Below are 72,089 nucleotides of genomic sequence, written 5' to 3'. Positions count from 1 at the left end.
TTTCAAGTGAGGAGATTTGTTATTTTCTTGCATTGTTTATGTGATGATTCCTATGCATGAGTTTTTTTGTGTGTGTGTTTAGTTAAAAATGATGCAAAACATATGCTGAAATATGTGGTCTACAGATTTTTTTCTTGATTTTTTGTATTAGTTAAATGTTTATATTTTTCTTGATTTGTGATTGCATTTTTCTTTATTTTTTATATGTATAGTTGTTATTATTATTATTAATTGGGTCCACATGGCGCTCCATGTGTGGGCCCACGTGATCTCTCCAGTGTTATGATGTGGTGATTTTTCATTGAAATGTATAGTATAATATGTGAAAAACCTTATTTATATGTATGAGTAAAGTGGGGGCTAAAATTGCCATTTGTGTCAATATAAGCACTTGTGGGGAAAGTAGCTCACCAAACATCCCCACCCCAATAAATGATTAGAAAACATAATAAGTGATTTGGCAAGTAGATCACCAAACAGCCTTAAGTGGTTGTTAAAATAAGCACTTCTAAAAAGTACTTGTGCAACAAATACTTTTAAAAACCACTTAATCACAAAATATAGCCTGAATTGGGTTGAGGGTCGTTGGGTCAACCCAATTTGGCCCAACCTTAAGACTTAGGCTTTGGACTTGGTTCTGGCCTAGTCCAAGGTCAAGCCCAAATTTGCCTACCCAAGCTACACACAATACAACTTGGGCCAGCCTCAGGCTCAGTTGAGTTTGGGCAGGCTTGGTTGGGCTTGGTTGGGCAAGCCCAACCGAAGCCCACACGTATGTTTGTTATAGAATGTCAGATAACCTCAAGTTGGGTTGGACCGAGACCCAACCCTCGTTTTAGGTGAGACCCAGGCCTAGGCCCAGTCTAGAGCCAAACCATTGCAAAAGCTCTTTTATTATTATCATTTTTTTTTTGGTGAGGCTCCATTTAGGAAGATTGCAAATACAAATACATAGAGTGCAACAGCTTGTATTTTGTATGTATTTGCACTGTACATATTTATATTTATATAATTAGAATTGAGAAATGCAAAAGCTCGAATTGGATCGGGCCAGGCCTGCCCAAAATGCAACCCACTTTTTGCTTCCAAAAGTTTAGAAAGGAAATTCAGATTCAGACGATAAGAACTGTGCTTTTTGACTAGCGCTGCTAGGCTAGCAAAACTTTCTTAAAAACTTTGTGCTTTACTCCAACAGCTTGTGAGCAGAAGTGATCAGTGGCATTTACTTGGCTCAAAAGAACTTTTTTGAACTCAAACCTAATCTCGAGGTTTGAAGAATTGATCGGCGAGGAGGGAAATCATGTTGAGAGGAGCTTGTTGGGCGATGAATATATAACATGTAGCGAGGATATTCACATTTGGCTGTCAACAGTTTGATGGCTTCAGGGTAATGGGCCTTCGTAAATTCTTGAGAGCTGAGATCAGGTTGGCTTTCCATGGATTGGGATGATAGAGTAGTGATTGAATACTTACAATTTGGAGCACCCACCAGAAATAAGAAAAAAGAAAAATTATTCTTGGAGACGTTGATGTAATGCACCGGCTATTTGATTGCAATACGCAAAGTGTCCACTCCACATACGGTTTTGGAAGACTCTTGTGTCTTGATATTAATTAAGACCGTTTGGGTATGTGGAACCAACAGACTAATCTTTAGATCTTGGACGGAAGTGTAGTAGAGAAACAAAGAAGCGAAAGATGATTTGTATGCACGAGTTATAAACTCTTATATCACAATCATAGAAGAATATTAGGATTTCTTCAAAGATCATTATTTAAATGAAATTAATTGCATAATTCCACTCTTGTGATGTGATTAGTGATGAGGGCCGATTTGGTCCTCCAATGACATTATGACACTTGATACCTCAGAATAAATAGGTGACACCCGGGACCACTTTGGCAACAACTTGTCTTTACTAAGTTGATGGTGTCCCACCAGGCGTAGCCTGGCACAAGTGTGACCTGGTGGCCTGGCCCTGGCACGAGCTGGCAGCCTGGCCCTGGCACGATCTGGCAGCTTGGCCCTGGCGCGACCTGGCCTTGGCACGAGCTGGCGGCCTGGCCCAGGCGCGACCTGGCGGCCCAGCCCGGGCACCGACCTAGCAGCCTGGCACAGGCGCCAACCTGACAACCCCGAGGAGCTCACCACCGTACCCCGCATTTTACGAGATTGTGACTTGTAACGGCTATATTAGCTCACCCACTCCCCGAGTCAGGCGGAAATGGGCAACCTTACCAGTTGGTGGCTTTATCCCCACCTAACACGAAAGTAGGTCCCTTCACAGCGGGAATCCAAGAACTGCTACACCTAACCCACGAGGACTCCAATATATAAAGACCTCACCCCCAAGGGACGAAAGGATGATGGATAACCTCTGCTCTCTAGCACTCTCATTCTCTAATATCATTGTCAGCTCTCCACTAAGTGTTAACTTAGGCATCGGAGTGACCTTGACGGGTTAGCCACCCTGGGTCCTCTAACATTTGGTTCCTTGCAGGCCTCTAAAAGAGCAACAAAGCTCATCAAGGTAGCTCACCACCAGGCAGCTCATCAAGGTAGCTCACCACCAGGCAGCTCATCATGGTAGTTCACCACCAGGTAGCTCGGCACCAGGCAGTTCACCACTAGGTAGCTCGCCACCAGAGAGATCCACTTCAGCCTCTGAGTAACAGGCCACTTGGGAGTAGACGGGATGACGAGGTACTCAACCAAAAAATTGACACATCAATTGGCGTCATCTGTGGGAACATGCTACAGAAAGCCAAGTTCTCATCCTACAAAAGCTAAGTTCTTATCTTACAAAAAGCTAAGTCCTCTTCTCCCAGAAAGCTAAGTCCTCACCTTTTTAAAAATTGAAGCTTTCGCTTCATAGCTCTAAGGCGCCCACCTAGCGGCCTGCACACGGCCTGGCGCGGCCTACACATGGCTTGGCGGCCTGGCGCGGTCTGCGCGCGGCCTAGCAGCCTAGCACATGTGCCGACCTGGCACGACCTGGCATGGGCACCGACCTGGCGGCCTGGCCCAGGCGCGAATTGACAGACTGATAAAAGACTTTCTCATCACTTAAGACCCATTCGCCTCTTCGGCATGGGCAAAGTTCAGGAGTGGACTACGAGTCACTCCCCGAAGCCTAAGGGTCACAACACTGCATAAGACCCATTCGCTTCTTCAGCATGGGAAAAGTTCAAGGAGTGGATTGCAAGTCGCTCCCAGAGCCTAAGGGCTAAAGTACCGAACTGGAAGAGAGCTCGGCACCTGGTCAACCCGACACCTCACAAGCAGCTCAGCACCCGGTCAGCCCGACAGCTCACAGGCAACTCGACACCCGGTCAGCTCGACACCTCACAGGCGGCTCGGCACCCGGTCAGCCCGAAACCTCACAGACAGCTCGGCACCCGGTCAACCTGACACCTCACAGGCAGCTCGACACCTGGTCATCCCGACGCCTCCCAGGCAGCTCGACACCTCATAGGTAGCTCGGCACCCGGTCAGCCCGACACCTCACAGGCAGCTCGACACCCAGTCAGCCCGACACCTCATAGAGACCTCACCGCATAAAACCTAGTTGCCTCTTCGGCATGGGCAAAATCAAGGAGTGGACTGCGAGTCGCTCCTAGAGCCTAAGGAATTGAATCAGCACTTACGAGCTCGTTGACTTACAGGCCAAAAGGAGAAATCTACTACCTTTGCCGAGTTACTTTCAGCTCGGGAGTGGGGGGCAAATGATGAGGACGGATTTGGCCCTCCAATGACATTATGAAACCTGGCACCTCAAAACAACTAGGTGACACCCGTGACCACTTTGGCAACAACTTGCCTTTGCTAAGTTGATGGTGTCCCACCAGGCGTAGCTTGGCACAAGCGCGACCTGGTGGCCTGGCCCTAGCGTGACCTGGCCTTGGCACGAGCTGGCAGCCTGGCCCTGGCATGAGATGGCAGCCTGGCCCTGGCACGAGCTGGCAGTCTGGCCCTGGCGCGACCTGGCCCTGGCACGAGCTGGCAGCCTGGCCCTGGCACGAGCTGGCAGCTTGGCCTTGGCACGACCTGGCCCTAGTACGAGTTGGCGGCCTGACCCAGGCACCGACCTGGCGGCCTGACCCAGGTGCCAACCTAACAACCCTGAGGAGCTCACCACCATACCTCGCATTTTACGGGATTGTGACTTGTAACGGCTATATTAGCTCATCCACTTCCCGAGTCAGGCGGAAATGGGCAACCTTACCAGTTGGTGGCTTTATCCCCACCTAACACGAAAGCAGGTCCCTTCACAGTGGGAATCCAAGAATTGCTCCACCTAACCCACGAGGACTCCAGTATATAAAGGCCTCACCCCCAGGAGTGAAAGGATGATGGGTAACCTCTGCTCTCTAGTTCTCTCATTCTCTAATATCATTCTCATCTCTCCACTAAGTGTTAACTTAGGCATCGGAGTGACCTCGCCAGGTTAGCCACCTCGGGTCCTCTAACATTTGGTTCCTTGCAGGTCTCTAAAAGAGCAACACAGCTCATCAAGGTAGCTCACCACCAAGCATCTCATCAAGGTAGCTCACCACCAGGCAACTCATCAAGGTAGCTCACCTCCAAGTAGCTCATCAAGGTAGTTCACCACCAGACAGTTCGCCACCAGATAGCTCACTACCAGGCAGCTCGGCACTAGGCAGTTCGCCACTAAGTAGCTTGCCACCAGGCAGCTCACCACCAAGGAGCTCCACTTCAGCCTCTGAGTCACAGGCCATTTTGGGAGCAGATGAGATAACGAGTTAGTCAACCAAAAAATTAACACATCACGAAAAAATATACGTGACCAGGAATCGTAACATCAATTAGTGTGTGTGAGAGAGAGAGGACGACGATTTCGAGAAAAAGCTTGGCCAAGCACTCAAGCCCTTGTTGTTAGAATGTCAAGAAGAATGGGAACCGAGCAATTTTGATTTTTGAGTGCCGCCAGATGTAGACCGGACCAACTAAGGTTAATATTGATTGATGGCGGATGTATGCATCACAGTATAAAGCAGCTATGTAGTGGTAATAAGAGACAGGTGTGGATCTTTCGTTGCAGTAAACTATGGACCGTGCTTGGCTCAATCTACAGAGCAGCGAGCCGGGGCAGGCAGAACAGAAGCACATGCCTTGATAGGAGTGCCAGCTGCTGATGGTTAGAAAGGATATATCGAATTTGACAAAGCAGTAGTGAAGAGTAATTGCCACCCAGATCCTATCTTGCATTGTAAATATAAATGTGGAGGTTTTTTTGGTTAAGGACATTTTGCATCCGGTTTAAAATCTGAAAATCAATTTCAGTTTTGTCAAACAAATGGGAAACATGGTGGCCCACATTGCAGCCCATAGAGAGAGAGAGAAAGGCTTCTGGCTGGGACCAAGGTGAAACACTTCTCTGTTCCAAGCTTTATCTCCTGATCTGGATGTCTGGTTGAAGTTCCATGGAGCGACGCTGATAGGAGAAATAGGCCAAATGGATGAACTTGTTGAGATGACTGTCTTTTCTTGCTTTTCTTTCTGCTTGGTGTCTTGTTGTTTTCTGTTTCCTTTACCCAAAAGAAGGGTAAGATGTCTACCTAGTAACTACAACTATTTCCTATTAAAATACTTTCCCTTGACGTTTGTTTTTTCTACTTGAAAAATTCCCAGGAAAAAAAGGGCTTTCATTTTTTCCAATATCGAAGTGCTTATTAACCCGGCCTACTGAATCAATTTTAGCTTTCACCATTATAGGAAGGTGAAGGTGTGCTCTAAATGTGAAGCTAGAACATGCATGGACGGTGCTGGATTTCGAAACCCAAAAAACAGAAGAAAGAATATATGCATGACGCATTCACGTGGAGAAGAGGCTATCTCTACCTAGGTTGAGTCTATGTAGATGTGATTCAGCTTGGCTTAGATATCGACCCGACCCATGAAAGGTCCATCAATCAAGGAAATGCGATAAGGATGGAGTTCAATAAAACAATAAATAAATGAATGAACCAGACCTGGGTGGCGCCTAGTATAGTACGTTAAGGTCTAATTCTCGGTAACAAATTTCAATTGAAACTTTTGGTTCACAGGCTCTTGGAACTTGGAGGGTGCCTGAAGGTTAAACCTTCCAAATCTCAGCTACTTTCTTGAAACTGGCATTTTTATTCAAATGAAATGAAACTGTCTCAAATTTCTAGTTTTATAAGTTAAATTAATGAAAGAAAGAAAACTTAGTTTTCAGTTTCCCAGACAAGACTGTAGAAGAGATGGCCCAAAAACCGACTAGACGGTAAATGAGGGCAATGGGTCTACCAACAAAATCAGGAAGTCCAATGTCGTATCCTACTTTGCACAGACAAAGCATAAAAGCGGTACTGCATGCAAGCCAAATTTTGGACATCTATCTCAAGTATTGAGAATTGAAATCCAACATAAAAATCAGAAACTAGTCCTACCCAGAAAACTTCCTTTCCATTAAAGCATGATCAGAAGTTTCAGCCATGTATTAATGTATTAAGATTTGTGTTGAAGACTGATTCCTTTGTCAGCATTAAAACCCTACACGTAACACCATATATAAAAAAGACACTATAGAGAATCGGTTCCAATTGTAAAGGGAAGCGAGAGAAATTTATAGAAAAAGGAGAGAGAGAGAGAGAATAAAAGTTGCCTTTGTGAGCCTCGCTCTAATGTAATTATTCCTTATTTTTCTTGAATTTTACCTGATAAATCCTTCTGTTCATGGGTTAACCGGTTTGATTGTAATTTCACCAGTTCTGCAAAAATTACAACCAAAAAAAAAAATGAAACTCAGTCATGGCTCCTATCATTTAAAGAAAGGATTTAACTAACCCTAGTTTATCTTTTTGAAAAAGGTATTCATTTTTTATGCTTAGTATTTTCTGGCAAGACAGATATGTTCAGAGCAATTTTATGATAGAAAAAAAAACACGTCTTTTGCTAACAATACTGAGAAATGCACCTTGAGCTCTAGATTATTGCACATTCGATGGAAGTGCAGCTTTACAGCGCCATTTGGTTTTGCAATATACATATATAAATCATGCTGGCATACTGCAATGTTCATGGCTGGAGAAGCGCTCTGCAGTACTGTTGATACAGTAATGTCTCTTAGACTCTGTACCATAGAATTTTGGGATATCTTTGATAAGATATGAAAGACAGACTTTTTTCCAAAGTTGATCCTAGGGTCCTACACGATTTAAACTTGTTGCTTATATTTAAGATTTAAGAACCTATTCAATACCCATGACAACCCATGCATTCTCTGATCTCTCTCCTAAGAACCATAACTTTTGATTCTATTTTTCATTAAAAAAAACCCCTCTGTTTCTCTCTCTCTCTCTCTCTCACAAGGAAATGGCACTTTTGATAAGATATTAAAAAAGAAAACAAAGAAAAAGAATAAAAGCTGAATCATCTATCTTTATTTTTTATCAATCTAGCTATCTTATATATTAATCATTTAATCTTAGTATTTAATGTGTTTATTTGTGATTTGCATAACTAAATATAGTCCTCATTAAAGCAATTCTATTAATTCTATATTCTATGTATTGTATATTGTTTTGCTTTTTAATTTTTTAATTTTTATTCACTTTTCACTCTATACTTTCTATGCTATGAATTTCACCAATATCCCTTCATATGGTTAATTAAATTAATAGTAAAAAACCACACTATATTTGAACAACTAATTTAGGGGATTTGCACATCCATATAGTTTCTATTCCTTATTCTTTTCTTATTATTAGTTAAGAATTTGTAGTTCAATATGATCAATGCTTGAACAAGAATTCATGTTAGAGTTAACCTACTGTCTATTTGCTCAATCTTTGCACATAAAAAAAAAAGATAACCCATTACAAAGAGCTAAGAACAAGAAAAGGAAAAAAACTCAATCAATACTTAAGTACATCTACAGTATCAATTTGATCCAATCCAGTTCTGGGCCCAGGTGATAATTTAGCATCCACCACTACTCTGATCCAATCCTAATAAAACTCTCCCCTTCCCTACAAGCTACAAATCAACTACTATTTCTGATTGCAGAAAACAATAAAAAGAAATAAATCCTATGGCATAGCCTATAGTATCTAAATAATGATACTATAAAGTCTACCTAATGAAGTAATGGATGCCCTACCAATGGTTAAATGAATCCTTGCCAATTATGAAGCTTTGAACCAAGAAGCTCAATCAAATAGAGATGGTTATTAGTTGCAGTTATTGAAGCCCAAAGGTACTGACAGGTTAAACCAGTTCAGAGATTGTTTCAAAATTGGAAATAGAAACTGAACCCTGATCAGTTGGAAATACAGTTACAAATAACTTGAGTCTAATCTTTCATCCTTTTAATTGTAAGTCTGGTAAAGTAATAACTAGTACAGCCATGGAAAAAGGAGGAATGCTAGTTAATGAGCTTATGCATCTCTTCATTTTTCTTGGCTGTCTTTTCAAGGTTCAGACACCATGTCTAGCTACAGGGTAAAGAGTTGCATAATCATGGGAAAAGGATTACTAGTAAACCTGTTTATGCAACTCTTTGTTTTATTATCCCCTACTACTAACAAAGCTAGGCCCTAGAAGACACATCCAACCTTTGTCTTTGCATTATATTTTCATGGGTCCCGCAATGTCTCTGGGGTTTTTAATACCTTTTCAGATTAACAACAAATACCCTGAAAGTTCTTCAAGTTTTATCTGTTAAATATTTGCTATGTAAAAATCATTTATATTTTAATCCACTAGAAAATCGTATTTAAAAATTCAGGTGTTTTTACTACACCATATATATATATATATATATATGTAATAATACTTGAATTGAAAGGCTTTTTTCTTTTATTTTATCTTGAGAAAACTTTAATTGAAAGCCTAGATGTTTAAATTGATGAACCCTAGAAATTAAAGAAGTTAGTAGTCAAAGCCTATATGAAAGCCTACCAAAAGAAAAATCCCACATGATGGAATTAAATGGCCAACCTAGAGAATCTTTCAAATATATAGTAAACCTTAATTTGTACTTTTTTTTGCTTAGAACATTATAAAGTGATATACAGAAAATAATATATATATATATATATATATATGCGTGTGTAAATTGGCACTTTTTTAGGGCTGTCAATTAGGTGACTCGTGCCTTTCCAAGGTATAGTTCAGTCTCGTGATGAGCCTTGTTTAATTTGCCTGCCAACACTACTAGGCTTGCTTCATTTCAGCGACGGGCGTTTAGAATTGAAATCTTCAGATCTGTAGAGCCCACAAGAATTTGACAAAAATAAAAAGCCTTCACTTTTCAAAGGAAAAAGACGAAGATGGAGATTCTTTCGTACTAGCTACCTAAGCAGTCCCATCCAGACTCTATTAAGCCCACCTGGCCCATTAGTAAAACTCATTAAGCGCAATCAGCTGATCGGTGTTGGTTCTAAACTTCTAAATTCTGATTGCTTTTAGTTTTATGCCAACGGTTCCAAGTTCCAACGTATACGGGAGCAAGTAAGACTGAACTGAAAACTGAACGACCAATGAATCTTCAACGTGACGTGACAAGCTGGTTTGGGGGCCCCACATGTTCCCCTTGTTAATCTCTGTTAATGGGTCAAGTTAAGCCCAACCCAAATTGGGCTTCATTCAGTGGTTGTGGTTCAGCCTGAACCTGCTGATTCCACAAGATTAATTATTTGTCTGTATATGGCAATTCCTAGTGTAGCTCAGCCCCTTGGCCACCAAACAAATTCTTCCCACCACCCAAATCCATGGCCACCAAACAAATTCTTCATTCAGTGGTTGTGGTTCAGCCTGAACCTGCTGATTCCACAAGATTAATTATTTGTCTGTATATGGCAATTCCTAGTGTAGCTCAGCCCCTTGGCCACCAAACAAATTCTTCCCACCACCCAAATCCATGGCCGCAGCTGAGCCGAGCTATACAAGAACCAACTTCTTACTTCTCTAATATAGAATACAAATCATCTCTCATCTCCTTGGTGTTCTCAACTGATCAACTACTATTTAATTTCTTTTGGGGTGGTGGTGGTTGTAAGAAAAGGCACCTCTATATAGAGGTTAGGACCTATAGAAATAAATTTGATCGATTTTAACTGTCTAATGGAAATTTTGTAGACAAAAAAGAAAAAAAAATAAAGTGTCTACCTGGAAACAAGATCGCCATCATTAATGCCTTAAATGGTGATTTTCTTGTCTTCAACATGAAATTTCAGCAAAGTACTTAGTAATCAACTCATGGTGCTCAATACTGCAACATCAAGCACATGGGGAATTAATTTGCTTTGATAGAGATGCAAAGGGAAGAACTCCGGGGAGGGAGGATTGGTTGGAATGTGATTCAAATAATATTGAGAGAGAGAGAGAGAGAGAGAGAGAGAATTTTGGGAATTAATTTAGAATATCAGTTGAGGAATGAAGCTGAGACAAAATGAGTTCATACTTCACTAAAGTTGTAACTGAATAACAATAATTAATCAACGGTAAGCGCAAGCATCGATCGTATGCATTAGATATGTATTGTTTGTTGGAATGGTTAACACATGCATACATTAATTCCGCAAACGGACACATGAAACCATGGCTCAGATACTTTTGACCCAATCAACTACAGCAAAAGTCTCACTTGATAACCCGGAAATTACGAGAATGCTTTATTAAATTAATCAAACACTAAGACCCCTAGAAGATATAGCCTTCTTAATGTATGATTCCAATGCTCTAACTCTATTCGTGTTGCCTGGTAATTAGAAATCTAACCCCCTGTTTGTTAGTGCCTGAATAATCCAAAACCCAACCATCATCACCTTCGAATAAACAAGGGAAACTGTCTCTTTGAAGTCCTACAATAGATTGCGTTGGACAAGATGAGCCCAATTGGAAATCAATGAGAAATTATAAAGAAAACCAAACACCCAACCATTTTTTTTTAGTTTATGGGGCCAATAATCCCCCTCACGGCCTCATCTCTTAGATGAGCCAATATCCAAGAATTGATTAACCCACCAAATCCAGCCATCAGGGTCCATTGATGCGTGGACCATCTCCATGATCTAACATTTGAGGAGTGAGGATCGAGGACTGTGTTTTTGGTTTCTGGGGACCCAACACAAACACAAGTAGTAGTGTTTAATTAGGTCTAATAATATGGTTGGTTGGGGAGCTTATTGTGTGGGATGAAATGAAACTTTATTATGGATAAAAGGAATTGAAGAAGAAAATGGTCCGGCCTAGTTTCACGTGAACCGGCGACCATCACGCGGGGTTGGACTTAAACGTGCAAAAAAAGAGAAGCTGAGAAGGAGAGGGAGAGAAAGAAGAGAACAAGATCCCGGGTCTCCAGAGGGAGAAAAAGAGGGTCACAGTAATGATGCTTGACTGCCAACAGTAGCAGTTAAAGAGTTAGGAACAAAGAGAACCCTTGAATTTTGGGGTGAAAATGGTTGTTAAACGGAATAATCAATCATCATTTGGCTTTTTAATGGATTTCCTTCATCTCGATTATCCCAAAAGCTCTTTCTCTGCCGACGCAATATTCCATTAATTTATAGGAAAAAAAAAAGCTAACTTGTAATGGAAACAACTGCTACTCCTACTGAGTTCTGATGAATCTGATTGCACTCGTATATATGCTTCATTCTTTCATCTGAACCATTTGTTCTACCACACTGAAATCCACCATTTTCGTAATTGGACACAGTCAATTTGCGCGGCCGGATTCTGTGGCTCCGTCACAGTACAGTTCTAATGACGGTGACTTAGTTATTTTATATGCTTCATTAATTGTGCAATATTCCATTGTATCATTGTTACATAATTGCATCTGTACAATATGTTCCATCACACAATTCACAAACTAGGAAAATATTCATCAATTTCGATGTTTTAAAAGCTGGGGTCGAACCAGTCCATTCACTAAACAGTTCTGCCGGGGCAATCCCAAGGATAATTAAGCACGGATTGTTCCTGAGCTTCATAGTTACGTTGATCCAATAAGCTTACCACTAATCATTTAATAAATACAAAACTAATTTATATTAGATACTACGTATGTACACACTCTGAGATAAAATAAAAGAAAGCAAACCGTGTTATGAATTCTAATACTGAGGCAGAGTCTACTCACTTTTTAGTTCTTACCACGCTTAATTCCCTTCTTTTTTCTTCCTCTTCCGATTTTTGGCCGGATTCCGGCGAGATAATAAGACGCCACGCCCAAGTTGCGTAGAGAAGGAAATATAAAAATCCGGCGTTAATCTTGGGTCTTCTTTCTTGTAGTACTGCATGTGAGGCCCATTTGTGTGCATGCATTAATTTGTGAATATATGAATATTTCATATTTGTGTGGGTTAATTAACCGACCTTTTTTTTTTACTTTATTGAAATAATAATAACAGACAATCTTTTGTATCCTAATCAAAACGCAAAATTCAAAAACCACCCCTCGTCAGTCTATATATACTGCATACTTTGGCCCCCCCTCCCCACCCAAAAATAGCCTAGTATTACCTTACATCACCACCAAGATACCAACACCCAAGAGCGCAGTTATGGCCCTCCAAGGAGATAATGTTGTTGTTTCTGCGAGGAAGCTTGAGAGAATGTTTAGCATGAAAGGTGGCAAAGGAGAAGCAAGTTATGCAAACAACTCACAAGCTCAGGTTGCTTCCCTTCATTTTTCTCTTCTGTCTCTTTTATGTTTTTTCTGCTATCTAAAAGTTATGACAGAACGCCTGATTATACCTAGCTACTGATGATGAATAGTGTCATGGTAACAGTATCATCAGTATCAATTAATTAATATACTGTTTTTCTAAGTTTTCTTCTGCTAAGTAACTGGTTATTAGTATCAGTATATATCAATGACTTATCGTTATTCAGCAATTATATATAACCAGAGAGCTAGCTAATATTGTCAGTTGGGTTACTTATAATTGTTATTTTATATATATGTAGTTAGTTGTTCATAACCAAGCTTCTATTTCTGGTTCCTTTGGTTCTAAATAACTGTTGATGGCATCTCTGCAGGCTCAACACGCTCGATCCATGCTTCACCTGCTAGAGGGAGCCCTGGACAGTGTGCAACTAGAGTCGCCAGAGACTCCATTTGTGGTAGCAGACCTGGGGTGTTCATGCGGTGGTAACACCATCTACATCATGGAAGTCATCATCAGACATATAACCAAGAGATTTGAAGCCATGGGATGTGAACCCCCCGAGTTCTCGGCCTTCTTCTCCGACCTCCCTTCCAATGACTTCAACACTCTCTTCCAGCTTCTTCCTCCCTTGGCCATTGACGGGGGTAGCATGGAAGAGTGCCTAGCTGCCAAGGGCCACCGCTCTTACTTTGCCGCCGGTGTCCCTGGTTCATTTTACCGCCGGCTCTTTCCGGCTCGCTCCGTTGATGTCTTTCACTCTGCGTTTTCCCTGCACTGGCTCTCTCAGGTCTGCATTAACACGTAATTTTACTTTATTTTACATAGTTCGTACGTTCTCAAAGTAGACATTGACTGTTTATAGTCAATACTAGTACTTTACTTAATAATAGAAGTTGTTTAATCGGGTCGGCCGATCCAGTGCGTCCATCGATCATATAGGGACACCGTGGGTTTGCCTGAGAGGTATCCGCCGGCGGTCGGTCCAAATTGTTGACCTTTTACAGTTGCTTTGGGCTCAAGTTACGAGCACAGTTTGGCCCGGAAACAAGTTGCCACGTGGAGGAGTGCTATGTCACTCAGCAGAAACGTGGGAACAATTAATTATACTGAGTCAAGAAGGTTGATTTGCAGGCAAAATCTTGGGCCTCGTTCACAAGAGGCGTAGATAAATTTTGGACGCACGGCCTTCCCTTGCCCGAGTGCCCCCTATGCTGCCTTCTGCGAACCAAGGAAGGATCGGGCCCCTCCAATTATTAGTTGGGATCTGCTGCCAGCAAACATTTGTTAGCCACCTGTCCTCGACACTCAAAAACATGGCATGCACCACGCAATGTATTATCATACGTGTCAAGGACAGGTGGCAAACAAGCATTGTTGTTAGCAGCCATAGTAGATCTGGTCTCTGATTCCACCTACAACACTGAACTGGGGTTACACGATCTAGATACGTAGAATATCATATTTCGAGGGTGCCGAAGCCATAAATCAGAATGATTTGAAGTCTACAGAGAAAGACTCAGATTCATGGTATGGTAGAGACTAGAGAGTTCAGTTGAGACGAAGAACTCTGTTGCTCTCAGGAGTCAGGACCTAGGTGTGGGACCCGTCCAACAGTGGGTGGGCCCAAACGTACAACAACTACCAAAAACCTTACCTGGCTAATTAATAACCTATTAGTGAATGTATTTTAATGTGTTAAGGTATTTCCCTTTAATTTATCACCATCTGAAACCCGACAGTGAATGCACAGGTACCGGAGATTGTGATGGATAAGAGATCAACGGCGTATAACAAAGGAAGGGTTTTCATCCACGGTGCGAATGAGGCCACAGCCAATGCATACAAAAAGCAGTTCCAGACAGACTTGGCAGGGTTCCTGAGATGTCGAGCGCTTGAGATGAAGAGAAGTGGCTCCATGTTTCTGGTTTGTTTGGGAAGAACCTCGGTGGACCCAACCGACCAGGGTGGTGCCGGCCTACTCTTTGGGACCCACTTTCAGGACGCTTGGGACGACCTTGTCCAAGAGGTATGTATGTTTTTCCCATCTGTGCGTGCCTTCTGTTTCTGTTTCACCGTGAAATGGACTATGGACGGACGGAGAACTTTTCATTTCACTCTGCAAAACTCTGTTTTCTTCTTTTTATTATGGTTGTGCTTGGTGCCATTACTGTTTCTACCTCAAACGTTTTGGGTTGGTGAATGCAAATTTGATCAAACCCTATTGCACCAAAGTCAGGATTTAAAAATCGGCCGGGGTGTCAAGTCTGGATTTAAAAATTCAAAGATCCATAATGGTTGCCGGTACCAATACTGTATAAGATGTTTGGACAGTACTATATAGAATTCGCATCCATCTTTTAGATAAGAACAAGAAATTCAAGCCAGCCCAAATGGATAAAAGTTGGGGTTCAGACTTCAGAGTCCACCTGGTGACACAACAGAATTATTAACTGGCAGAATTATTAAAGGAAACCGCCAACAGAAAAAGAAGAGAGAGAGATGATTGATGATGCAAGGTGATAACAAAATTATGATGAAAGGCCTAGGGCTAGCCCGGCCCGGCCCCGGAGTAGGACTAATCAATGGTAAGGGTTGCATATAGCAAGCAATTGGGTAGGAGTGAGTGGGTGTGGGTAGAGCAAAGAGTGAAAGAGAGATGGTTGGGCTTGGGCCTTGGGCCTTTGGGCATGGCCAATGCAGTGGCACTGGCACCAAAGTAGTAGGCAATGTAACAGAGAGACCAATAACAGATGCCAGATAGGAGTGTCCCCATCTTTGTTGGCGCTTGGGAGATGGTATGTCGTTGGTACGACATGTGATCATTTCCCACAAAAGGACAAAACCCCTTTTTGCCCCATCGGATTCGGATCATTCATCAGATAATGATGGTTGAACCCGTAGTTGTTTCTATGTACATGCATGCTAAGGAAGTGAGCTTCAACATTTAATTCTTCAATTCAATGATTCGGGTCGGGTATTATGGTTGTTTGGCAGGGGCTAGTAGACGCAGAGAAACGTGACAGCTTCAACATCCCGGTTTACGCCCCAAGCCTACAGGACTTCAAGGAGGTAGTGGAAGCGGATGGGTCGTTTGGCATAAACAACCTGCAGGTATTCCGAGGAGGAAGCCCGCTTGTGGTAAACCGACCCGACGATGCGGCGGAGGTGGGTCGAGCCCTAGCAAATAGTTGCAGGAGCGTGTGCGGGGTACTGGTGGATGCACACATTGGAGACCAACTAAGTGATGAGCTGTTTGCTAGACTTGAACGCCGAGCCACCAGCCATGCCAAGGACCTGGTGGAGAAGGTACAGTTCTTTCACATAGTTGCGTCCTTATCCTCTGTTGCATAGACATGGCCAAGAAAAAAGAGAGGCACAGCAAGCTCACAAAAGAGAAGGCAAAAGCAAGCTTTCATGGCTGACTACTTTTTTTTTTTTTTTTTCCTTTTGTGAGTGTGGATGTGTGTTGTGTCGTTGCTGACTCTGTAGTACTTGATGCATTTGTGTTTTTATGTTCCCTGGAATACAAGCTAGAAGTAAACATCTCCTCTTTCATTTCCTCTAGTTTATTATTATGTCTATATATGTGAAGGTACATTGATGAGGCCCTCTCCTTTGTACCAACCACCTTTTTGAATTGAGACATGTACGTTTGCATGCTTAACGGTTCTAGAAGCAAAACCAAATGATGTTCAGGCTACATCAATGAGGAGGCCGGCCCTCCCTCCTCCATCCAGCCCCTTCCTAGTTCCTCCCATATTGTGATATATGTCATTAATGGGCATGGGCATGCTTCTTTTTTAATTTTTAATCTATTGGCATTCTCATTTACAACTTTACGGTTATGTTTGGTACCATTGCTCTCTTTATCCATGGTTTTCGAAACCGGATTAGACGGCCGGACTGAAAATACTGGCAATCAGTCATTTAATTGGTTTCCTTTCACCCCAAAATCGTTTTTTGGCCAAAAACCTTTTATTTGATTAGCAAACCACTGACCCAGCTTATTAAACCGTTGAACCGTCGATCCGGATAATAGATTTTGACCATTTTTATTTTTTTATTAAAACAGACTGTTCATTCAGACCAAATAGTCAAACTATTCAACCTGAGAACTAGACCCTAAAACAGTTCCCTGTCTAATCCAGTTTTAAAAACCTTATCTGTACGTCAAACATTTGGGGTTGATCAATATCATTATGGCATACAACTGTTATTTGAAATTATTTATGATTAAAACAGGTCTACCTTAAAAATACATGTGTAGGAAACTGTTTGTAGAAACATTCAACTGACATTTCAGGTAGAAACAGAAACAGACACAATGATATCAAACACAACCCATATATCTTCAAAGGAATTTATATGGGACCAAAATATAGGTGAGGATTTAAGTGGGTATTGTACGGATTTTCAACGCATAGCCTCCGCCACCCCTTGGCTCCGCCCCTGCTTTTAGAAACCCTCGTATACAATGGCGGTACAAGGTTATTCGTGAACCGTTTTGCTTTTCTGCATGAAAGTCCTACTGCTGGATTTAGATTTTGGCGGTACAAGGTTTTTAAAACTGACTCGGTGATCGAACTGGTCAAGGGTCTGGTTACTGGGTTCAACAGTTTTGGGAGGGGGGGGGGGGGGGGGGGGGAGAATCCGGTTTTTGGGGAAAATGAAATTGGTCACCTGACTGGTTTCTGGTTTTTCCAGTCTGACCATCTGGTCCGATCCGATTTTGAAAACCATGAAACACATTGCAATTCATAGAGATGCAAATAAATCGAATCGGATTTAAATTAGGGTATATCTGAATATGATCTGATACTATAAACAGTAAATCCGATCTGATCTTACAAATATTGATTTGAATTTGAATCTAATGAAAAAGTCAAATATTCGGATCTGATCTGATTCGATTTAATTTAAAAAATAAAAAATATTAAAAGAAAAATAAAAAATAACATATATATATATATATATATATATATATATATATATATATATATATATATATATATATGACCCGAAGATCCGAAATAGGAGATATCCGAATCCAAGACTTTGTTGGATCGGATCCATTTGCACCCCCAGCAATTCAAACTAAAGAACTTCAGCGTTACAAAGACTTTGGATTGGAATTCTTTTTTTTTTTTTTTTTTATTCAAAGAAGGTAACTACAGGTTGTGAAGACTCGACACATTTCAACCCTAAGAAGAACAGTCCCCACTCTCCACCTAAGGAGGAGGTGACCCAAGGCCCGTTCTTGACATGAACTTCTCTTGGTTTTGCCCAGGTTCAAGTGGAGTCTCAAGTCCTTGGTGTCTGGATTTTACCTACCCAACCCAGACTATCCCCCTAAGATGGCTCTTTTGGCATGCATAGATACATGTCTTTTATATACGTTTATGGGTGTATATGTATGTGTGCATATGCATGTATGATGTATTTACATATCCATTGCATAATTAAAATAAGCAGCCCAATGCATGAGGCACCCACCACAGATATAGGGTCTGGGGAGGGACAGATGTATACCATGGTTTTTAAAACCGGATCGGATTGGATGGTCGGACCAGAAAAATCATGAATCAATTAGGTGATTAGTTCCGTTTTATTCAGAATCATTATGTTGCCAAAAACCTTTGGTTTGGTCAATAAATCATTAATTCAAACAGTCAAACCATTTGCACTGTTCAACGGTTTTAGTTGTTTTTTATTTTTTTTAATTTTTAATTATTTATTTATTTATTTATTGTCAAAACAGGCCATTCATTTGATTCAAACAACTGGACCATTCACCCCGAGAATCAGACCCCTAATCAGTTCATTGTCCGATTCAATTTTAAAAACCTTGATGTACGCAGTCTTACCTTTACACATACAAAAAGGCTGTTTCCAATATCTAAATCCTGGTCACCCAAGTCACAATGGAGCAACGCAACCATTGTGCCCCAAAACCTAACTCGTTCATTTCATAATTCTCTCGTACAAAAATATGTGAGAGACAATTAATTGCATCCCAATTTATCGAGGACAATTATTTACCCATTCAATTTAATAGTATAATTATTGGTACACCTCAACTCCTTTGCCATTAAGAAAATGCCCCATCAAATACCACCTTAGTCATTAGTACGGGAATTGATGCTCCTTAAGAAAATGCTCTGTTTATTTGCAGTGTAAATCTAAATTAGATGCAAAATTTACACCCATCTTAGTTTTGCACCCATTTGTTAATAACCCTGGTTTGCTCTCCTACTTGATACAAAGTTTATACTTTATCTTATTCACACTCTTTGGCACTGCAAATCTTGCATCTAAAAATCTGATCTGACACAAATAAATAACCACCATCCTCCTACCTTGGTTTTATCTATCTATACTACTTTAAAAAGTACTAATGGCCTCAAGAATATTTCTGTAATTTTCTAAGTATAAAATTTATCCCTCTATATTTAAATTTATTGATAAAAAATGAGGGCAAATAAGGTATTCGATTCTTGATATTAAATGATTTTAAAAGATGTAATTATAAGATATACAATGCATTCAACTCTCTCTCATTAAATCCAACATTTAAATTATTAACTTGCATTCATGTTCATTGAATCATATATTTAAGTCATTTTTGTTTCTCCTTATCATTAAGTTTTATTAAATAAATTTATACTTAATAAATTAATAATTCCAATAACATAAAAACTTATACTTTTAAAGTCTACCTAACAAAAATAGTGTCTTCATCTAGGTGATAGTAATAAATTAAACCATTTTAGGTCAAATGGGTCAATCCATGTTGCCACAATTAAATAAAAATGAAAAAATAGAAATTAAAAATTTGACATCATTTTTAACATACATATTAAACAATAATAAGTATGATAAATAAGAAATACTTTTATTAATGATGGAAATGAAATGTAAATTTCAAACCAATTAGAAATAAAAACATTTTCCTATTCTACTCATTAAATCCTATATTTAAGATATATTTTTCTCATCATTAAATTCTTGTAATTAAGTCCAAAATATTAATTTTAGTAGTATAAAAATAAATATTTTGAAAACAAAACCATTTTCTTCCCTCCTGGTGGTGGGCAAGCAATTCGACCATTTGGGTCAAATGGATTAATAAATAATGCCATAATTAAATAATAAAAAGTTAAAATAAATAATTATGAAATGTAAGAAGTATTTTTATTAATGATGAAAATTGGAATGCAAACTATAAAATCTACATAGAAATGAAATGATGTCAAAGTCAAATATAAGTTTTTGTTGTGTCCAATATGGATTAAGAGTCCCATGTTGGCAGGAACCACATAAACCTCCGATGAAATGGCGAGGGTTTTTATAATTTGAAATGTAGAGTCAGTTGTCAGATTGTTGGTTTATAGACCAACTTGTAGCCTAATTTTAAATGTACAGCTGGCTCCGACTATATTTTTCCCTAATTTAAAGCTAATCCAAAAGCAAAGCTATTTTCTTATCTAGATGGTGGGTCAATGATCCAACTTTTTAAAGAAACCCATGATATCATAATTGAGTAATAAATATTTAAAAAATGATAGAACACCAAAAATGAAAATGTACAAAATTTTGTCGAAAACATTTGAGAACATTTCTGATGTTATATATTCATCATATTAAATAAAAATAATTGTTAAAATAAAAGTTATTTTTATTTATGATAAAAATGCAATACAAAATTTAATAATAATAATAATAATAATTGTTATTTTCTACAAATATTTAAGTTTATTTTTAATCATATTGTTACTTTTGTTAATTTTCAATTTCTATCTTAACTATATATCTAATATTCAAGTAATTAATATGAAGAAAATTTTCTCACATGCAACGCATGTGCTTAATTACTAATCTCATATAAAGTGGGGATTACATTATTTTGCTCCTATCTTACTCCTGCCAAATTAATAACCTTCCTTTTGCCTCCATTTTCTTTCAGACCACATCACTTTAGTTTCTAGTTTACTTCTTACAAACAAATAAAATAAAGTCAATATAAAATAAAAATAATTCAGATATTACACTCAGCCCATCTGCACTCCCTACATTTACATTTTACACCAATGCAAATGAAATTTGCACTGCAAACAAATCGAGCCTTACCGTCACATTTAAGTATTTATTATTTGTATTTGTAAAGCTTCCTCATCTCTTATCTCTTCTAATTCTTGACTGTATATTTTTGTTATACCTTTTATCGTGAACAGAGTTAGCTAGTATCCATGTTTATGATGGTGCGCGATCTGGAAGCTCCTAGCTGGAAGATCACTGGGGAACTAGTTGCGTAGAGAGCTAGACCGAGCTGCAAGACAAAGGATCAAAGAACATAGGGTGGCTAACCCGGTGAGGTCGCTCTGATGCTTAAGTCAGTATTGTATTCTGCTTGTAAACTGAAAGCTTGAATGATATAATGCAAGTGAGCAAGTAATCGCGTATACCTGAGTCTTGGGGGTTGATGCCCTTATATAGCTGGGTTGTCGTAGGTCTCGCGAAACGCTCCCGAAATTCTTGGCCCATGATGTAGGGATCCATTCCGCTTTGAAAGGGGGTAACGCACCAATTAATGAGGCTCACCATTTCCCTCTGATTCGGGTGGGGTAAGGATGAGGCCTACAGTTACGCGACATGATCCTGAGAAGTTCAGCGATGACTATTAAGCTCCCAGGCTCAATTACATGGCACTTCGGCACAAGTGGGTATTGAGGTGCTCCGGGTCTGAAGTGGCCGAGCACTAGAGGTCCCCTGATCTGCTGATGTGGCACTATATGCCGATTTGTCATTTGGTTGGCAAGTTGCGTCCACGTGTCCCTTAAATATTAGGTTGGGCCAAATCACCCTTCATCAATTGCCCCCCACTCCCCATACCAAGGGTCCTAACCTGGTGCGGGGAGTTCATGGCGAGCCCAGGTAGATTTGGCATGACTTCCAAGCAGTTCGAAGGGTGGCTCTTCGATCGGACCTTCATGACCCACTTGGCTCAACCAGGGAATATCCAGATCGTGTATCGGGTATGCGTGAATGTCACGACATTTATAAACTCTGCGAACGTCAAAACACGCGCTCAACTGATTTCGATCTCGGGAGGGGTGCATCCGGTTTTCATGGGAGCCGTCGGATCATGTAGATCTTGACCGTTGAGTCCCGATCACGGTGGCTATAAATAAGGGCCAGAGGGGCCCATTTTTCTCGCCACTTACTGCGTGCTCGAGTTTGTTGAGGTCGCACTTCAGTCTTCCAGGTCGGTGTTAGTTGACCTTGCACCCGAGGTCTTTTCACTTCCTTCAGCATTCTTGGTGAGTTCGTCCCTGTATGTTTCCGTTTCCTGTTGTCCTTTTCCTCTTAGTTCGGAATGTCTAGCATTAGCTTAAGTAGTCTTTTTTATGAGAGTGAAGAGTTCGTCGGGGTCGAGGTGGGCACCTCGGTGCAGGCTATAAAGTCTCACCCTGCCGAGGTGAATGCCTCAATGTAGGGTTTGGACTCCAACCCATCCGAGGCAAACTCACCTCGGCAGGAGCGCGAGGCTTCCGGCAAGGGGGCCTCCACTCGCACCAGGATTGGGGACCAAATAGCTTCGGCCCTTCCATAATGATGGCTGACAGACTCTTGTCTCTAGTAGCTCAGTACAACATGTCTGACAACCTTGTGTACAGTTTCCCTTTAGGATAGTTTCCTTGAGACCATGGTCGTGACGAGATCGTGGTGTTCAAGGAGTAGCTTGTAGCTAGGCTGCGTTTCCCACTTCACCCTTTTATCATCGAGGTCGTCAAATTTTTTGACATCACCATAGACCTGCTCCATCCTAACTCGAGCCGCAACATTGTAGGTACCATTTCCCTTTTCCACGATTATAACCGGCCTTTGACCCTCGACATTTTTTCTTCGATCTACTCCAACAAAAAGAACTCCGCCTATGTCCTACCGGAGAATAGGCGAAGTTACTACATGTCTCCCAGTCCTGGCTACAAAATTTGCACGACCTCCCCAACAAAGTCTTGGCCTGGAAGAGGCACTACTTCGTAGTTCGTAATACTGCGGGGTGGCCATTCCCAACCCACTGGAGGCCTGCCATTCAAGACCTCGACATCAGGTTGGACAAAGAGACACAGGAGGAAGTCCGATCTTGGGCAAAGCTCGGGTTGAAGTTCGAAAACTTCATGTCCGAAGAGAAGCTCGTACAAGCTGGGCTGAGTCCTCCTGGTAGGTCGCCATCTTGGTGCATGCACTTATTTTCTTCTTCATAGCTTGTCTTGATTTTGTAATTGATCTGTTCGTTACCTTTTGCAAGAGCCATGGCTGGTAACCCTGCTATCGAGCTCTTCGAAAGCATGAAGAAGGGGAAGAAGAGGAAGGCCTCCAAGAAGGCTCGTAACCATGAGGCTGCCACCACATCCAACATCGACACCACTATTTCCGAGCATCCTCCCATAATTGACTTGGTCGAGGAAGACCAAGGTAGGGCTTCTCCGCCTCACCTACCTGAGGAGACTCTAATGTCCGAGCCCCAGTCCACTCATGTGGTCACCCCTTCGAGAGATGACTCCTCCCGGGCAGCTCGGAGCATTTTGACCCCGAAGTTCAGTCTCCTCAAGAGTAAGGATGCAGTCTTTGCCGAGGAGGTCGTGCAATGAGCCGATCTACCGGTGGCTCAGCTCAGGGCCAGAGCGGCGACTCACTGTATGGTGGTAGGTATCTGATCCTTGGACTGTACTCTTTATTTCTCTTTCTTGGTACTTAGATTTTGTTTCTTCCTTGGTAGGTGAACTCTGCAATCCACGCTCTGGCTTGCCAATCCGAAGTGCAGCTGAAGTGGGCCCTCCAGGCTGAGAAAAGCTCCAGGAGCATTCAATGTGAACTGGACTTAGCTCATGGCAAGATTCATAAGCTGGAGAAGGATGTACAAGCTCAAAAGGAGCTGATCATGCTGTTAAGGGAGGAGAAAAAAATCTCAAGGAGGAAAGGGAGGCCCTCCAGAGGGAAAAGGAGAACCTCGAGGTGCTCGTGAAGGAGCGCACAAAGATTTTCGATGACGCGATAAGGACGCTAAGGTCTAGGCCGTCAAGGAGTACAAGTCTTCGGAGGAGCAGCGTAAATTACTGATCGAGACCGACACAACGGCCTATCACAAGGGCTTCAAGCTCAACAAGACATGGCGTGAGTTCCCCAAGCTTGACCTCAATGTTATCACCACATCTAGGGCCACCGAAGAGATGTCCAGGGAGGCTTCTAATGACCCGAACTCTGAGTGACAACAACCTCCTTGATGAAGAGACAGCAAAGGAGGGAGACAGAGACACTGCCACCGAGGATCGTATGGAGACCGACCAGCATTTTATAGTTACTGATGGGGATGAGGAGCCCCACGTCTATTGATGTTTTATCTACCTCTTTTCTTGGACCCCCCTGTACATATGTGATGTCCCGAGCCTCCAAGCTCGACTGTAGCTTTTTTTTTTTTTGCATGTACTTCGAACTTCCTTTCGTTAATACAATGTAATAGTTTCAAAAATTCTTGTTATGCAAAAATTTTCTAAGTATGGATTACTCCCGAACTCCCGAGTAGGAATAACCCGATCTCAATGTATGCCGAAGTGAACAAACATTGTAGGGTATATGTCCGACCTGTCTAGGTCTTACTAACAGGTACTGACCTAGGAGGGACCGGAACCTGTAAATTTCCCTCACTCTGATGGGAAGATTGGCGAACACTCTGATGAGGTTGTTGATTCTAGGTTTGATTCTGGTACTGACCTGGTTGCTGGTTCGGCTACAATGGTGGAAATTGTTGTTGGTACTGTTGATAGAAATAGTATTGTTGAAACTGTTGGAATTGATGCATCTACTGCATCTGAATCTGCATGGTTCTGACACTTTGAACTAAATCGTCGAACTGGTGGTGCTCTACCCTTGGAGGAATCACCGAGGGTTCCGAGAATGTGGTGTTTACTTGGGGTAGTGGGATGTTTATCTACTAACTCGTCTACTACATCGACACGGTGGAGACCCCTGAGATAGTGAGGGGGATGGTGAATTGCCCGATAGTCACTGAAGGGCCTTGAGGGAGTGATGATGGGTGGTCCTTCCCCCCAATGACGCTCATGCCGATGCCCTTGCTAGTGTTTCTTGAGGATGCCATTAAGAGAGAGTAAGATGTGGTGTGAGGTTGACCATTTGATCATTTCCTACAGACGGCGCCAATAGATGGTGCGCAATTTGGAAGCTCCTAGATGGAAGATCACCTGAGCACTAGTCGCGTAATGAGCTAGACCGAGCTACAAGACAAAGGATCAGAGAACCCGGGGTGGCTAACCCGGCGAGGTCGCTCCGATGCTTAAGTCAGTATTGTATTCTGGTTGCGAGCCAAAAGCTTGAATGCTAGAATGCTAATGAGCAAGTAATCGCGCGTACCTGAGTCTTGGGGGTTGATGTCCTTATATAGCTGGGTTGTCGTAGGTCTCACGAAACGCTCCCGAAATTCTTGGCCCGTGATGTAGGGATCTGTTTTGCTTTGAAAGGGGATAACACATCAATTAATGAGGCTTACTCTTTCCCTCTGATTCGGGTGGGATAAGTTTGAGGCCTACAGTTACGCGGCGTGATCCCGAAAAGTTTGGAGACGACTGTCGAGTTCCTAGGTTCAGTTACAAGGCACCTCAGCGCAAGTGGGTACCAAGGTGCTCCAGGTCCGAAGTGGCCGAGCACCCGAGGTCCCCCGATCTGCTGACGTGACACTATATGCCGATTTTTCATTTGGCTGGCAAGCCGCCTCCACGTGTCCCTTACATATTAGGTCGAGCCAAATCACCCCTCATCAGTTTACACATCTTATATGTTACCAAGTTGATTATTTTAGTTATAACTAGTAAAAGTGCATGTGCATTGCACGTGGCTAGACTTGTTCATGGGTCGGGTGGCCCGACGGGCCGGCCCGGCCCGGCCCGACCCCCAAATGGGCTTGAACATGCTTATAGGCTCGTGGGCTTAAATTTGAGCCAAAAAGCCCGGCCCGCAATAAATTCGAGCCGGGCTCGGGTTTTGTCAAAATAGCCCGGCCCGACTTAATATTAAACTTAAAATTAGTTATGTGATTATGTCCATTTGAATAAATTTTTTTATTTAAGAATGTAAAATTGTGTTTTAAAATATAAAAGAAAGGGAAAAATACCATCTTGTATGCCCATTGTTCATTTAAATAGAAAAAAAAATACTATCTGAATTTTTTCAATTAGGTCGGGCTTCAGGCTTGGGCTCGGGCCCAAGTTATAGGCCCGTTGGTCGGGCCGGGCTCGAGCTCGAGCTCGGGCCTAGTATATTTTCATTAGTGACAAATGAAAGCCCGGCCCGAGCCCAGCCCAGCCCAGCCCATGAACAGGTCTACACATGGCAATATCAAATGATGATGATGATAATAGTTAACAACCAAATGACCTTACTGGTTAAATCATTAACCTATTTAACCATAAAAAATGGACTATGATTAAGACATTAATTCATTTTTTCTTTGTATTTTAGCCATTTCTATTTTTACTAACAATAATTCTTATTTTTCAAGCATACTTTTGTTTAATATGAATAATGTATAATATTAATGCATGCTCAATTTTTTCTATAAAATTTATAAAAAATTCTATATTTTTATTTTTATTATTTAATTTATGAGATAATAAAAATTACTTATTTACCAAGAGGAAATGCAATTCCAATATATTGTTTGAATACTGGTTTTTAATATTGTGGCCAAATCAATTCCAATATATATATATATTCTTGTTTGCATTTTTGTAAATTTCTTATATGATAAAAATAGTTGAAAAAATACTTATATTTTTTGTTTTTCTTTATTTCAACTATTATATTTTCTTTTCCTTTTAATAATTTATTATTTTTTAAATTAAATTTGATCGTATCAAATTTGGATGTCCAACATCTTGATCGGATTCAGATTCGAATCAATATTTATGAGATCCAATAATATCTTCGGATCGAACCAAGTTTAACCCCTACCAAACCACTTGCCTACTTTGACCTAACTAATTAAATCATTGAACCATTTGACATGGTTAGTGGGGTCATGTGTTAGACATTAATGCTCTTTATTTTTTATCCTAATTTTTATCCCATTTCTATCATTAATGAAAATAATTCTCATTAATCAAATTTTTTATATGATGAATATATAATGTTATAGAATGTATCCAAAATTACCTACAAATTTCTACATTTTATAAAATTTTATGTATTTTATTATTTAATAATAATGTCATGTGTTGATCCATTTGACATGGATACTTGAACCACTAATCCACCACTTGGATGGAAAAACCATTTTTTTCATTTTTGGTTGATTTTAAATCAACTATTGCATTTTCATCATCATTAAAAGTAATTCTTATTTTTACACATGGTAGTATCAAATGATGATGATGATAATAATCAGTAACCAAATGACCTTACTGGTTGAACCATTAACCTATTTATCCAGGAAAATGGACTATGATTAAGACATTAATTTATTTTTTTTCTTTGTATTTTAGCCCTTTCTATCTTTACTAATTGGTTTCATTTTACCCAAAATCATTTTTTTTTGCCAAAAACCTTTCATTTGGTTAGCAAACCACTGACCCAGCCAATTAAACCGTTGAACCGTTGATTCAGACAACAGTTTTTTGCTGTTTTTTATTTTTATTAAATTCTTTTATTTTTTCTGTCAAAGCTGACTGTCTGTTTGGACCGGACTGTCGGACTGTTCAACCTAAGAACTGGACCCTAGAACGGTTTCCTAGCTGTCCAATCCAGTTTTAAAAACCTTGTCTCTACCTCAAACATTTTGGGTTGATCAATACGATTATGACATACAACTGTTATTTGAACATTGATAATTTATTTGATAGCCAGGATTCATAGCCTTTTATACAGGGGCGGAGCTAGGATTTTCTATTGAAGGGACAAAAGAATAATAAACAAAGATAGGAGGGCCAAAAGTTAGTAGAGATGAATATGGGACCAAAATATTGGTGAGGGTTTAAGAGGGTATTGTAGGGATTTTCAAGGCATAGCCTCCGCCACCCTTTGGTTCCGCCCCTGCTTTTAGAAACCCTCGAGCCATCTCCATCTCCAATCTACTGGTTTAGACTGAAACTGATTCATATACAATGGCATTACAGGGTTCTTTGTGGGTCGTTTTACTTTTCTGTATGAAAGTCCTACTACTGGATTTGGATTTTGGGTCTTTTTTGATAGAATACATTGCAATTTATAGGGATGCAAACAGATTGGATTCGATTCGAATTAGGGTATATCCGAATCTGATTTGATACTATGAACAGAAAAATTGATCCAATCTTACAAATATTGATTTGAATTCAAATCCAATAAGAAAATCAAATAAAATAATAAATATTAAAAGAAAAATAAAATACAATAATTTAAATAAAGATATATATATATATATATCCAACTTTGGATCGGATCCATTTGCACCTAGCAATTCAAAATAAAGAACAGGGTTGCAAATACTTTGAATTGGAATTTCTTTTTTTTTTTATTCAAAGAAGGTAACTACAGGTTGTGAAGACTCGACACATTTCAACCCTAAGAAGAACAGCCTCCACTCTCCACCTCAGGAGGAGGTGACCCAAGTCCTTGGTGTCTGGATTTTAACTACCCAACACAGACTATGCCCCCTAAGATGGCCCTTTTCTTTTGGCATGCATAGATACACGTCTTTTACATATATTTATGGATGTATATGTATGTGCGCATGCATGTATGATGTATTTACACATCCATTGCATAATTAAAATAAGCAGCCCAGTGCATGAGGCTCCCACCATAGATGTAGGGTCTGGGGAGGGACGGATGTACGCCATGGTTTTCAAAAACCAGACTGGACCAGATGGTCGGACTGGAAAAATCGAGAACCAGTTAGGTGATTCGTTGCATTTTACCCTAAAACCGTTATTTTGCTAAAAATCATTGATTTGGTCAGTAAATCGCTGATTCGGGCGATCAAATTGTTCGAACCATCCAACGGTTTTGGCTGTTTTTAATTTTTTAATTTTTTGTCAGAACAGGCCATTCGTTTGGTTTGAACAGTCAGACCATTCGATCCGGGAACCAAACCCCTGACCGGTTCATTTCTAGTTCAGTTCTAAAAACCTTGATGCACACAATCTTACCTTTGCACATACAAAGAGGCTCCAATATCTAAACCCTGATCACCCGGGTCACTATGGAGCAATGCACCGTTGTGCCCCAAAGCCTACCGCATTCATTTCATAATTTTCTGGTAGGCTTAGTTTGGAAAGAATACAAATACAAATATGTAGAGTGCAAAATCTTGTATTTTGTAGTATTTTGAATGTATTTATACTGTACATTTTTGTATTTGTATTCCTTCAAAACTGAACCATAATAAAAAATCAGACCAAAATCTCCCCCAGTCAGACATGTGGCTCTCCTCTATTTAGACACCTATCTTCCAAACCATGAAATAAATTAGACATATATCTTATTCTTATTAGTTGTCTTTTCAAATTTTCAAAGAGAAGTTAATATTAGGAGATAAATTCAAAAATTCTGTTGGAACCAAGTCAACCCCACGTTCACGCCAGACTCTAAGTCACGTCCAGAAATCTACATTCTCATTCAATCTATCACAATCTATCAGTTTCAAACTCTAAATTCTACACCAGTCTCCAAAGTCTTTGCATATGATGTTCTCCAAATCTGTAATTTCTCAGAGCTTATGTTCACTTCATTGGAATTCTTACTTGGATGTTTTCAAGTTCAACCACTTAGGTAATTTTACATTTCATCTCATTGTATCTTATACGTATAGAGTTTTGAGTTTGGCAAACATGTTTCTATTTTGTGTTTCATTTATTTTATCAAGTTGAACTCTATTTTCTCAATCTTTGTCTCATGAATTCTATCTCATGAAAAAAAAATATATATATCTCAAAACATTTATTTGAATTTTAAAACATTTTCCAACGAACTCATCAGCACCCTTACATCGAAACTGCAACCGAGAAACTAGAGATCGTCGGCCATGGGCAATCGCTTATGGGTGGTCGTTGGTGGCCGGGAAGTTCATACGACCAGTGTACAGGAAGCCAGATACGAGGTGTTTTTTTTTTAAATACAGGCGACCACTGTCTCTTCTTTAATGTTAGATGAGATCGTCGACCACCGGCGATCATTTATGGGTGGCCTCCAGTGGCCGGGAAGGTCATACCATCGTTGATGACGCCGCTGATGGTCGAGTTTCGCACGAACCGTTGCCTGAGAAGACAACAGTTCAATTGAAAATGCTGCGTCCCACTACTTCTTTTGTACACAGTAATCAATATTTATAAATGATAATTAATAATATTAATAATAATCATTAATGATTATTCATACATGCAAAATAATAATTTAAATAGAAGAAATAATTATTATACTTGGTTGGAAATCAATTTCCTTTACAATAATAATCACTATTAATAAGAACAATAATAACAATTATAAAAATCACTAATTAAAAATAATAGTATTCTTTAAATAATTAATTAAGTCAATATTTTAAAAGGAATAATCTTAAATAAATATTTCATTGATTACTAACATAGTTAATAATATTATTAAATAACAAAAAAGATTAATTAATTACTAAAATAGATTAAAAATTCATAAATGTGCTTAAATTATTACAAATTTATTAAATAATGAATTAGCTTAAAATTATAAAAATTAATAAATGAATTATGAATGAAAATAATAAAAATTAATAAAAATGACTAAACAATTAATACAAATGTTGGAAATCAAAATTGAGTGAACTTTCCCATACTAACCCATTCACTAGCTAAATCTTTGTAATTCAATTTCTTAATTCAAATATAAATATAATTATTAAATAAATAGTGAAACTCAAATAAAATAATATTACTGTAATAAACAAAAAATTGTAAAAACCAAATGATACATACATGTGACTGCCCCGTTAAACACTAAAGAAAATATGATAAGTCTCTTAAATCAAATGAAAAACTTAACCTAAAATTTTAATATAATCGATTTAAAAATTAACAATTTAAAATAGTTCATATTAATGACCCCATACTAAGTACAGGAGTCATGCCTACTTCAATTTAATAGTATAATTATTGGTACACCTCAACTCCTTTGCCATTAAGAAAATGCTCCATCAAATACCACCTTTGTCGTTAGTACGGGAATTGGTGCTCCTTAAGAAAATGCTCTGTTTATTTGCAGTGTAAATCTACATTAGATGCAAAATTTACACCCACTTTAGTTTTGCATCCATTTGTTGATAACCCTGATTTGCTCTCCTACTTGATACAAAGTTTACACTTTATCTTATTCATGCTCATTGGCACTGCAAATCTTGCATCTAAAAATCTGATCTGGCACAAATAAATAACCACCATCCTCCTACCTTGGTTTTATCTCATATAAAGTGGGGATCACATCATTTTGCTCCTTCTTACAAACAAATAAAATAAAGTCAATATAAAGTAAAAATAATCCAGATATTACACTCAGCCCATCTGCACTCCCTACATTTACATTTTACACCAATGCAAATGAAATTTGCACTGCAAACAAATCGAGCATTACCGTCACATTTAAGTATTTATTATTTGTATTTGTAAAGCTTCCTCGTCACATTTAAGTATGTTTACACACCTAATATATTACCAAGTTGATTATTTTAGTTATAATTAACGATCGTTTTGGTGATTGAGGCTGCATCAAAATAACTGGGCCCATTTGTCTAGCCTAGTCCAAAACGAAAGTATCCTGGCCAGGAATTTCCATCCCATAAATCCGGCGGTCTGGGCTGGGCTAGTATTCCTAGTATATTGTGCTTGGTGAGGCCCATGCCTGGGCCATCCTAGCTAATTGCCACCCCTACTGGTAGCGTAGTTGTGGACTCCATGACCCATGGTTGTCCAATTGAGATCAAATAATGAGTTTATGTTCAAAAACTCTTTTTTTTTTTTGTTTCTTTAGCCACAAGGCCCACAACCCACAGACAAATTGGTCGAAGTCCCCAACTCAGTAAGGCCAAGCGGCCACCCAAGCTCAAACAACTATGCTTCAAATGCACCCTAGAAGAAGACCACAGAACTAGCAATGGAAAGAAGATAATGACCATCCTGTTTGACAATTTATGGCTCAACTTTCTTCTCAAAGCACCTCTAATTGGGTTGTGGCGTCAGGCGTCAGGCCGCTATCTGCATTTTTATGCATATATAATGAAGAATGAAGATTAAAGAAGTTTTCTCTGTTGAATGAAACAAAAGCAAAATGACAACCGCCTTGAACTACATCATAAAGTTACCAGGCTTAATTAACTCAATGACCAACATTCTCAGATTTGCATGAAAACCATCATTAAATGCAAGTGGCTCTTAATCCATTGCGGGAGACTACAGGGAACTTGCTCTGTTGAGAACAATGAACCAATCAAGACTCAAAAGACTATAGCTTGCATTATCTAGTTCTACACATTTGATCTAATGTATACTCGCCATCAAGAAGCTAAGTGTTGTGTCCACGCTTAGCCGTTAATCTGGATAATTGATGGAGGCCCATCCCAAGGCCCATCTCACTCCTAGGGGCGGCAGCTCCTAGGATAAGGTCAAGAGTCCAAGATAAGCCAAGAAAGGATAATTCAAGATCCATCAAGACTCTTCCAAGACTCCAAGACTTATCAAGAATCCAAGCTTATCAAGACTCTTCCAAGATTAGCAAGAATTCAAGACTCCAATCAAGATCCAACAAAGACTCCAAGAAGCATCAAGAAATCCAAGACTCCCAGATTCATGCATAAGGAAAATCAGGGAGATCGGACGGTGGAAGATCAAGCCCAAGAATTCCAAGAGGGTTCGACCTTATCAAGACAGCCCAAGAAGATCAAAATCAAGATCAAGACTCATGTTCTTTCCTAGTTCTTTTACAATTCCCAAATGTATTATAAATACTGCTATTTTCCCAAAGTTATTTATCAATTTCATACTTCAGATTTCAGAATTTCTTCAAATTCTCTTCTTCCTATTTTCGCCACCTTTTCTCTCTCCTAGAGAAATCGTGTTATTCGCTAGGTGCTAACGAACGCCCGCTGCTTGCATAGCCGGCTCCGGTTCTCATTGCTTCCACGCTGCGTCAATAATCCCACAAATAAGACTACCAATCTTTTTCTTACTCCACAATCTAGGCCGTAGCATTGATCTATAAACATCCAACTTGACAAAATTGATGATGAAAGAAAAGCTGGTTTTACTTCTTTGGCATCTCTCGAAGTAAATAAAACAACATAAACGAGATTTGTAGAACAGCAAACATTACGGCCTAAGTTGCTTTATTCTGTTGGCTTGGTTTGGTTGCAGTGGAATTTCATTTGCATCGGCACAAAACTATAGGACTGCAAATATTTAAGTGCACGCTCTGATTTATTTTGTTTCATCTTTTACCTTGCAAAACTTGAAGGCCGAGTTTGGAAGGAGTGGTACAAATACAAATATGTAGAGTGCAAAACCTGATATTTTGTATTATTTTATATGTATTTGCATTGTACATATTTGCATTTATATTCCTTCCAAACTCAAACAAAGTAAAAGTGAAAGCAAAAGTGGACAAAAATTTGCATTCTTCTCATTTGTACCAGTGCAGATGAAATTGCACTGCAAACAAACAGAGCTGTTCCTCCGTCTATTAGGACAGAAGAAAGCAAAAACAACTGAAAGAGTAAAACAAGATTCGTATAACAGTAATTACCAGAAATTTAGCAATTTACTATCGGTGATGGGCATCAACCCAATTATACACGAGATGACATATAATAATACCTCATTAGGAGCAGACAAGGAGAAGAAACTACTCAAAAAGGCAGATAAAAGACTATTTTATAATACTCCACACACAAACACACACTCTCTCCCTCTCTCTCTCTCATTTGAAACTCCCAGTGTAAGATCAACAAATCGGTGTTGGAAATTAGACACTGCAGATAATTTTAGAAGCAACCATGTATTTCATTCATGTCGTGTAAAAATCTAGGAACAGAATGCCAATAAATGAAGATGTAGCATCCCACCATTTTCCAGCAATTATACATCAACCTGTACAAAAATTAACCCATCCAAAAAAAAAGAAAACAGTGCGGGAAAGCACTCAATTCTAAAGACCGAAGGCAAGGCTTAGTGGCTCGCTGATGGATTTGTCAATAGTTCAAGTGATTTTTTGAGGAAGTCAACTGCAACCGCCACATCATCAAATGCCAAAGCCCCAACAGCAAACCTCGCAGCCTTGTGTGCCTCAGCAATCCTTTCAGGTTGTGGCTCGTAATTGCTGTCATACTGGAATGTTTGGGCAGGAGTTGGCGTTGTTTCAGCATGCAAAGTCGGAGGAAATGTTTGCCGGGGTTCAGGCTGGTAGGATTGGTGGTGCGTCTGGGGGTAAGCAGAATTTTCTTGTTTACTGACTGGTGGTGGCGGCTGAGGGTAAGAATTTTTTTGCCTGTAACTTTCTTGTCTGATGACTGGTGGAGGCTGGTGGTACTCATTGGAAAGGTGATCAGCAGTTGAATAAGAGGAAGATGGTGTCAAATTAACAGAAGGTTGGTGGTCAACATCGCAACGTATAGGAGCAGATGCATCAGATTCTGATCCTGGATGGTAAGCTTGTTGAGTTTCATGTCCAAGTTCCTGAACAAGTAAGACTAGTTAGATAACCTTCAATAGTGTTTTTCGGTTTTTCTATGGTGACACGGAACTTAAAGAGCAGAATCTCAAAGAAAGAACCTCGGCTTACTTCCAAAGATATAGTCACCTGATAATTAAGTAATTAACTGAAGGGTCGACCATGAAAAGAAACTAACTCAATCAAGGGGGTGTTTGCCAAGTGTATGGTTTTGCTTTTTAAAACAAAAAGCAACTTCCATCTCAGCAAAACCATATTGTTGTGCTGATGTTGTAGCTGCTTTTGTTTTCAAAAACAAAATCACACATAGTGCCAAATACCCCCTAAATTAACAAGCTTAATGGCGTCATATTTTATGGATTAATGCATGAAAGTATAGACACATGAGCATGCTTTACAAACCAAGCTACAGTGAAACTGGAGCAACTCAGGTCAGCTAGAGCTAGCCAATTTGCTTACCAAGAATCTCAGAAGTTGTATGCACCCCATTTTCGTACAACCACACTCATATTTGTAAATTCATATTAAATAGTTGTTCCAAAATACATTCCACTTAAGAGAGCAGTCATAGGTCTAATCCTAGCTTAGCAGCTGTCTCACAGGTGGACCACTTCTGAATTATCATCAAAACAAAATTAATATCGGTTTCCTCAAAAAGTGATGCTTTCAAGCAGTCTTCATTTGCAAAATTTACAAAGTTTTTAAACTGAATGAGAAAAATACCATAATAAGTGGTCAAAACCATGGTTTTGAAAACCAGACCGGACCGGATGGTTGGACTGGTTGACCCAGGAACTGGTCATGGCTCCGGGTCCGGTTTTGGACCCCAAAACTGTCTGACGGGGTCAGACCGGAGAGTCTGACCATTTGACCCAGGAATCGATAGTCAATGTGGTTCTGTTTCCAGTCTGGTTTTGAAAACCATGATAAAAACTGATAAAAAAGATGATGGTTATAAATTAAGAGTATGAACCACACTGATCAAAAAAAAAAATTAAGAGCCCTGGTACTACTGTAAGTATTGTAGTACATTTTTTGTTTTAGATAGCTAAAGATTTTTCAAACAATAGATAATGTAGACCTAATTTGGGAGATCTGCTAGACCAAAAAGCAGCTTGGCTGATCCTACGGACTGTGTGAGAGAAAAGAAATGATAGAATTTCCAGGGAGAGAGGAAAAGGGCTAGAAGTGTCGTTATTGACTGAGCCTACACATTGGGTCAAGACTAAAGCTTTTTGAGAACTTTTCTATGGAGGAGCTTACAAGTCAATGGTACTTGATAGATTACTAAGCAAGGCATAGACAACATAACACATCACATTGGAGACCACCTGATGTATACCAAATCAAATTGAACGTTGATGGCAGCAGGACAGGCAACCCAGGCCCTTGAGAATTTGGAGGGGTATTTAGAGACTGCTATGGTACAGTGCCTCTAACCATCAAAATAAAGGATCCTTTTTTGAACGAATACAGCCCTTATTTTTTGACCACTAGAAAGTAATTCAATCTTGTAGTTGGTTAATTCATCGAGTTGGATTGATCTTTGGCGTTAAGAAAACAAAAACAAAAACTTCAATTTATTGAGTTTATACACTTCATGACATTACTGGTGGTATCTAAACTATAATATTCTAAGGACTATGTACTACATACATTAGTTATTTTTAACAGTGAACATTCAACTAGGAGAACATTATACTACTTACATTCCACTTAGCACATCTTTTTAATCAGCATTTAATGTAATTGAGCTAACATGAGATAAAGTTACTGTCAAGTTCAGAAACATACATATGCACCATTTGTGGTACTTGATGGAATCGTTAAATCTTTATCACCACCAGGAGGACCTGGTTCAGGCTTCTTCCCCTCTTTCAATGCTTTCCTTATGTCTGCTGCTTTCCACACAGCATACTTCTGTTTTTGTTCTATCTGTCGAAGTAAAGTGTTCACAAATGTGAAAACCTTTTGATAATAAAATGTGATAACAAAATCTAATCAAGACAATCATTTGAATTATTAGAGAATATTAAAGTAATCAAATCCTCCAGTTCTAGATAATTATTCTTTCTAAACTTTAAACCTTGGCATAGAAACAAGACATTAATTGTAAAATAACATGATTCCAAACTTACATCAGGTTGGAGTTCACCAAACTGGTTAAGAATCTCGAAGAAGATGCTAGCAGCATAAAAGGTTTTTGCAGTATTCCTGTAATAACCATGATATACTTAGCCATAAAGAAAATGTTCAACTTCTTATTAAAGAATTACAAAGGTTCTCATCTTATAAATCACATTCTGGTGCATATCATGTGCTAGTGAAGGGGTATTTCGGTCTTTGTACCTGTTGAGAATGTTGATGTGTACTATTATGTTAGTTCGAGTGCCTCTTACTTAAATAAGGGCACTTATGTCTTTTCCAATTACATTAATAATATAATAACAAGTCTGGCCGAAACTAGAGTTGACTTTTTCCTATTTTCGAACCAGACCTTTTCTCTTCTCCTTCCTCTTTCTTCCTTCTTCTTTCCTCTCTTCCTTCTTGCTGTTTACTTTACTTTTCAGCTAACAAACAAAACAGACTTCTAGGGCAGGCCGAACTTCAACATGGTATCAAAGCAACATTAAACAAATCAGACCTGTTATTATATTATTAATGTAATTGGAAAAGACACAAGTGCCCTTATTTAAGTAAGAGGCACTCAAACTAACATAATAGTACACATCAGCATTCTCAACAGGTACAAAGACTGAAATACCCCTTCACTAACACTCCCCCTCAAGCTGGTGAGTATATATCATATAATCCCAGCTTGTTACATATGTAGTCCACTCTCCCCCGACTCAAACCTTTTGTAAACAAGTCTGCCCACTGATTTCCCGTATTAACATATGCAGTCTCTATCACTCCATTCATCACCTTCTCTCTCACAAAATGACAGTCAACTTCGATGTGCTTGGTTATTTCATGAAACACCAGATTGGAAGAGATACGAACCGCTGCCTGATTGTCACAATAGAGCTTCATTGGAGTACTGATGCCATATCCTATCTCCTGTAGAAGGTTCCTTAGCCACACTAATTCACAAGCAGTATGTGCCATGGCCCTATATTCTGCTTTTGCACTGCTTCTTGCCACAATTGTTTGCTTCTTACTTTTCCACGTTACCAGGTTACCCCCCAAAAAGGTGCAATAGCCTGTAGTAGACCGTCTATCAGACATAGAACCTGCCCAATCAGCAACGGTGTATCCTTCTACTTCCAGTTTTCCGCCACTTTTGTACAGCAAACCACGACCAGGAGCTCCTTTCAAGTACCTCACAATCCTTAGCACTGCATTCCAATGTGGGACCAAAGGTTTCTACATGAACTGACTCACCACACTAACCGCAAATGAAATATCTGGTCGAGTAATGGTTAGGTAGTTTAGTTTGCCTACAAAACGTCGGTATCTGCCAGGGTCTTCAAATACTTCACCTATATCACTGCTCAGCCTCGTATTTGTTTCCATAGGTGTCTCAGTCGGTTTAGTACCCAACAAACATGTTTCTTCCAGTAAATCAAACACATATTTCTTCTGACACAAATTAATGCCATGCTTAGATCTTGCTACCTCTATGCCCAAGAAGTATTTCAATTTGCCAAGGTCCTTTGTCTGAAAGTGTTCCTGTAGGAATGCCTCTGTCAATGCCCATTTTATCATTCCCAGTCACAACGATATCATCTACATACACCACCAGTAGTATTTTGCTTGCCGGAGAGTCATGACTGAAGACAAAGTGATCAACTTGGCACTGTTTCATACCAAACTTCTTGACCACCTCACTGAACCTACCAAACCATGCTCGAGGGGACTATTTAAGTCCATATATAGCCTTCTTAAGTCTGCATACCTTATCATCCTCCTCTTGAGCAACAAACCCCGGTCGTTGCTCCATGTAGACCTCCTCGAGCAAATCACCATGCAAAAAGGCATTTTTTGATATCTAGTTGATGTAGGGGCCAATCATACATAGCTGCAAGGGAGATGACAACACGAACTGACCCTATCTTAGCAACCGGGGAGAATGTCTCTATGTAGTCAATGCCATAGGTTTGGGAGTACCCTTTTGCAACCAGCCGCGCCTTCAGGCACTCAACACGACCATCTGACAAGTACTTAACGGTATACACCCACTTACAACCGACAGTCTGCTTCCCAGGAAGAAGAGCGGTGAGGTCCCAAGTGTGATTATGATGGAGGGCAGAGAGCTTCTTCCATAGCACGGCACCACTCTGGAGAGGTAAGGGCTTCTTGGACATCCTTAGGAACAACCACTGAGGATAACAAAGAGATGAACTGGTGATGGGAGGCGGAGAGGTGAGTAAGGGAAACAAAATTGAAAATAGGGTGAAAGGTGCAGGTGTGTTTACCTTTCCGTAAGGCAATAAAAAGATCAAAGTCGGAGGCTGGTGTCGGATCTGGAGCCGGATCTGTCAATGGTGATGAAGCCGGAGGAGGCGCAACCGGTACACGTGGGCGATGTGTATACACGTGACAGATAGGTGGACGGTCAACGAACGATGGCACCGGAGGCAATGACATAGGCACGACTGGAACCAAAGGAGGAGGATCAGCCATAGGAAGGGGAAGAGGAGGAGGTGATGTGGAGGAAGCAGCATCATTGGACCCCACGAAGAACGGAGTAGACTCGAAGAAAGTAACATCAGCACATACCAAAGAACGACGAGAACTGGGATGGTAACACTTGTACCCTTTCTGAGTCCAGGAATAGCCAAGGAAGATACACTTAAGGGATCGTGCATCTAACTTGTCAGTCCCGGGACCCAGATTATGGACGAAGCAGACACACCCAAATACCCGAGGAGGAAGCGGAAACGGAGACATGTTGGGGAACAAGACACTAAAAGGAGAACAACCATCAAGAATAGACGTGGGCATCCGATTAATTAAGAAACAAGAGGTGAGCATTGCATCACTCCAAAAGGGTTTGGGAACATTCATGTGGTGCATGAGTGAGCGTGTCGTTTCCGCTCACTCATGTTGGTCCAAGTATTCTTGAAAAGATGAAGACAAGTATTCATGGCCATTATCAGAACGGAAAATTTTGATGTGAACGCCAAATTGATTGCGGATCTCAGCATAAAATTTCTGGAATATGGCAAATAATTCACTTCTTTCTTTCATTAAATAGAGCCACGTCATTCTTGAAAATTCATCAACAAAAATAACAAAATATTTGTGTCCATTATATGACATCACTTTATAAGGACCCCAAACATCTGAATCAATTAAAGAAAAAGGACTCGACACACGGTTATCAACCCTAGAACTAAAGGAAACACGATGGTGTTTCCCAAATTGGCACGACTCACAATCTAGAACAGAAAGTTGTATGGTGCTTAGTTTAGTTCTTTCGTATTAAGAGCTCTATGAAAGTGACACTATCATCAATCGAATAAATAAGATTTACAGTTCCCAGCATCAATTCATGAATCGTGTAGACAAACTTCAGTTCCGACTTTGATATCAGACTGACCAACAACAACTAGATAGATTCACCATATAATCCACATGCTAGAGAATCATGATTAGATACTATCAAATGACTAGTGACATTACATCCATATAAGCCATATGCACCATCATACAAGCCATAAGCCATTTGTTTCTGCTCTATAAGACCATAACTTTAAACCTCTCTCAATTAAAATTATCATATTTAAGACAAACTACTTGCCATACAGGTCAGCTCGCCCAGCCCGATCTTGCTTATCTGCCTTTGCAAAAACATTTAGGGCAAATCCATCCACATACAAGTTGTCTTCAAGCCCCAACTTCATTGAATTCTTGTCCTGTTAGAATAGGAAGAAAAATTTAGCTTCATTTAAATTTTAAGGAGCAGTGCTAGTAAACAAGTTCTTGCACACCATATTTCTCAAGGCAGAAGTACAATCTATGAACCTTGTAGGGAAATACTTAGGGACACCATAAAATATAAGGTAGGAAGCAGCAAGATTCAGAACATTTGAATAGTAAGCATTCATAATGGTTCCTTCTACTAAGGTTCCAATCAGCTTAACCAGCACCAACAAAACATTCTGCTGCAATATGTCCTTTAATAATTGCATTTCAGATCCAGAGCTAGAAATTAAATAACCAATGAAGACGTTCACAGAACTACACACAAACACACACAAATGTAAGTAGGGTGAGATTCGGCACTATGAAGGTCTAGCCCCAAAGGTCCTAGGAGAATGGCGAACTGAACCAAGGGGAGGAGGGGAGAAAAGGAGTTGGGAAAACCCCTAGATGGGCTGCCTGCATACCCTCTAGTGGGGGATCAGGCCATTGTAGTTCGCCAGTTCTACAGTTATGCCAGGAGGAAGATGATACCATAAAAGGGAGTTTGGGGAGGCTGAACGGGGTTATGGAAAGGGTTTCAAATCTCAAATCTGAGATCTGAGGAAGAGAGTCTAAGGCGGGAAAGGAAGCTCCCAATCTAGGGGAATGATGCACGTGTTTTGGATCCTCTCGGGGAACCCTTTTTTTATCAATAATAGAGATTTCATTAAATGATTAAAGATTGAAAATACATAGAAAGGGAGCTAAAATAGCTTAGCCCACCATAACTGTCACTAGACACCCAAAAAACAAAAACAATTGCAGCTGAGCCTAAAAAACAAAACTCCTATTCACCCCTTGTCTAGCTAAGCCATCTGCAAAAGAGTTTGCACTTCTCTTTATCCATGTGCATTGAACTCCCATGTCTTCGGTCAACCATTTAAATTTTCTCTTTTCATTGCTGTAGTTCCATAATCTTGAGTTGTCTTCTTTTAACCAGTTTATTACAGTCTCAGAGTCTCCTTCTATGATCAGCTTGTTTATGTGCAAATCCTTAGCCCTTTGAATCCCTTCCAAAGCTGCTAAAATCTCAGCCCTCAAAAAGTTTCCTATTCCAATTGGCCCAGAAAACATGGCTAGCACATTCCCTTTTTCATCCCTCATGACTCCCCCAATTCTGGAGGGCCCTGGATTGCCCATGCTGCTGCCATCAAAATTCAGTTTGGCAAAACTAGGGGGGGTCCAGTAAGAGCTTGAAACCTTCCTAGCTGAAACTGAATATGCAATTTCCTTCTAGTTCCTAGGCAGGTCATCTACTGAAATTTTTGCAAATAGGTCCAAAGGCTTCAGCCAATGAGTTACCCTTACATGAATCACTTCTATCACTGCTTCCACAGTTCTCTCCTTCTCTGAGAAGATCCTTAAGTTTCTTCCTTCCCAGATAGACCAACACACTGCAGCCCTAACACATCTCCACATTATCTTTGCCCTTTTTGTTGGCTGGTTAGAAGGAAATGAGGTAAACAAGCTTTGCACATTCGTTGGAGAGTTCCACCTGCATCCATACAAAGAAGTAAACCGTTCCCAAATAAAATTTGCAAATTGACAGGAAATTAGTAAGTGAAACCCAGACTCACCAACAGCTTTGCAAAGGACACACCAATGAGGAGACAAACATCTATTGGGTCTTTTTCTTTTAAGCAAATCTCCTTTATTAACTCTTTCCAAAAAAAAACCTCCCAATAGAAACTTCCCACCCTCAGAGGAATAGGTTTACACCACACCTCTTTAACAGGGAAAGACAAGCCAATAGGAATAGTAGGTCGTGTTATGGCTCAAAAGAAAGATGCACAAGTAAAGGTACCTGTTGTCAGTTGTTTATGTATTCAGATTTAGTACCATAAGGGTACTGTTGTAATTTCTCCTTTGTTTATATTGTTCGACTGTACTAGTATAAATAATAAAATCATTATTTCGCCCCCTATGTTCTAGAGGGCTTTCAGTCACTCGACTCATCTCTCTTCTCTCTTCTCCTCTCCTCTCTTCACTTGCTCTTGCTCAACATGGTATCAGAGCAAGTCGTCCAAGCCTGAAGGGTGGTGTCAAGCTAACTACTGTTGCATCCAGTGCTGTCTCCAATCGAACTCCTGATCTGGTGAAGTCAGGTCGACCCAGAAGTTACAGAGTCTTTTCGTCTTCCAGCCCAGAAATTGATCCTCCTGTCTGCTCGACTGTAGAGAGACTATTGTTTGCAGTTCGTAGAGGGTGTTCTGTCTTCAGAAATTGCTCATCTTCTGTTCGGCTGCCTATTGTTTGAGGATTCGTAGAAGGAGCTCTGGTTTACAGTCAAGAAGTTCTGGTTTACCATAAGGGAGACTATCATCTGAAACTAAAAGAGGTACTATCATCCTTGTCTGTTCGGATGCCTATTGTTTGCTGAACTGTTTGATGATTGTTCGGCTACCCTACTGTTGTCTGTTCGACTGATGAACTGTTTGATGCCTATTGTTTGTGGACTATCATCCTTGTTTGTTCGGATGCCTATTGTTTGCTGAACTGTTTGATGACTGTTCGGCTACCCTACTGTTGTCTGTTCGACTGATGAACTGTTCGGCTGCCCTACTGTTAAGCGACTGTATTCCTTAACACAATAACTGTATTCAAACTTTTTTGTTGTTGGTATTGTGGACTGTTGATGGTCTGTTTTAGCCGACTAATTGTCTGCTCAACATCAATCTTATTAAGCCCTACTAAGTAGGTCATTCAGACCTGTTCTTGTACTGCAACAGCAGTGTGCAGACTTGTTTCAGTGAAACCGTAGGTCAGAAGGACCTGTTTCAGTACTGCAACAGTAGTGTTCAGTTTGTTATCTGTTCTTAGTGAAGCTGTAGGTCAGAAGGACCTGTTCTTGTACTGCAACAGCAGTGCTCTTTCTTTTGCTCTCAGAAACTGGTGGTCAGAAGGACCTATCTCTGAAATAGTCTTGTACGGCTGTGCTTTTTTTGGTTGCTGTTTCAACTTTTTATTTAGATATCATGGGCAGTGAAGATTCAGCCACATCTGGAGTTTCCTCAATTCTGAATGGAATGGGTGGGGGTTACCTATCCTTTCCCATGGCTGTTGTCCCTCTTGATGGTTTAAATTACCTGGAGTGGTCAAGAGGGATCAAATTATACATCACTGCAAGGGGGAAGATAGGCTATATTAATGGGAGGATAAAAGAACCATCCTCCGGGAGTGCTGAATATGATAGATGGAATTAGGAGAACAGTATTGTTATGTCCTGGCTCTTGGTGTCCATGCAACCTCAAATCAGGAAGAATTTCATGTGGGCTGAAACAGCGAATGAAATCTAGGAACAAACAAAATTTACATATTCAGAATTGCGACACTATGCCAAAATTTATCAACTGCAGGCAGCATCTTCTACTTGTAGACAGAGGGAGAGGTGTTTATCGGTCTATTACTCTGACTTAACATCTGTCTGGAAGGAGTTGGATCACTACCAGAGTGTGGATTGGAAGTGTGATGAGGATGCTAAGAAGTACAAACAACTTGTCTCCCAGCAAAGGGTGTTTGCATTCTTACATGGTCTGAATCCTATGTATGAATCTATCAGGGTTCAGATTCTCAGCTATAAGGATCTCCCTTCTGTTCAAGAAGTCTATGCTCTTGTACAATCTGAAGAAAGCAGGAGAAATTTGATGAACAGCCCTGGTGGGGATGCTGTTGTGTTAGTTGCAAAAGGAGGTGTATCTACTGGTGTGGGATCTTCTTCCCGGAAAGGAGATCTCCAGAAAAAAACAGAAGATAAGGAAAAATTGTGGTGCACTCATTGCCAGAAACCCCGACACACCAAAGATACCTGTTGGGATCTTCATGGGAAACCAAAATGGGCTCAAGATCTGACTAAGAAGCAAGGTTCAGAGGTGAATAAGAAGTACGGACAGCAAAGTACAAAGAAACATCACATGGCCAACATGGCTACTCGGGAGAATCAGCCCCCCATTTCTACTGTGACTCAGACACATCTCACTGGACCTGACCCGAAGGAGGACATTATGAATTCCTTCCGTGACCATTTAGAGCTCTATGGTAGAGCAATTCGTCAGATGGATACTCCTCCCTCAACCTCATTTGCATCTACCTCAGGTAACCCTGCCACTGCTTTCCATGTTGCTTCTCACACCCCTGACTCTCCATGGATCATTGATTCTAAAGCATCAAAACATATGACTGGTACGTCCTCTTACTTTCAAACCTATCACCCTCTTTCTGGAAGAGACAAGGTGAGACTAGCCGATGGATCATACTCTTCCATAGCTGGTCAAGGAACTCTCTCTCTTCCTCTTGGCCTTACCCTTTCTGAGGTTCTTCATGTTCCAAATTTTCCCATTAATTTGTTCTCTGTTAGTAGTGTTACTAATTCCTTGAATTGCTCAGTGACATTTTTCCCTTCTCATTGTGTGATTCAAGATCTGGCCTCGGGGAGGACGATTGGTAGGGGTCGTATGGCTGATGGACTTTACATGCTGGAGAATATGGCTGGTCTTCATGTTACAAAGTCTATGAGTCAGTCCTGTAAGAAAAAAGTCTATTTATGGCATTGTCGTCTTGGTCATTTGTCTTTTGAGTCTTTGAAAGTTGTATTCCCATAACTGTTTAAGTCAATGTCTTTTTCTGATTTTTCTTGTCAAACGTGTCAGTTGAGTAAGCATTGTAGAACTCATTTTCTTCAAAGAAATAGTAAATCTGAATCTCCGTTTCACATTGTTCATTCTGATGTGTGGGGCTCTATTACTTTACCATCTGAGAGTGGCTACAAGTATTTCATTACCCTCATTGATGATTATTCTAGATATACTTGGGTATACCCGATGCGAACCAGAGAAGAAGTACCAAAAATCATTCAAGATTTCCAGCAGATGGTCTTCACTCAATTTCAAACTAAAATCCAAATTTTCCAATTAGACAATGCAAAAGAATTTTTTCATAGTGACCTCACGGAATTTTTTGCTTCGCATGGTTCCCTTCACCGTAGCTCTTGTGCCCGCACACCACAACAAAATGGTGTGGCCAAACGGAAGAACCGACATCTCCTTGAAGTGGCTTGAGGTTTACTACTTCATATGAATGTTTCCAAACGGTTTTGGCTTGAAGTTGTTCTTTGTTCCACTTACCTTATAAACCGTATGCCCTCTCGTCGGTTAGAGTACAAAGCCCCACATCAACTTCTCTTTCCTAAGGCTCCCCTTCTTTCTATTCCTCCTCATGTCTTTGGTTGCCGGTGTTTTGTCCAAAATCTGTCTCCCACCCGTGGGAAATTGGATTCTCGTGCTATCCATTGCATATTTCTTGGTTACTCCTTCACTCAAAAGGGATACCGTTGTTTTGATCTTGTTTCTCGTAAATTCTATGTCTCCATTGATGTTTTTTTTCTTTGAAGATGAGCCTTTCTATCCTGTTTCTCCTCAGGGCGAGTGTAGGCATGAGGAGAAACTGGTTCAGCTTCCCTCTCTCCCTGACCCTCCACCTTTTCGTGTTTTTTCTCGTCGTCGCAAAGGCCAACCAAATTCAAGAGCTGTAGAGAATCCGGAAGCTGTACCTCCAGTGCCACCAGACTCCTCGAGGGAGGATCATACTCACTCAGGTATTTTGGCTCCCAATGATGTCCTTGAATCTATTGAAAATGATTCCTCTACTGCTAATGATCTTGACCGTCCTATTGCTCACAGGAAGGGTGTTAGATTGTGCACCACTAAACATCCCACTTCCAACTTTGTCTCCTATGAGAACATTTCATCCTCATTCCATGCCTTCCTTACCTCTATTGACAGTGTCCCTATCCCTAAGAATGTGGCAGAAGCTCTTTCAGTTCCTGAATAGACAAATGCCATGAGGGAAGAAATTAATGCCCTTCACAAAAATGGCACATGGGAACTTGTTGATCTTCCTAAGGGAAAGGTTCCAGTTGGATGTAAATGGGTGTTCACAGTCAAGCATAAGGCTGATGGAACAGTGGAAAGGTATAAAGCTCGCTTAGTGGCAAAGGGATTTACTCAAGTGTATGGAGTTGATTATGCAGAAACTTTTGCTCCCGTTGCCAAGATAAATTCCATTAGAGTCCTTTTCTCTCTTGCGGCTAATCTGGATTGGGTTTTACACCAGCTGGACATCAAAAATGCATTCTTTAATGGTGACCTTGAAGAGGAAGTGTACATGATTCAACCTCCTGGTTTTCTAGCCCAAGGCAATGAACAGAAAGTGTGCAAGTTGAAGAAGTCCTTATTACGGGCTGAAACAATCACCAAGAGCTTGGTTCAGCAGATTTCATGTGGCAGTTCAGCAGAAAGGATACAGGCAATGTCAATCAGATCACACACTGTTTGTGAAAAAAGAAGAAGGTAAAATTGTTGCTCTAATTGTATATGTGGATGACATAATTGTTACTGGTGATTGGGAGGATGAAATTCAAAAATTGAAACTTTTTCTTGCCACTCAGTTTGAAGTGAAGGATCTAGGACCTGCCAGATACTTCCTTGGAATTGAAGTTGCCCGATCAAAGAAGGGTATCTTCATTTCTCAAAGGAAATACGTCTTAGATTTACTTCAGGACACTAGAAAGATGGGGGTGAAGCCAGTAAACTCTCCCATTGACCCCAACCATAAATTAGGTGACAACTGTGGTGAATCGCTCAAGGATGTGAAAGAGTTTCAGAGGCTTGTAGGGAGATTGTTATACCTTTCTATGACTCGCCCAGACATTGCATATGTTGTTGGTGTCCTCAGTCAGTTCATGCATGCTCCTAGGTCTTCTCATCTTGAAGCAGCAGAGAGAATCCTCCGATATCTAAAGAAGTATCCGGGTACTGGTTTGTTGTTTCAAAAGCACGGACATTTGAAAGTTGAAGTTTATACAGATGCAGATTGGGCTGGATCCCAAAGTGACAGAAAGTCTACCAGTGGCTACTGCACCTTTATAGGAGGGAACCTTGTTACATGGAGGAGTAAAAAGCAAAATGTGGTAGCTAGATCCAGTGCTGAAGCTGAATATCGTGCTATGGCCCACGGGGTTGCTAAAGGCATGTGGATAAAGAATTTGTTGGGGGAGTTGGGTTTCCCAGTGACCAAACCTATAACTCTATTTTGTGATAACAAAGCAGCTATAAGCATTGCTGCCAATCCGGTGCTACATGATAGAACAAAGCACATTGAAGTTGACAAGCATTTTATCAGAGAGAAAGTTATCACAAGCGAAGTGCGTACCCCCTATGTCACTTCTGAGAACCAGCTTGCAGACATCTTTACAAAGGGTTTAAACCTTTCCAGACATCATGATCTTTGTGACAAGTTGGGCATGATTGATATCTATGCTCCAACTTGAGGGGGAGTGTTGTCAGTTGTTTATGTATTCAGATTTAGTACCATAAGGGTACTGTTGTAATTTCTCCTATGTTTATATTGTTCGACTGTACTAGTATAAATAATAAAATCATTCTTTCGCCCCTATGTTCTGGAGGGCTTTCAGTCACTCGACTCATCTCTCCTCTCTTCTCCTCTCCTCTCTTCACTTACTCTTGCTCAACAGTACCAAAGGGAGAGAGGGTCCAAATTCTACTGTTTGCCTTTGATGGCTCCAGGAAAATCCCATCAAGGATTGAAACAAGGGATATGGTACTAATGTACTATCCAATTCTATGTCCCTGATATCTCTTCTCAGTCCCGAATTCCAATCAAACCCAGAGGTTGATTTAGATGGTACAAGGAAGGTAGATATTGGTTCATTCTTGAAGGTAGAGGTAGCAAAGAGAGTCGGAAACTGTTCTTTTAAAGGAGAATCCCCAACCCAAACTTGTTCCCAGAATTTGATAAGGGGAACCCTTATTTTTTATCAGCCTCTCGGGGAACCCTTATTTAAAGATTTTTCTTGGGAAGTTTCCTGTTCTGGAAAAGTTAGGTTTAGAGTTTGTAATAGAGTTGCTCAACTTGTGACACTTGGGCTAATCGGGATCTTGCCACGTGTCCATACAGTTACCTAGTTTTTGGGCTCCTACCTTTTCTTGACGTGCACATGTGAGGATGTAGGTAGCTACAACCCTTCTTGGGTCTTCAAGGAAATTACGATTAGAAACCGAGTGTGATGGAGCTAAATGCAATGAGAAGCTACATGTGATGTGAGGCTGCGATGCAATGGGTTTTACTTGTGCTCGGGTGTTTTTTGTGCCCATTGCACTTCTAACAAAAATGGGTTTACTTTTGATTGCATGATTGCATGGGTTTTACTTGTGCTCGGGTGTGTTACGATGCAATGGTTTTAAATTTTGAATGCATGGATAATTCACCAAAACTTGTTTATGCAATTACAAAAATGTAGAAAAAAAGAAAAGAAAAAGAAATCAAAATTGATTAAGATGATTTGTCTTTTGTAGAGTCTAGATAGAGTTAAACAAAATTGCTCAAAACTTATGTAGAGAACACTGATGTGGGCCCCATGGCTGTGGTCCCCACTGTATTCGTATGACAGCACATGTAACCTTTGTTACTCATGTCAGTGTTAGTTGGTAGTTATCTTAGATAGCTTGTTATTTCAGTTTATTATTTGTTTTATTTGCCATGTAAGCATTAAGGGTAATTCTGCCCTTTCCTACATCTAGTAAACATTATAAATATTGAGAGAGTGGCGGCGGCAGATTCATTCGATCTGTCCCTCCTTTCAAAACCCTTGTGTACTCCTGCTTCTTCTCCTTTCTTCTCCCTCTTTCTTCTACTTTTCTCAATCCGAAATCTTTTGGAATTCAAGACTGACTGTAGTCTTGATCGACTACTTGGTATCAGAGCCAATCTAGGGTTTCTCATGTGTGTCTAGTCCAGCCGACCACATGAGAATTGTCTAGGGCTGGAAGCTTACAAAGGATTGTTCGTTGGCTGATTCTTGGAGGTTACCAGAAAAGTTTAGCAGCTGTCCGAAGACTTGTTGAGGCTTGGAGAGTGTTTTGGTAATCAAGAAGAATCAGAGAAGGTTAGGGTTCAGCCCACGATTGAAGGTAGCGATCAGAGTTTTCTAGGTAAGTCTTTACTTTTCCCTTGAGATTGCTGTCAGTCAAGATAGGTTGGACCTATCTAGGAGGAGTGGCCAAACTCTCCTATTTTTCTCAGAGTTGATCAGTTTTTTCTAGGGTTTGTCATTAACCCTATGGCTAGACTTGACTGTGAATTCTTTTGGAAGGTGCGGCTGAGCACTGTTTATGTTCTCACAAAGGTTTTCCTAACCCTACGATTAAAACCCTAATTCTGCTTCAGCATTACAGATTGCTTTCTAAGTGGTTTTCAGACCTGTTTTGGCTTCCGAGCTTATTTTGGGGGTGAGAACTGTTGTCGGACTGCTTATATTCTGATTGCCGATTGGTTTCAGATCAGATCTGAACTGATTTCATACAGATTTCTGATTGTAATCAGTTGTTTAAGTGATGTTTTCTATTGCAGTAACCCTAATAGTTCTTAACTACTGATTCTTAACCAAGAATGGAGTTCAAAAATCAGGGAGAAAGTGTCTTTGGGAACAGCAGTTCTGGTAGTATGTCTGAGACTGCGTTTCAGATTACAACTGTGAGATTTGACGGATCCAATTACTTGGAATGGGCCCAATCAGCCATGATGGCTATTGGGGGAAGGGGAAAACTTAGCTACCTATTGGGAGATGTGAAAGAACCTTCCAAGGAGGACCCAATGTATACCAAGTGGGTTCAGGAGAACTACTTGGTTATGACATGGCTGTGCAACTCTATGTAGCCACATATCAGCCGAAATTACTTGTGGGCAAAGACAGCCAAGGAGATATGGGATGTCATGAAAGAGACCTACTCCCAACCCCTTAATGTTGCTAGAGCCTATGAACTGAAGTGTGAGGTGAATAACCTTGAACAATGAGAGAAACCAGTCTCTGTTTATTTCTCTACCTTGAAATCTTTGTGGCATGAAATTGACCATCTGGAGACTCTTGAGTGGGAAAGTCCAAAAGATGCACAGACCCATAGAAAGCAAGTTGAGACCAATAGGGTGTTTGAATTTCTGGCTGGCTTGAATTCAGATTATGACATTGTGAGACAGTAAATACTGACAAGAGACAGTGTGACCCTATCTCAAGCCTACTCCCTGGTGCATAGTGAAGAGACCAGGAGAAAGGTTATGATGCAACATCAGCCCTTCCCCCTAGCCCTGGCAGCAGTTAAACCTAAGTCTAGGGATGTTACAGAAAGGGACATGAAGAAGGAAGATAAACGGGATCTAATATGTGAACATTGCAAGAAACCCAAGCATACGAAAGATACATGTTGGAAGTTGCACCCTCATTTAGTCCCAACAAAACTGAGAAATAAAAGGGGAAATGCTCATATGGTTGTGAATACTGATTCTGCATCCTTGTCGGGCATAAAAGGCACACCCCTAGATACCTTAGTTGTTGTTCGGGCTACCCTAATACAGTTGGAAAAGGAGGTTGGGAATTCAGCTCAGTCATCTCAGTCACCATCAGCCCCTGCCACATCAGCATTTGCTCATTCAGGTACTCGGGCCTCAGCTTACCATGCTTCAGCTCCAGGTAACACTGAACATTGTTGGGTAATAGACTCAGGTGCATCTGACCATATGACTAGCTTGCCATCACTGTTCACTATTTATCACTTATCTTCTAGTAGAGATAAAGTATACATTGCTGATGACTCCCTTATTCCCATTTCTGGCAAGGGTGACATCAAGTTATCTGATACTATCGCTTTATCCTCAGTCTTGCATGTTCCTAAACTTGATACTAATTTGCTTTCAGTCAGTAGTATTACAAAACATCTGAACTGTTCAGTAACCTTTTTCCCTGACCGATGTGTTTTTCAGGACTTGGAGACGAGGAAGGTGATTGGGACTGGTCGTGAGACAAATGGGATCTATCTGCTTGGAGAGAGCTCTCATTGGAAAGAGCATGTGGATAAGAAGCCTTTTGTTTCTCAGTCTGTGAGTCCGGTTATGCTCTGGCATAATCGGTTAGGTATTTATCTTTTCGGTCTTTGAAGAGTTTGTTTCCTACTTTATTTGAGTCTGTTGAGATGTCAAATTTGAGATGTGAGAGTTGTGAGCTTGCCAAACATTGTAGAACATCTTATTCCTTAAGCAATAAAAGAAGTAGTAATTCTTTTGATATTGTGCATACCGATGTTTGGGGGTTGTATCACATCCCTTCTATGGGTGGGTACAGATATTTTCTGTTGTTTGTTGATGACTATACCCGTTTTTCTTGGGTCTACCTTATGCGTTCTCGAGATGAGGTTCCCGCTCTGACCCAAAACTTTCATCAGATGATTTTAACCCAGTTTGGGGTCAAAATCAAAATCCTCCGATCTGATAATGCAAAAGAATACTTTGCTAAGCCACTGGCCTCTTATCTACTCGATCATGGGGTTATTCACTAGAGCACTTGTCCTCATACACCACAGCAGAATGGAGTTTCCGAGAGGAAGAATAGGCACATTTTGGAGGTGGCTAGAAGCATTATGTTTACCTCCAATGTGCCTATCCATTTCTGGGGTGATGCTATCCTCACGGCAGTGTATCTCATTAATCGAGTCCCTTCACGGGTTCTTGATATGAAGCCTCCGTTTACCCTTCTATACCCAGACGAGGAGTTGTTTACTGTTCCTCTTAAAACCTTTGGTTGTACCTGTTTTGTTCAGCTTATTGGACCTCATCATTCCAAATTTGACCCTAAGGCCTCCAAATGCATTTTTCTCGGTTATGCACAAACTCAAAATGGTTATTGCTGCTATGATCCTGTTTCAGGGAGGAGATTTGTCTCGATGGATGTCACCTTCTTTGAGGAGGCACCCTATTATCCTAGGGTTTCTCCTCAGGGGGAGAGTAGTGAGAATGTGGGTCTTTTTCCTCAAGGGGAGAGCAGTGAGAGTGGGGTTAACTCATTTGAGGTTGTTCCTTTACCCATTCCATTTTTTTTTATCAATAACATCATCTTCATTAAATTAAGAGAAGAGAGGGAATAAGTATACAAAGGGGGAGATAAAATTACTTAGCTCCCCAAAAACAAAACACAGGGAATGCAAAGAAAAATATTAAAAACTAGCCCAAAAAACAGCCTCCCTATTCACACCTTGCTTGGCCAACCCATCTACAAATGAGTTGGCACTCCTCTTCACCCAGCTGTACTGAATCTCAATGTCCCTACCCAGCCATAAGGACTGTTTTTTTTCATTGTTAAAGTTCCACAAACCACTGTCCTCTGTCTTCAACCAACTAACCACCACCTTTGAATCACCTTCCAGAATCAAGCGGCTAATATTTAATTCCTTTGCTCTTCGAATACCTTCAAGCGCTGCAAGGATCTCAGCCCTAAGAGAGTCACCTTCTCCAATAGGGCCAGAGAATAAAGCAGTAATAATCCCTTCCTCATTCCTGAAGACTCCTCCAATCCCAGAGGGCCCTGGATTCCTTGCGCTGTTGCCATCAAAATTCAGCTTTATAAAGCCCGAGGGGGGAGGGGACCAGAACGAACAAAGAGTCCTCTTGCATCTAGTAGTGGAAGCAATGTCTTTCCAGTTTCTTAGCAAGTCATCCATAGGAAAATCTGAAAACAACTCCAAAGATTTTAGCCAGTGGACAGCTCTTAAAAGGATTCGATCTAACAAATCTTCCAATGTTCTTTCCTTATCAGAAAAAATGCATGAGTTTCTTTCCTCCCACAACCCATTCTATTGAGTAATGAAGGTTTAATGGTGAGGGTTGTCAGAGGGATCAGGAGTTGAAAGTCTATCACAGGCGATGCAGGCAAGTTGATCTCGGTCATCAACAGTCCAGGCCAGCCCCAGTTCCTTCTGCGGATCCAGATCCAGATACTACAGTTCCAAGGCCCACTGAAATACCTTCCACTGTTGCTACTTCCCCTCCTTCTAATGACCTTGATCTCCCTATTGCGGTCCGTAAAGGGAAACGGCGTTGCACCACATCCACAGCTCACTGTATTTCCCAATTTCTATCCTATGATCGCTTGTCTCCCTCTTACAGGTCCTTTCTCACTTCCATTGTTGATATTCCTATCCCCAGAACAATGCAAGAAGCCTTAACAGTTCTAGAGTGGAAATGCAATGAAAGTTGAAATGGATGCCCTTTTGAAAAATAATACTTGGGAGTTATTTGACCTACCCAAAGGAAAGAAACCAGTTGGATGTAGATGGGTATTTACTGTGAAACATAATGTTGATGGCTCCATTGAAAGGTACAAAGCCCGGTTGGTTGCAAAAGGGTTTACTCAGACTTATGGTATAGACTACTTGGAGACTTTTGCCCCAATAGCCAAGATTACCACTATTCGAGTTCTATTAGCCCTTGCAGCAAGTTACTCTTGGCCCTTGTTCCAGATGGACGTTAAAAATGCCTTTCTAAATGGAAATTTACAGGAAGAGGTCTACATGCAGTTGCCCCCTGGATTCTATGATACAGAGACAAGTAAGAAGGTTTGCCGACTGAATAAGGCATTGTATGGATTAAAGCATTCCCCTAGAGCTTGGTTTGATAGATTCAGACTAGCCCTTGGAAAATTCGGCTATGTACAGGCCCAGTCAGATCATACACTGTTCATTAAAAGAGTGAACTCTTCTTTGACCTTGCTTGTTGTATATGTGGATGATATTGTAGTGACAGGGAATAATAATAGTGAGATTGAGTCCCTCAAATAGCTCCATCAAGAATTTGAGGTGAAAGATCTTGGTGCATTGCGATACTTTTTGGGTATTGAGGTTGCTAGATCTAAACAAGGGATCTTTATCTCTCAAAGGAAGTATGTTCTAGATCTGTTGGCGAAAACTGGAAAGTTAGGTGTTAAGCCTGCCGATACACCCATTGAACAGAATCACAAGATCAGTGCAGAGGGTGGAGAGCCTCTTGAAGACAAAGTTATGTTCCAACGGTTGGTTGGAAAGCTCCTATATCTCTGCCTCACATGGACAGATATCAGTTATGCAGTCAGTGTTGTCAGCCAGTACATGCATTCCCCTAGAACTACTCATCTTCTTGCAGCTGAGAGAATATTAGCATACTTGAAGAGATGCCCAAGTAGAGGTATACTGTTCAAGAACAATAATCACATGAAGGTGGAGGTCTATACAGATGTTGATCGGGCTGGGAGTGCTGATGATAGGAGGTCTACCTCTGGATATTGTGCCCTTGTAGGAGGTAACCTTGTCTCTTGGAAGAGTAAGAAACAAAGTGTTGTTTCCCGCTCTAGTGCCGAAGCTGAATACAGGTCAATGGCTAATGGAGTGGCTGAAATCACTACTTGAAGAGTTGGGTATTGATTATGAGAAGCCCTTGATGTTGTATTGTGATAATCAGGCGGTTATTAATATAGCTCACAATCGGTGCAGAATGACAGAACTAAACATATTGAAATTGATCGACATTTTGTCAGAGAAAGGGTCTCATCACAAGAAGTGTGTCTCCCGTATATCACCTCCAACATGCAGCTCACAGATCTTCTCACCAAGGTTGTTCCAAGGAAGAAGTTAGAGGCAGACCTATTCAAGTTAGGAATGACAAATATCTATTCCCAACTTGAGGGGGAGTGTAGAGAACATTGATGTGGGCCCCACGGCTTTGGTCCCCACTATGTTCGTATGACAGCACATGTAACATTTGTTAGTCATGTCAGTGTTAGTCGGTATCTTAGACAGCTTGTTATTTCAGTTTATTATTTGTTTTATTTGCCATGTAAGCATTAAGGGTAATTCTGCCCTTTCCTACATCTAGTAAACATTATAAATATTGAGAGAGTGGCGGCGGAAGATCCATTCGATCTGTCCCTCCTTTCAAAACCCTTGTGCACTTCTGCTTCTTCTCCTTTCTTCTCCCTCTTTCTTCTACTTTTCTCAATCCGAAATCTTTTGGAATTCAAGACTGATTGTAGTCTTGATCGACTACTTAGAAATGCAAATTGAAGTTCTTATGCATACAAACAAGGTACCAAGGCTTAAATTACTTGAACCTGCCTATCAATTCACAAATATTCAAGATATCCTTAAAGTTAAAAGAATGTGGAAGATGACACAATAGTTGCCATATCCAATCCAAGAAAAGGATAAATATCATTATCTCCAACATCCATAATAGAAGGTCATCTTATTATAAAGTTTTTGCTTTTTGGAATAATAAGTCAACAAACAAACCAAGTCAAATAACTGCATTAATCATGATTGAAGTGTCAAGAATATATCTCCAAAAACTTAGTTGTGAAACTTAGGGTTGTAACATTTGCATATGCAACTGTACTTGCACACTTGTAGATTCATTGTATACCCTTATACTGGAATCAGTGTAATGCACCTATAGGTTGTTAATGTCACACCATTTTCATCAATCACATTGCTGGTTGATAGTTAGAAAAAAATTGTGACCCATTTCATCCCCTAAGAGAATCTCAAACCATCCACGGGTTCATTGAGCATCATGCATCCAACCCATAAATCTTTCTGGATATGTCTAAGATCTAGGGTTACATGTAATCTCCTAAGTGAATGAAGTATCCATGTCATATATGCAGCAGACTCCAAACCCCATAGATTCTGGAAGGGACACTTCTTTTCTTATGTATTCAAAACACAAAGAATTCCAGCTATTCTTATGGAATGTTTCTAGATAACAAAGATAAGCTTTTCAAAATACTTGTACAATCCTATGGATATACGAGGATAGTATTCACTAAAGTACAGATAATTTGCTCTGGAGTTTATGGTTTTTTATCTTGCCAATTCAGACTCCTGGGAACAAGTTAAATTCAAACTCCCGTATCTGCGTCCATGTCCCACAGTTGACATTCTGAAATCAATGTTACGAGTGTTTTCATTGATGTTGCAGTTGAAGTAGATTTAGATATGGTTTCATCTCTGTTCCCAGATTTCATTATCGAAGTTTCAACAATACAATGTGATACCTCCAATAAATCAAACCAATACTCTACCGAACTACCCTACCAATCCATAAACGTCCACCAACAGTCATATTGAAATTCGAACTTGTAAAGTAACAAGCAAGAAGTAAGATTTTAGAACTAGAAACTATATCCAACCATAAATAAATTACTAACACGGATAAACGTCTAGCAGAACCTAAACCAAACCAGACCTTTTCAAGTTGATTCATGAGCGAAACAAGGAGGGAGTTAATCATCTTTGTAGACTCCTTCTGAGGTATCTTTAGCCCCCGTTCCATCGCGTATAATCGACCTGGGAGAAAAATTAAAGAAGAAAAGAATTCCATACACGCGGAACAAAAGGTTTCAGAATTTAGGGTTGGTGAAGAAGAAGAAATTACAGTAGTAAGCAACCATGGGTTGGTGTTTCTGCAACTCGTTAGCTCTTTGAAGGTAAGGAAGGAGGAGTTTGGCGGGTTCGTTCTCGCTACCCATCGTTTTCCTGTTCTGACTTTAGAGAGAGAGAGAGAGAGAGAGTGCTATAATAGTCTGTCTTTGTATGTTTGGAGGAATGGAATCCCTTGCAAATCCTAGCGTTGTTTGTATAAAGGCTTGTCTGAAAACTGAAATTGGAATAAGCATCGAGTTGCCATTAAAAAACACAAGCTAATGCAAGATGCAACTCTTGGATTCATGGGTGATGAGTCTCGCCATTCTCATCTAATAGTATCTAATCTATATAATATGGGTGGGTGCGAAGTTTCTAACGGTTGTATATTCGTTATCTCATCGAGTTGTCTTTGTATATTCGTTGTTTCTTTGTTACTTTTATTAGAAATAGGGCTTAACATTAACAATGCGGTAGGTTGGATAACTCGTGTTCTCAGACTCAGTTGATACATATGACTCTTTTCCACCTTACTCGTTCCACGAATTGAAGCTTTTTGTCTCCTACTCTTTAAAGTCTTAAATCTTGATACGAACCAAGAAGGATGAATGGAGAAGATCTTTCTCTTTTTTGTATATATTCAATAGGCTACAGCTCTATTATAATAGGAATACAATAGGGAGACAAGGTCGGTGACCTAAAGAGGATACAATAAGTAAAGAAGAGAAGATAAGATATGTACCTAGAAGGAAGGAGATAATGAAACTAATTTTGATAGAATACGCTAACATCCCCCCTCAAACTCAATATGGTAATGTATCAGTCATCTGGAATTTGCCAACAAGAGTACGAAAGCGAAGAGGAGAGTGAGCTTTGGTAAATATATCTGCAGACTGATCCTGAGAAGGGACAGGAATAAGGCGAACAGTATTCTCGAGCACATGATGACGAATAAAGTGATAATCAGTCTCAATATGCTTAGTGCACTCATGAAAGACGTCATTGTGGGCAATTTGTATGGCGCTACGATTGTCACAGTGAAGAAGGGTTGCAGATGAATGAGTAATTCCCATGTCATGGAGTAACCATCGTAACCATAGTAGCTCGGAGGTAGTGTCAGCAAGAGCTCAATATTCAGCTTCAGTACTGGAATGAGAGACAACCGTTTGATTCTTACTACACCAAGATATAAGGGAATCTCCAAGAAAGAAGCAATAACCAGTAGTGGAGCGTCTATCAGTAGGATCACCGGCCCAATCAGCATCAAAATATGCGATCAAATGAAGAGAGGAAGAACTAGAGTAGTGAAGTCCATGAAACAAAGTGCCCTTGACATAACGGATGATCTGAAGCACAGCAGCATAATGAGTAGTGTGAGGGGCAGACATGAACTGACTCACAATATGGACAGCATACGCAATATCAGGACGAGTAACAGTAAGGTATACAAGACTGCCAACTAGTTGCCGATATAAGGTGCAGTCACTAAGAGAAGTACCATCAGTGGCTGCCAAATGGGCATTAGGCTCAATTGGAGTGGTAACAGTCTTAGTATCAGTGAGTCCTGCACGAGAAACAAGATCAGTGGCATACTTGGCCTGAGACAGATAATATCCCGATTGGTCAGAGGAGACCTCAATGCCTAAGAAATAAGTTAATCGACCAAGATCTTTCATTTCAAATTGTTTGCTAAGAAAGGTCTTAAGAGCGGAAATGCCCTGCAAATCATCGCCAGTAATAATCATGTCGTCCACATAAAGGAGGAGAAGTACACAACCCTGAGAGGTCTTTCAGATGAACAAGGCATGATCATAAATGCTAGATTGAAAGCCAAACTGACAAACAGTAGAGCTGAATTTGGATAACCATGCTCGAGGCGCCAGCTTAAGTCCATATAGAGCCTTACGGAGACGACAAACCTGATTAGGGAGATGATCATAACTAGGAGGGGGCTGCATATAAATCTCTTCAGAAAGATCACCATTGAGAAAAACATTCTTAACATCCATCTGAAATAACTGTCAATGCTTAGTTGCAGCAATCGCAATAAGACTGTGAACAGAAGTGAGACAGGCTACTGGAGCAAAAGTCTCCTCATAATCAATGCCATACTCCTGTGTGAACCCTTTAGCTACCAATCTAGCTTTATACCTTTCAACTGAACCATCTGCCCGAGTCTTGATTTTGTAGACCCATTTGCAACCAATCACGGATTTATCTGGAGGCAGGTCAACTAAATCCCAAGTATGAGTGCTTGTAAGAGCTTGAATTTCTTCTGCCATTGCTTTTTTCCAGAGGGTCAGTACTAACTTCACGACAGGTACAAAGCTCATATAAAGATACAATGGTAGAATAGCAATGAAAATCACGAAGAATAATGGAAGGTTTAGTAACCCAACCAGAGCGACGGAGTGAAGCATTAGAATGAGCAGGGTTGAATGCATCAGGAGAAATCAAGGGCTCAGAAGAAGGCAGAGTTGGAGGATCCATAGCCAAGGTAGATGCATCAGGAGGGGTTGCAGGTTGTGCAGTACTGTTAGAGCTATCAAATAAAGTAGTCGGACCTGCAGGTAAATCATCAGGAAAAAATGAGATAGTAGGATCAGTAAAGAAATGTGAAGATGTCGTGGTAACTCGAAATGGGGAGAGACTGGAAAACATTTTGTATTCCCAAAAGGTAACATGATGAGATATGCAAAGTCGTTGGGAAAGAGGATCCCAACACCGATATCATTTATGTTCAATACCATACCCGAGAAAACAACATAGACGTGCTTTTGGTTCCAATTTGGTATGTTCATGAGGTTGTAATAGAACAAAACAAGCACAACCAAATACACGAAGAGACTGGTAATCAAGGCAATGGCCATACAATCGTTCATAAGGAGAAATGTTACCAATAACAGGAGAAGGAATGCGATTGATGGTATAAACAGCAGTGAGGGCTGTTTCCCCCCAAAAACGTTCAGGACAAGAGGAAGAGATTAAAAAAGCTCGAACAGTATCAAGAATATGCCTATGTTTTCGTTATGCACGCCCATTTTGTTGAGAGGTACCAGGACAGGATCTATGAATGATAGTTCCATTTTGTGAAAGAAATTGGGTGCGGATAGAATCTCTATATTCCATGGCATTATCAGTGTGAAAAATTTTGATGATAGAGGAAAATTGAGCTTTGATCATGGTGGAAAATTGAATATAAATTGCAGGTAATTCAGATTTATTACGCATGATATAAATCCATGTATATCGAGAGAAAATCATCAACGAATCTCACAAAATATCGTGAACCACCCATGGTATTATGAAGCGAAGGGCCCCAAATATCAGAATGGATAAAATCAAAAGGTGCAGAAGAAACAGACTTATAGTAAAAGGTAAAGCCTGATGCTTTGAAAGAGGACATGAAACACAGTCAAAGTCTGTTGTTTTAACAGGACCCAAACATCCATTAGAAATTAAGGATCCTAATTAAGAGGTAGAAATGTGACCAAGACGAGAATGCCAGACACTAGAGGTAACAACAGCAGCAAGAGACGGTAATTGAAGGGATGATAGCTCAAACAGTCTCCCAACCTTACGGCTTGTTCCAATGATCTTCCCTATCCGTGGATCCTGCACAGTACAACCATGACTTGAGAAATGTAGTTCAAAACCAAGTTTACATAATTGTCCAACAGATATAAAATTTAGAGATAATTTAGGTACCAAAAAAGTGTTAGGAAGTGACAAACGAAATGTTAAAACAATGCCTACACTTTTGACAGTTAAGGTGGAACTATCGGTAGTATGAACAATTGGTGCAATAGAAGGATGTGACTTGGAAGTAAACAATGATGAATTGGATGTCATATGATTGCAACAGGTAGAATCAAAATACCATGATGAGGTAGTACCTGGTATGACGAACAAGACTGAATTAGAAGGCATACCAGAATCAGGTTGGAGCTGGTGAAGAAGAGCTTGGAGTTCTCTAAGAGAAAATTTTGGAGAGGTATTATCAGAAGAATTCTCTGTGGCAGCAGCTGCAGTAGAACTCGAAGCCTGAGAACCCATGGATGAGGACTTCTGTCCAGACGCCTTTTTGGCTTGCAAGCGGCGACACTCAGAAATAGTGTGACCAGTCTTCTTGCAGTAATTGCAGAAAGTCCGTTTAGAAGATTTAGTTGAAGAAGTAGCACACGTACCTGGAGTAGCAAGAACAACATCAGTAGATAATAAGGATCGCTCATCTCGGAGTGTTTTTAGACAAGTTTCTTCAGAGAGCAAATCTTTGATCACAACTTCAAGAGAAGGCAATGGGCTACGATGAAGTAGAGTATCGCTAATAGGTTCATACTCATCCCTGAGAGTCATCAGAAGATGCCAAACACGTTGGCGATCGCGAAGCTTGGAATAAGTAGTAGCTGCAGAGGTACTATCCCATTCAGGTTCACACTGTGCTAACTGATCCCAAAGAACTTGTAATTCAGAGACATAGCTGTGAATGGTCTGTTCAGGTTGCTGCTTCATACGGTGAAGACGCCTATAGAGCTGAAACTGATGCACATCATCAGAAATAGAATAACGAACTTGTAAGAAATCCCATACCTCTTTAGGAGAGTCATATCTGCGAAATTCCAACTTGATGCTTGCAATACAAGTATTGCGAAACCAGGTCAATATTTGATGATTTTTCCCATCCCATTTTTCTACTCGTTCAACAAATTTATCCTTTGTTTCATCAGCAATTTTAGTAGGTTTGGGAATCTCACCTGTCACATATCGCCATAGAAGACGTCCTTTGAGAAAACTGCACATCTCCTAGGACCATAAATCATAATTTGAGCCATCGAAGGTAACAATGATGGGATGAGAGATATGTTGAGCAGCTTCAAAAGAATTCATGAGGAGAAACACAAAACTCTGGAGCAACGCAAATCACAGGAAAAAAGAAACAAGGCAGACCCGGGGCTCTTGCTCAGGCTCAAGCTCAGACCCATGTTCCTTTTCTTGCTTTCTTCAGTTAATTCTGTTTCTGTCTTCCCCCAACTAAGCCTTAGTGACCAGCTCAGACAATAGCAAAAGTGATTGAGAATTACAGAGAGAAGACGAAGATGCTCTCTGCAGGAAGAAATCGATGGATGTCGTTGCCTGGGGTCTTACGCTTAATGTCTGGGTCGGTTCAGATCCGACTGTTTTCTGAAACAGAGGCTTACTGCGAGACCCATTGATGAGTGACCTCTTGTTCGGGTCGGGCTTGTGTTGCAGCCAGCCTGGGGTTGTTACTGCCTTAGAGTCTGTTGCCGCTGGCGGCACGGAGAAGGTGGGCTGCAACAGGGAAGCCGGTTTCGTCTGGCTTAAGGAGGAAGAACGCAGCACATTATCGCCTTCGTGGAGAACCACCAGATGAAGAAGTTGATCGGCGTCAAGAGTAAGGAGCTCCTTATTCGGGTTGGGTCACCCTCTGGGATATCTACCTCGATGACCTTGCTTCAGGTAAGATCTCGCTCGCCGGTCGTTGGTCTGGTCGCAGAGGATCCAAGCTTGCAGCCAATCGGAGCAGAGCAGAGGAATCGTTGGTCTGGTCGCAAACTTGGAAGACGGAGGACAGAGGATCCGCAGCCAACCGGAGCAGCGAAGTCGTCGGTTCCGAACGGAGCAGAGCAGAGGAATCGTTGGTCTGGTCGCAGACTTGGAGGATAGAGGACAGAGGATCCAAGCTTGTTCCGCAGCCAACCAGAGCAGAGGAGTCATCGGTTCCATCGCTCTGGTCGCAGACTTGGAAGACGGAGGATCCAAGCTTCAGTCGTCGGTTTCGTCGAATTCTCTGTTTACCTCTGTACCGGGCGGCAGAGCAGGAAGACCCTTGCAAAGTCGAAGCTGGATCGACAAGCTTCCGTGCACCAGATGGCAACCTCCAGATTACCCTGCTTCTGCTTTCGGGCTTGAAGAAGAAGAAGCAAATAAGAATCTCAGTCTTCTGCGTGCACCAGGAGTCGTGTACAGGACGACGATCACGACGGGCGGTTATGCAAGGTAGCTAGCCTTCAACCCGAGGTGCAACGATAACCGGTGCAACGACAGTGTGGACTTATGAGAGGGCACCGGCGAAGCTCAAGTGGAGGGACGGATCCGATAAAGTATCACATGCTCTGATACCATGATAGGAACCAAGAAGGATGAATGGAAAAGATCTTTCTCTTTTTTGTATATATTCAATAGGCTACAGCTCTATTTATAATAGAGCTAATTATAATAGGGATACACTAGGGAGACAAGGTCGGTGACCTAAAGAGGATACAATAAAGAAAGAAGAGAAAATAAGATATGTACAGCTATCTCCTAGAAGGAAGGAGATAATGAAACTAATTTTGATAGAATACGCTAACAAATCTTTTCCATTGAGTATCCTGAACATTGGAGTAGCGTCAAGTTAGTATGGAAACTTTTGAACGTGTCACTGTATTATTTAAACTTTTAAAAATTATTTAACCAACTGTTAGTTATTTGTTGAAAATGCCAAAAGTATTTTTTAAAAGAAGATATTATTTATTGTCTTCTACCTTGATTGAACTGGTTAACGTGTTTGAGATTTTAGACTAATGAAGTCATTATCTTCTACCTTTAGATATAAAACACATTTTCATCTAGTTATTTATTTGCTTTCGGTTATTGTTTCCTTCTATCATATTTCATGTGTTTTCTTTTTTTTTTCTTTGAAGATAACCAGTTCAGTCTCAAGGTAAAAGATAATGAACAGTGTTTTCTTTTGAATGATAGTTTTGACATTTTCAACAGATAACTAATTGTTGATTAAAAGTAGGGACTAATTTGCACTTTTAAAAGTTTAGGTACTACAGTGACACATTTGAATATTCCGATATTAACTTGACACTATCCTTAAAGTTCACGGTACTAAAGTAGACCGTTCCATCCCATCTATCGCCATGTTATATGTAATGCGCATATCCGCCAATCACCATTCTGATTCTTGTTGTGGCTGGCCTTGTGAGAGTCCTATGGCCCGTGTGTTCCCCATTCCCCCATGGAGGGCTATGGCCCTATCGCTTTGTTGATCTTGTATAGCCCCAACTTTTTGTTATGTTTTCAGTTTTTTTTCTTCTTTTTAATTCCTCTGATGCATTGTTTTAAAGGAGTAGGGCTTGAGGCGAGGTGCAAATGAAAATCAAAATAACATATTTGAAGTTGATATTATCAATGAAGAGATTAAGGCTGCTCTCTTTCAGATGGCCCCCTCGAAAGCCCCTGTTCAGATGGATTGCCTAACTACTTTCAGAAGTACTGGGAGATTAATAAAGGGAATATGATAAATGCAACGAGAGAATTTTTTTATTTTGGGTATCTACTTCGAGAACTCAATAATATCTACTTTACTTTAATTCCGAAGTGCAAACACCCAATAGATATTTCTCAATACTGTTCAATTAGTCTTTGTAACAACACCTCTTACAAGATTATAGCTAAGGTGTTAGCTAATCGACTGAAGAAGGTATTAAACTCTATCATAGGACCAAATCAGAGTGCTTTCATGGCAGGTAAACAAATATCAGATAATATCCTCGGTGCATATGAGCTTTTGTATCACATGAAATCCTCCAAAAGCAAATATAAGTTCATGGCAATTAAATTAGACATGGCTAAGGCTTACAATCGGATTAAATGGCCCTTCTTGATGGAGACTATGAGCAAAATGGGATTTGGAGAAAAATGGAGAAACTGGGTTCAGCGGTGTGTATCTCCGATTAGCTATCAAATTCTTGTGAATGGTTCACCCAATAGGGAGATTCACCCCATAAGAGGACTTAGGCAAAGGGACCCCTTGTCTCCCTTCCATTAATCCCTGAAGTTTTGTCTTCAAATCTGGGGTGGTGTCAGCAATCCAACAAAATTTCAGGGATCAAAATCAGTTAGAGCAGTCCCTCAATCTCCCACCTTCTTTTCACAGATGGCAGCTATGTCTTTGCTAAAGTTTCAATTCAAGAAAGGGATGAGATTCTAAGAATTCTCAAATTATATGAATTGGCAACGGGTCAAAAAGTGAACATGAATAAGTCGGACGTTTATTTTAGTAAAGCAGTTCACCCTCGAATTCAGAGAATGCTCTCCAAAGCCTTAGGTTTTAGACGAGTGGCTACCCCAGGAATGTATCTTGGGCTTCCTGCTGAAATTGGAAGAACAAAGAAAGAAATTTTTTCTTTCATTAAAGAAAGTTATGGGGAAAACCCAAGGCTGGAAGGAACAATCTCTCTCTAAGGTTAGTAAGGAAATCTTAATTAAAGTAGTTATCTCGGTGATACCGGTGTATGCAATGTCTTGCTTCCTTTTGCCTCAAAGGAAATGCTCTCCTTGCAAGACAAGCTTGGAAGGTGGCAACTGAACCTAACTCTATTTTGAGCCAAGTTCTCAAAGGAAATATTTCAGAAACAACACCTTCCTCCAATCTAAACTGCCCCACAATTGCTCTTGGGGATAGAGGAGTCTTGTGGATGGCAAGGAAATCCTCTTAAAGGGTATCCTAATGCAAGTTGGTAAGGGAGAGGAGATAAATTTCTGGAATGACATGTGGTTACCTAACTTTCCCAATCATAAAATACCTTGTAACAAACCCCCAAACTGTCTCTTTAGCAGAGTCAGTGAAGTAATTGATCCATCTTCGAAGTCATGGAATGTGGACTTCTAGCTTATTAGCTCCCCATCAATCTGGTCAATGCTATTAAGGAAATTTATATTCCTAACTCAAATGTCAATGATGAGCTAATCTAGAAATGGGAGAGAAATGGCATTTTCTCAGTAACATCTGTGTATCATATAGCCAAAGCAATGAATGACCACAAGAGGCCTGCCAGTTAGGCCTAGAGTTAAACACTTCCTATGGAGGGTTGTTCACGGAAAATTTCCTGTCAATATGAATTTGTGGTTGCGAGGGGTAATTCCTTCTAACTTATGTTCCCTCTGTCAGTTACACATTAGCACAGCAGAGCATTCTCTGCTCTGGTGTGATCTGTCTCGAGCTTGCTGGTTTGGCTCGCAACTAGGGGTCAAGCTTCCAGAAACCAATGAAGGAACCCTCAGTTATTGATTGTTGTCTTTGTTCTCAGACCCAAGGCTTTTAAAGAAAGAAAGGAGGGAAACTTTAAGATCCACAGCCCTGTTAGTTTGGGCTATTTGGAAATCCAAAAATATGTTGAAATTTGAATCCATGGTTCTAAGTCTAGATTCTGTATTATCTTATTATCATCGCTCGTGCAAGGACATCACTCTCAAACTCTCAAGTCAATGGGAGGACCAAGCTCAGAGTAATCAGAGACAGGCTATTGCCCCAGTTCAACTTGCGACCCACGATCGTTTTGTCAGAATTTACGTAGAGGGGGCTTTCTCCGAGGGTTGTTTTTCTGGGTTGGGTGTTTTAATTCTAGACAATGACAACAGTTTCATTGCTGCTGTTGTTGTGCCATCTTTGCCTCGCTCCGCCATCTTTTCTGAATCTCTGGCCATCCTTGAAGGTCTTGTTCTTGCAAAATCACTGCGCTGCTCCAAAGTGGTGCTATTTTTGGACTGTAAACTCTTGATTGAAAGTCTTACAAAATCTGCTACTGGGTTGCCTTACCAACTGAAAGGTGTTGTACAGGACATACTTGCAATATCTAGGTTTTTTAAGTCTTGTTTGTTTAAATTTGTGAACAGAAACTGTAATGATGATATAGCTCATAAGCTTGCGATTCCTTTATGTCCTGCTAGAAGTGTTTGGAGAGGTTCTACTCCTTTTTTTGTCTCTTTGGTGGAACGATTCCTCTAATCATGTAAACTAATAGCAATGAAGCTTAATTCATTTGGTACCAAAAAAGAAAAAGTCTCACAACTTTAGTGTGAGGTTTAAGCCTTTTTGTCAAAAGTGTAAGCCTTTTTCCTAATAGGCTTAAACCTCATGCCTTGAGGTTTAAGCCTCAAGGCATGAGGCGTAGTTTGATACCTAAAAAGGTGTAAGTCTCAAGTATTAATGATTATTTAACAATTTAATGCAAAAAAATATTCTATACATTTTTATAGTTCAAAATATATGAAGGAAGCACTTCAAGAATTATGGGCCAAATAAATAAATAGAGTAAAAATGAAAAACCAATAGGGAGAATCAAGTTCTATTGGTTTCTTTTAGTGTTTTAAGAGAATTCAATGCAAAAAAGACCAATCAAGTTCTTAGTTTCTCTTGGATATATCAAGTGATTTTTTTTTTTCAAATTATTTTAAATATAGCATCCCAAGTTTTTTATTTTCTCATTTCTTTTCCTAATAGATTTATTTTTCTTTTTATTTATTTTTTTGCATAGATCAAATTAACTAAGTCATTTTCTTTCTTCTAAATTATTGAATGACGATAAATCTAATATCCAATTATATGGATTATTCTTCATATGTTTCTTTTCTTCTAAATTGATTATTTGAATTATTTGAGAAATTTGCATTTTGAAACATGAAATGTAAAATGTTTATTGTTGTTAATTGGTTATTATTTTATTTAATGCTTAAATGTTGAAATTTATTGCTTATAAACTTTTATTTTATAGATATTTATATCTTTTGTCATTCTAATTTGGTATATTATATGTTATTTTTATTAATTTATAAACTTAATTAATTTTATTCTTAAGCATTGAGACTTATGCCTCACCTTTTTGGGCCATTATGCCTAAACTATGTCTTTAGCCTTTTAAAACCTTGCTCTAAAGAGTATGTGTGTGTCGCATCCCAATTTCCTATAGACAGCAGTATGCATCAAGTAATCATTAAGACCTCCACGCTATCCCCAGTTTGGATCTCCTACCCATAAGAACCTATCCATGTCTACCCACAAGACACTGCAATTATGCTTGGGGAACATTTCCTCTACTTGTATATTATCATGGATGGGAAGATGTCCTACGCTAGTGTCATGTGGGTTGGCATGGGTAGGGTTTTTGTGGGTAGGAGATTCCAATTGCACTACCCCACGCTTTTGTTTCAGGCAAGGTTCAAAATTTTGATACAATGTGCCCAATATCGAATGTATTGTATTGTATCTTAAGGGGTCCGATACACCTATTTACAGGTGTTTCTGACCCCACTCTTTTTTAATAAAAAATGTTTAAATATCTTCCCAAAAACCAAATTTTGAAAAAAGAAAATAAAGAAAAAAAAAGTATTTCCGCATGTATCTAAGTACCGATATATCTGCTGATACACAGGCATATTATACTTTGAACCATGATTCCAGGTTTCAAGGAAGGGCTGTTTTTCAAACAGGTGTAAATCTTTTAGATCCTCCTTGGTGTATCAGATCTGTAATGGCTGATCGCAGAAGCCTGCTTCAGCAATACCCCGAGGTCCGAAAGAAAACAAAAGATTGACATATTTTTGTTACATACGTTAGAAGAACTGACCCCTAAAAGTTAGCTGTTAGAGAGAGTGAATCCAAGCACATATATACCCTACAACGTCCCATACTACTGATGCTGATACACAGGCATATTATACTTTGAACCATGATTCCAGGTTTCAAGGAAGGGCTGTTTTTCAAACAGGTGTAAATCTTTTAGATCCTCCTTGGTGTATCAGATCTGTAATGGCTGATCGCAGAAGCCTGCTTCAGCAATACCCCGAGGTCCGAAAGAAAACAAAAGATTGACATATTTTTGTTACATACGTTAGAAGAACTGACCCCTAAAAGTTAGCTGTTAGAGAGAGTGAATCCAAGCACATATATACCCTACAACGTCCCATACTACTGATGTAGGATATCTCTCACACTAGCATCCGACAAATGGACCGTAACAATTTTGGACATGCACACTTGGAATTTTGTTTTGGATGAAAACTGCCTTTCCATATGCAAGTAAGAACAAAAATCGGTAAAGCTTATGATATAAAAGCCAAGCTACCAAACGCCAATACAACAACAACATCCAGTCTCTAGCTACCCTTACGATTATTAAGGGATACATTCCTAATCTGGTAACTAACTAGACTCACAGCCTTGTACTATCTATCAAGGTGAAGAAGGAAGTGGTTCAGTGCCCGATACATGCGAAGCAGCATCCTCTTTAGATATGGCGACATAGTTCACAGGAGCTACAGGTCGACTGTTATCCTTCTTCCCATCTTTAGCCGCGGATCTCGCACCATTTTGATGAGCGTTCAGCGATAACCTTCTGCTGGGAGTTCCGTTTGCACTTCCATTGGCACGTGGCACCATCACTTTCTTTGGAGCAATTGGCCTGTTTGGACTCGGCCTTGAACCGAATATAGCTTCTTGTTCCGTATTCAGTTGCTCATTGTATCGTTTCTGATCCTGTACATGGCCAACCACACAAGAAATTTTATAATGATGGTGATGATGATGATTTTTGTGCAACAGTTAATACGATATGCACACAAAAAAATAAAACAATTTGGAAGGCGAGCATAGTCACACACGCACACAATTTAAAAAAAAAAAAGAAAAAAAAATCATTCTAGATGTCATGGTGTTTGAATGAACAAGATCCATTTAAACCGTCTTTCTGATCAATTCAACACCTTTAGCTCAACAAAGCCTTATAACAACAATTTGAGATCAGCTACAAAAATCTTGTCTGTCATTAAACTCCTTCATCCTTCAAAAGTTTGTGATTTGATTAATAGGGACCAAGAATTTGGAAAATAGATTTAATTCATAACTATTTCATACCTGGCATTGCTTCAGAGATTAAATACATCCCTTGGTAATTTTGATTGGGATGAAAAGTTGATTTGGGTCCAAGATCCCCAATGAATCTTCTATGTAAAGTCGGCCTATCATTTAACTGTTGGTCTTCATAGATGATGCTTCAAGAGACACTGACGTAACTAACAAGGTATGGAAAAGGATCTGGATTTCATATATTAGCCCTAAAATAAAGTTGTTTCTTTGGAGATGTTGCCATAATGCCTTGGCAGTGGGTGACAATCTTAGAATCAAAGGAATTTCAAATAGGCTAGGTTGTAAGTGCTGTGGGGCTGTGAAACTGAATCTATCTTGCATGCTTTAGTGTCTTGTGATTTTGCCAGAGCTATTTGGTTTGGAAGTATTATTGGTGGTAGATATGATAATTTTTCCTATATGATTTGCCCTTAAGGTTTGGTTCAGCACTTTGGTAAATTGGCTTTCTGAAAATCATACTGATTTTAAATTTGCTTTTGTGTTTAGCATTAACTCTTTGGACTATTTGGTTGAATAGGAATGATATCTGCTTTAATGATTCTAAGCCCAACTTGAGTGCTATATTATTATCTATTGGCAGGGAAATTTAGAACCGTTTATAGCTTCACAGCAAAGCTGGGTCTCTTGGGTCTCTTTGCAGCAGGGTTCTTCAGCAATCCACAGTAATTGGTTTGAGTAATCAGTGGCACCCCCCTGTTCCTGGATGGATGAAAATGAATATAGATGGGGGTCATCGAAATGCAAATATCTCATTTTGGTTTAATTATTTGTAATGCAGGGGGTAATTTTATTGCTGCTTCTTGTGGTAGATTGGTAGCGAGTTCAGCATTTCAAGCAGAAGCATTGGCAGCTCTTCAAGGCCTCCTCTTTGTTAAATCCCGAGGTCTAAACAAGGTCATCCTCGAGTTGGACTACCTTCAGTTGGTGAATGGGCTTTTGTGCAATTCAAAAGTTTGGCCAAAGGACTCATCTTCATTTTGCATGATACCTTTCATGTATGCAGAGAGTTGGGCGTGAAACTCTCTTATGTCTCTTGTTCATGTAATGGAAGCTTACCAGAGTTCTTGGTGGGAAAGTCTCCCTGCCTGGTTGGTTGATCAGTTATGTCAGGATGGTTTTGTGGAGTCTGTCTCCTTGTTCTTCTTGTGTCTCTCTGTGTTATTCCTTCTGTTGGTATTGGGTGATTTGTTTTTATTCCTATCGTTGTAGTGTTCCTGTTTTTTTTCTATTTTAGGTTTGTGTGTTGAACTCTTTGGTTTGCTTAATGAAAATTTTTTCCTACCAAAAAAAAAAACTCCATCATCCAAAATGAATTTATTATTAAACCCAGAAAAGAAATACCCATTATGGTTTGCTAATAGAAGTAAAATGAATTCATGTCTTCTGAATCCTACATTGACTATTTCATTAACAAATATATAATGATAAAAATTAATGCATAGAAGTAATTTTGTCTTTTAAAACAAGAACACTTGGATAATTCGTCAGGCATGTATGCAGTATACATAAAAAAAGGGATGTGCCCAAATTACCACCTTTTTATTAGCATTCCTAATAACAAATCTAGTTCATCTTTTGAAATATTAAGAAAAACAAACTCAAAATAACTGGTTTCATTCCATGTTATACCTGATGTCCCATAAACCACAAGTAACCCTTGAATATCAACAATAATAAAACTATTAATTTGGAAAATGAGCTCATAAGGAGTGTTTCTGTACTTACTCTCATTCTCCGTTTCTCTTCCTCTCTATCATGCCTGAGCATGGCATATTCGTCTAGCATGGCAAGGAGAGGAACGCCATCATATGTAAATGATATGCCACGCTCCTCCTCCCAGGCTCGTGTCTTCGCCACCAAGGTGTCAACAATAGCTAAAAGTCCAATCAAACCAATTATTAATTGGATGGATGTCTTCAATCTAGATAATGAAGACCATTGTAACGTAATAGGACACTTGCAGAGATGCATGAACAACATACTAATAATTCAAATTAGATTGCACCAAAACTCACCCACAGCTATTGATAATAACCATAAAAAATACTAATCCTACCCCTAAGAGTACAACTAAAGATATTGCATCATTTCAGAAAGTAAGAGGGAAAAAAATGATGAGATGTCACAGGAAAATAAACAACCACTAAAATAAACACTCATTGCTAGATGACAAAAAGACCTAACAGAAAGATCTACCCACACATTTGGCTTTGCATATATCATGTCAAGAGAGTTCATAATCCCAACTTCCACAAGGGATTGAGGGGAGATCTTATATAATTACACCAAGGAATTGATGGACAGTGATGGAGGGGGATTTGGCCCGACCCCTTGGCCGCGCAACACGTGGAGGCAACCGGGTATGACCTGGCAGGAGCGTCAGCTCGGCACAGCAACATAGCCATAGCCCAAGAAGAGGCCCGAGCTCCCCAAGGAGAGGCCCCGAGCTCCCCAAAGATAACCCATGCTTCCCAGGAGGTAGAACCCGAGCTTTCCTTAGAAATCCCAAGCTCTACAAGGAACACCACAAAAGACAAAGCCCGGACTGACCCACCTCGGGTAAGTTCGAGCCACGCTCCTGTCCGAACTCAAGACTTCACCTCATGCACCACTCCGGCACCTCAGCTCCAGGCCGCGTGACTGAACGACCGTACCTGACACCAAAGAAGTCTGCAATCTGAGGCGGCACGCCTGACTGATCAGGGATCTGACACATGACAGTCGCACTCCAACGGCCACCTGCTACCGCCATCTCAGTCGTTGCAGAGACGGCT

The 72,089-nt window shown here is 40.2% G+C and overlaps 3 protein-coding genes across 8 annotated transcripts in view; 1 reads left to right on the top strand and 2 right to left on the bottom strand.

Annotated features, from left to right (window-relative positions):
- Window positions 1–12,390: 12,390 nt before the first annotated feature.
- On the top strand, window positions 12,391–16,221 carry LOC104606532 (indole-3-acetate O-methyltransferase 1-like). The gene is made up of 4 exons (XM_010271790.3): window positions 12,391–12,669; window positions 13,037–13,453; window positions 14,417–14,692; window positions 15,661–16,221. Exons 1-4 carry the CDS (start codon window positions 12,559–12,561, stop codon window positions 16,015–16,017), a joined length of 1,161 nt encoding a protein of 386 aa, XP_010270092.1. The 5' UTR covers window positions 12,391–12,558; the 3' UTR covers window positions 16,018–16,221.
- A 17,491-nt stretch (window positions 16,222–33,712) lies between these two features.
- Window positions 33,713–57,018, bottom strand: LOC104606530 (protein HOMOLOG OF MAMMALIAN LYST-INTERACTING PROTEIN 5-like). Of its 2 annotated transcripts, XM_010271788.2 has the most exons (6): window positions 56,614–57,018; window positions 56,425–56,525; window positions 40,153–40,262; window positions 36,540–36,615; window positions 36,196–36,336; window positions 33,713–34,406 (listed from the first exon to the last, which is right to left on the bottom strand). In XM_010271788.2, the coding sequence occupies exons 1-6, from the start codon at window positions 56,705–56,707 to the stop codon at window positions 33,900–33,902; spliced, it is 1,029 nt and encodes a 342-aa protein (XP_010270090.1). In that variant the 5' UTR covers window positions 56,708–57,018; the 3' UTR covers window positions 33,713–33,899. The 2 variants fall into 2 exon arrangements, with proteins under 2 accessions (XP_010270090.1, XP_010270091.1); XM_010271789.2 differs by lacking the exons at window positions 36,540–36,615; window positions 40,153–40,262 and having other exon boundaries at window positions 56,614–57,015.
- Window positions 57,019–68,433: 11,415 nt separating this feature from the next.
- LOC104606529 (65-kDa microtubule-associated protein 1-like) overlaps window positions 68,434–72,089 on the bottom strand; it is a 19,641-nt gene continuing 15,985 nt past the window's right edge. For all 5 annotated transcript variants that reach the window (XM_010271783.3, XM_010271786.3, XM_010271785.3 and 2 more), the window contains exons 10-11: window positions 71,041–71,189; window positions 68,434–68,925 (exon numbers count right to left, since the gene is read on the bottom strand). In XM_010271783.3, coding sequence (XP_010270085.1) covers window positions 68,623–68,925; window positions 71,041–71,189 — 452 coding nt within the window. In that variant the 3' untranslated portion in view covers window positions 68,434–68,622. The remainder of the gene's footprint in view (window positions 68,926–71,040; window positions 71,190–72,089) is intronic.

The sequence above is a fragment of the Nelumbo nucifera genome, chromosome 1 (assembly GCF_055504915.1).
Source record: "Nelumbo nucifera cultivar China Antique chromosome 1, China Antique-T2T, whole genome shotgun sequence".
NCBI classification, from domain to species: Eukaryota; Viridiplantae; Streptophyta; class Magnoliopsida; order Proteales; family Nelumbonaceae; genus Nelumbo; species Nelumbo nucifera.
The sequence above is the reverse complement of the archived record's forward strand: the minus strand, read 5'-3'. Positions and strand labels throughout refer to the sequence as shown.

Excerpts from the sequence above, each read along its gene's own strand:
- LOC104606532 (XM_010271790.3), top strand. The coding sequence starts at position 12,559 with ATGGCCCTCCAAGGAGATAATGTTGTTGTTTCTGCGAGGAAGCTTGAG. Across the intron at positions 12,670-13,036 it reads CAAACAACTCACAAGCTCAG|GCTCAACACGCTCGATCCAT; the intron begins GTTGCTTCCCTT and ends GCATCTCTGCAG. Across the intron at positions 13,454-14,416 it reads CCCTGCACTGGCTCTCTCAG|GTACCGGAGATTGTGATGGA; the intron begins GTCTGCATTAAC and ends GTGAATGCACAG.
- LOC104606530 (XM_010271788.2), bottom strand. The coding sequence starts at position 56,707 with ATGGGTAGCGAGAACGAACCCGCCAAACTCCTCCTTCCTTACCTTCAA. Across the intron at positions 40,263-56,424 it reads TCATGAATCAACTTGAAAAG|GACAAGAATTCAATGAAGTT; the intron begins GTCTGGTTTGGT and ends CTATTCTAACAG. Across the intron at positions 36,337-36,539 it reads TTGGTGAACTCCAACCTGAT|ATAGAACAAAAACAGAAGTA; the intron begins GTAAGTTTGGAA and ends TTACTTCGACAG.